At 35.1% G+C, this 72089-nt stretch overlaps 2 protein-coding genes across 3 annotated transcripts; one reads left to right on the top strand and one right to left on the bottom strand.

Annotated features, from left to right (window-relative positions):
- Positions 1 to 14785: 14785 nt before the first annotated feature.
- Positions 14786 to 18213, top strand: LOC131152638 (pentatricopeptide repeat-containing protein At3g04750, mitochondrial). 2 transcript variants are annotated; one of them, XM_058104397.1, is made up of 3 exons: positions 14786 to 17387; positions 17562 to 17720; positions 17821 to 18213. In XM_058104397.1, exons 1-2 carry the CDS (start codon positions 15526 to 15528, stop codon positions 17614 to 17616), a joined length of 1917 nt encoding a protein of 638 aa, XP_057960380.1. In that variant the 5' UTR covers positions 14786 to 15525; the 3' UTR covers positions 17617 to 17720; positions 17821 to 18213. The 2 variants fall into 2 exon arrangements, with proteins under 2 accessions (XP_057960380.1, XP_057960379.1); XM_058104396.1 differs by having other exon boundaries at positions 14786 to 17720.
- A 388-nt stretch (positions 18214 to 18601) lies between these two features.
- Positions 18602 to 51827, bottom strand: LOC131152637 (mediator of RNA polymerase II transcription subunit 14). The gene is made up of 8 exons (XM_058104395.1): positions 51120 to 51827; positions 45378 to 46457; positions 37144 to 37241; positions 33473 to 33647; positions 30357 to 31377; positions 29222 to 30240; positions 26348 to 27429; positions 18602 to 19974 (listed from the first exon to the last, which is right to left on the bottom strand). Exons 1-8 carry the CDS (start codon positions 51327 to 51329, stop codon positions 19170 to 19172), a joined length of 5490 nt encoding a protein of 1829 aa, XP_057960378.1. The 5' UTR covers positions 51330 to 51827; the 3' UTR covers positions 18602 to 19169.
- Positions 51828 to 72089: the final 20262 nt, after the last annotated feature.

The following is a 72089-nucleotide window of genomic DNA, read 5'->3' as shown; positions in this document are numbered from 1 at the left end:
TTTACATAATAAGTCCATACATCACGGTTCGGGTTCTTACACCCTATCTAGCAACCATAATAAATTAATCATCCACCTGTATTCAACATATATAAATATCCCCAAAAACATCCAGTATTCACAATCATTCCTATCTCAGAAAACGCAAAACATAGAACAAAAAAACATAAATTTATACATCTAAAAATTAACATAAAAATATATACCCTTCTCTTTTTCTATTTTCCAAAAATGTTACAAAACCTTTAGCTCTCTAAGTTTGATCTCAAGGAAATCCTGAAAAAGATACATCTGTATTCGGGTGAGACACATCTCAGTAAGAGAAGAAATAATATATTAAAATAGTGTGTTGCTAATATGAGGTATATAAATATCATTTTAATAACATTTTTCAAATCATTAACATAACACTAAAATCATTCATTGAACCTAATCAATCACATGCAAAGATTTAACCCACGAGATTACCCAAGGATAGGGGTGATTACTCTCCCATACAAGTAGCACCCCTCTGCTATGATATTTAGGTAACCCTAAAGTCAGTACTAAAGCATATCAGGGCACTCACCTTACTCAGTAAGCCCTCACGTGTTAGATTGATCTCGTACTCACATCGTTCAACAATAGCTTACCGGCAAAGACCTAAGGATAGAGAAATCTTCTTGCCCATATAAGTAGGTTTCCTCTGCCCTAATACGTTATGTAGCTACTGCCACATCTGAAGATACTAGTGCACTCGCCTTACTTAGCAAGCCCTTAGCCGAAGAGTACGCCTCGCCCAATTATAACGTGTTCTACGTACATAGGTACTTCTGATATCATAACACATTATTCTCTTTGTCATTAATCAATCATACTTTTCTGTTCATGTTCATAGTTTAAACATTGCATAGCATTTCGCTTTACGTGATCTTCTACATTACATCGTTCACATCCGTCATTTCCATTCCATTGTCATTTTATAACATTTTCATTTCATTTCCTTCGTACTACAACTGGTCTTTAGCCATCATCAGTTAGTCTACAGCTCTTTTTAGCTGTCATTACTACAGCTCCTTTTAGCTGCCATTAGTTAGTTTACGTAGAAACGTGCTAGATCTGCTGACATGACTGTCTTTCAGTTGTCTTATATTTACATAGTTACATTTAACATACACAAGCAACATAGTCCATATCATATTTTATTCTGAATGCTTTACTTACTTAGTCTGCATTTCATACATATAACATATATTTGTACAGAATTTACATTTACTCATGCCACACAATTTAGAAGTAAAATTCATACTTATTCCTGTAAAATAGGCTAACCCACATTTAACATTTATATGCTGAAAATACATTTCATTTCTTACATAATTTCCTAGAAAATGCCTTTTACTTTCATCATTCCATTTTCATATATACATAACTAAATAAATGGTCATAGGCTAAAAAACATAATTTAAATGGTTGACATTTTAAACCCATATCGAAACATATACACTTATTTATAACATAATTTATTTTCCATTAAATTCATAAAAATTCTGGTTTATATTTTTCCCCTTACCTGGTTTCTTGAATTACGCCAACAGGGACCCCGAAAAATACCTGCAGCGCTCACTCGAATCCTGAATCAAAAATCCTAATTCCATTAAATTAATCCTAAATAAAATACTATTTTAATATTTCATAGACCATTAAATACCAAATAAACAGTTATACCCTCAAATATAACCAATTTGTCAAATTTTCTAAATCTCACTCTCGCTTTGGAGTGGGGCCTAAAAAATCCCAATTGGAAATTTACTCATGTCAAAATGACGACGATCACGACTAGGACCTCATGGTGGTATCTGATCGTTGATTTGACTGAAAATTTAACGAGAAATTGAGAAATTATAAGAAAGTTGTCTTACCCTAGGAATAGTATCAACGTCGCTCCCACGACAAATTTGCTCCAGTAGAAATTTCGGTGGCGAAGTTAGGAATCTAACGGCACCTTCCGTTTCCTGATCGGCGCTCGTTAGGCCGACAAAATTGAGGAGAGAGAGAGAGAGAGATGAAGATTGTAAAGACCTAGAAATTTAAAAGGATTAAAATAATTTGGAAAAAAAAAATAAATAAAATAACAGATAAATAAATAAAAGGAATGGCGTGGGAAAATAATAATAATAATAATAATAATAATAATAATAATAATAATTAAAGAAATTAAATTAAATTAAGATAAATTAAATAATTAAATAATTAGTTATTAAATTAAATATTTTTACATTGGATTTAAAAAAAAACTAATTAGAATGATATATATAAGTAAGTTATTATAATATATATATATATATATATATATATATATGAGATAAGTGTAAGTTTAATATATATATATTTATATATAAAGTATCTGACAGAAAGAAGAAGAAAGAAGAAAGAAGAAGAAGAAAGAAGCAGAAAGAAGAAGGAAGAAGAAGACAGGCTGCACGCAACCCCCCCCCTTTTTGAAATTTTTTTTAACTTTCCTGCGTCCGTCTCCGTCTCTCTCCTTCTTTTAATTTCTCGACGAGTTTGCGATGAATCGGGAAATAGAAGGTGCCATTAGAATCTTGGTTCCGCTGCCGACATTTCTACTGGAGCAGATTTTTCATGAGAACGACTTAGGCATTGCTCCTGTGGAAAGGTAATTTTTCCTCATTTTCTCAATTTCACCGTTAATATGTGGTTAAATCGACGAATGGACACCACCATGGGGTCCTAGTCGTCGTCATCGTCATTTTGACGTAAGTAATTTTTCAATAGGGATTTTCTAGGCCTTACTCCAAGCGAGAGTGAGATTTGAGAATTTGGCTAAATTTAAAGGTATTATTATTTATTTAGGAATTATGGCCCTAGAAAGTATTAAATTAATATTTTATTCAGAAATAATTTATTGGAATTAAGAATTTAATTTCAGGGTCCGGGTGAGCGCCGCAGGTATTTTTCGGAGTCCCTATTGGCGTAGTTTAAGAAACCAGGTAAGGGAAAAAATATATATTAAATCAGAATTTTTATGAATTCAATGGAAAAATAAATTGTGTTATATGTACGTGTATATGTTTCAGTATGGATAAAATGTCAACTGTTTGAATTATATTTTTTTCGAGTTTAGGATTGTTTATTAGATATGTATATGCGAAAATGAATTGATGAAAGTGGGAAATATTTTCAGGATAATTAAGTAAGAAATGAAAGATATTTTCAGTATATAAACATTAAATGTTGGTTGACTTATTTTACAGGCAGTGTATGAATTTTATTACTAAATTGTGTGGCGTGAGATTCTGTGCAAATATATGTTAAATGTATGAGATGCAGGCTAAGTAAGTAAAGCAATGAAAATAAAATATGATATGGACAATGTTGCCTGTGTATATTAAATGCAACCATGTAAATGTAAGATAGCTGAAAGACAGTCATGTTAGCAGATCTAGCACACTTCTCTGTAGACTAATTGATGACAGTTAAAAAGAGTTGTGTTAGCAGATCTAGCACATTTCTACGTAGACTAACTGATGATGGCTAAAGACCAGCTGTAGTACGAAGTAATGAAATGAAATGTTATGTAATGAAATGACGATGAAATGACAATGAAATGAAATGAAATGACAAAGGTAAATGATGTAAATGGGAAAGAGTCACTTAAAGTGAAACGAAATGCAAAGTTAAGTTATGAACATGAATGAATGTGCATGAATGTATAATGATAGAAAAGAATGATGTATTATGATATTAGAAGTATGTATGTATGTAAAACATGTTACGATTAGGCGAGGCGTACCTTTCGCTTGAGGGCTTGCTGAGTAAGGCGAGTGCACTAGTAGCTACAGATGTGGCAGTAGTCGTATAACGTACTAGGGCAAAGGGAACCTACTTGTATGGACGGGTAGATTTCTCTATCCTTAGGGCCTTTGCCGGTAAACTATTGTTGAACGCGTGAGTATGAGATCAGTTTAACACTTGAGGGCTTACTGAGTAAGGTAAGTGCCCTGGTATGCTTAAATCATAACCTTCAGGTTGCTAAATGTATCAGAGCAGAGGGGTGCTACTTGTATGGGCAGGTAATCACCCCTATCCTTGGGTAATCTCGTGAGTTAAACATTTGCATGTGTTTGATTAGGATCAAGGAATGATTTCGAAAATTATATTAAGGATTTTCAAATGTTAAATCTTATATTATAAATAAACTCATGTTGGCTACACACTGTTTTAATATATGGTTTCTTCCCTTACTGAGATGTGTCTCACCCGAATATGAATTTATATTTTTCAGGATTTCCTCGAGATCGAGCTTTGAAAGCTCGAGGGTTTTTATAGCATTATCGGGAAATAGAAAAAAAAAATGGTATATTTCTATGTTAATTTTGGAGAATGTAAATATTTATGTTTTATGCCTTTATGTTTTAAGGCTATTAAGTAAGGAATGATTATAAAAATACTGAATTGTTTTAGGAGTAATGTAGATTTATGGAAATGCAGGTGATGGATGATTTAATATGAATTATAGTTAGAATTAGTAAACTCTGGTGTTATGTTATATGGAGATTTTGTTGATATGTTCCGCTGTGTATGTTATGGATAATGATTTATTAGGGATATGATCAGGTATAACGCACTGGGCCCGAGTTTAAGGGTTCGGGGCGTTTCAAAGATGGAGACGGCGGACGACTGAGAGAGATCTCTGCAATTCCATCTACAGGTCCTTTTTTTTTTTTTTTTTCTTTACTTACTTTATCGTATAATATAATAACATAATATATATATATATATATATATATATATATCATATTTTTTATTCAACAAATCAAATTTAACAATACTTAATTAATTAATTGATTAATAATAAATAATTTTAATTTAATTTAAATTTTTTTATTCTTTTTATTTATTTATTTAATACATTAATTTAATAATATTTAACTAATTAATAATTTTAATTTATTAATTAATTTTTTTTCTCGGGTTATTACAATACATGTAGAGCTAACCCTTGGTGAAAACGGAAATGACTCTAAGTAGGGAATATAGGCACAAAAGAAAAAGAAAATAATAAAGGATGAAAAAGTAGAAAATAAAAAAGAAGAAAAAATGAAAAAGAAAAAAAAATGAAAAAGAAAAAGAAAAGAAAATACAAAGAAAAAGAAAAAGAGTGCAATGTCCCAAAACACATAGAGAGACACATCCCATTCTAAATTGGCTTGGGCATTTTGAATTAAGGGATCAAGCGTGAAAGTCAAAAGAATATTTTACCCCAACTCTGATATTGGGGTAGCTTTCTTTAAGATTGACATGTGAAAATGTTTCTAGGTTAGAGCAATTCATTCCATTCCCTAACCTTTGACACTAGGTTAGATTTTGAGTCAGATGTGTGAGGAATTGTTTCTTCGATACTAGGGCAAGTTTTGTCCAAAAGGGATATTTCATCGAAACACGAATGAAACTAGATCCAACATAACCCCAAAATCTTTTGGTTAGGATCTTAAAATTATGACCAAACCAATATTATAGTTTGTGAAACAACCCAAAGATTGTTGTCACCATACCTCATAAATAACACATTCTTTTCTCTTGCTTCTTGCTAATAATTCTTAATGCCTGGACCAATCTCAATTGTGTTTTGAATCTTACCTTCTAACCTTTTTTGAGAAGAAAATTTTCAAAATAAATGCATAATTTTGAGCTCATTTGTATTTCAAGATTCGAGTTTACACAAATTTGTACTAACCATTGTTTACCATGAAAGAAAAAAAGCGATTCAAGTCAAGCTTATTACATTATTTCTAAGATGGAGCAAAAGAAAATGATGAGGAAAGAGGGGGTACTCTCAGCCACATCCTTTAAATACAAGGAGGCAATCCCTAACATGAAGTTGACCCATGAAGGGATCTTCCTAATAAGGGGGAGTTAATATCAAAAATGGAAAGAAAAAAGTCAACTCAGGAAATCAAAGTGTTCAAGGTTATTACACAAATTTGTGCTAACCATTGTTTACCATGAAAGAATAATGTAATAAGCTTTAACACAGTCTAGATAGGAGTTCAAGTCAAGATTATTACACAAATTTGTGCTAACCATTGTTTACCATGAAAGAAAAGATTTGAATTTTATTATATACTTACCTCATTGATTTGGAAAGTATGTAAAATGAGCAACCAATAAGTGAGGAGAGCGTAAAATGAGCAACCAATAAGTGAGGAGAGAATAGCCCATGAGTGAAGTAAACAAAGAATGTGGTGGTTGTAATTTTTCACAACTTTCACCAAGTGATTTATGTTATAGGGGTGTTTGTGTGCTCAATGGTCTTTTCGTGTGCAATCCATTAGTTGTATCATGCATCCAATAAAGGGCCACATTCCTTTAAATCTGGAACAAATATATTAGTGGTTTATTTGTCTTTACAACACCCATCCTTGCCAACTTTATCATAGTTAATCTACGTAGGCAAAGTCAGTTAGCTCTCAATGTCATTTAACATATGCACCACCATTATGAATCTCCACCATTAAGAGACTATTCATTAAAAATTATACAATCCCATTATTTTAGTAAGAAGAGTACTTCTATTCAAGTAAAAGACTTTATATGATTTCGAGTTAAAATCATGTAATCAAGGTTGTCTCCCATCTTTAACTTGTTAGAGTTGACATATATTTCCCCAAACAAGCATTATTTTCTCACTCCCAAGTAAAGCTAGTTAGCTAGTAGACCTTGTGATGACCTAATTTCTTGTTAAAAGCCTTGATATCAAGAAAACTATGGTCGTCCCTCTATGATAAAAGGTGGGAAATATTAAAGAGACAGCTAGTGCTTTATGCACAATGGAGCTATAGTTTAAAAAAAAAAAAAAAGTGTTTGAAGGAGGTGCTCTAAAGTTTTGAGATAATAAAAAAAATACTTAGTTCTCATTTTATGCCTTATGGTTCTAAAAATCCTCAAAATGTGAATTGACACAAAATTGGAATTATTAATGAGCAATTTTAAGACACGTAATATATTGAGGCAAAGAAGATCCTACAAGAAATGGAGAAGACAAAAAATTTGAAAATATTTGAGACTGTCGAATATACTTGTTTCAGGTTCAATGGATAAAAAAAAAACTTAAATAAATAAAAAAAATAAAAAAAATGATTATTTGAGAACAAGAAAACTCAATAAAGAAAACTTCAAATGCATGAGTGTATCCAACACCATAGGCCCAAAATATATGGTCATCCGTGTAAACACTTAGGACATACTCTAAAATACATATTTGGATCAAAATTTACATTCTAAAATCTAATTTATAAGTAAAATATATGATGAATTATCCACCAAAAAACGTATGTTGTGTTGGAAAACTTTAATTTCATAACTCAAACTTAAATCTATACCAATTTATACAAAAAAGAAAACCAAAATTTTTGTTAAATCTTTTAAAATAATTAACATAAATGTATTTAAAATCTAAAATTAAAGTTTTTATGCTTCCACGGGCAACCAAAGTAACCCATTTTTGGAGGGGAAGCACACGTACCTTTCACTAGGAAGTAACCTTTATCTCATGGAAGAGGAACGATAGAGAAATCTAGGAAGGAGGCATCGCTGGTCCATAATGTGATCTTGATAAGCTCAAGGTTGTCAGGCATCAGCAATGACTTGGGTGAAATGCAAGATGGTGACATGCGTAGGCACCATAGGGGTTTAATGATGGAGTGAGCACCAACGAAGGTCTAAAATGTGAGGTGGGAGTCTAGTAGGGAAGAAAAAAAAAAAAAGATTGCTTCGTGGATTTATGTAGACATTATCTCGAACAATGTTGGAATTGGTGTAATCCCAAGAGGGGGGGTGAATTGGGTTTTAAAAACTTTTTGGCTAATTTAAACAATTCGCCGATTCATTACAGTATCATATCCCATTCAACATGTATACGTGTATGTAAAGCGAGTTTAACAATAAAAGCAAACATACACATGTGCAGTATCTTATTTAAATCAAATGTGTGCATGAGAATAATTTCGACATTAAATAAACATTCATACACATGCTGAAATTAAAGTGCAGGAATTTAAATAAAATAGAAAGAGCGACACCAGATTTGTTATCGAGGTTCGGCCAAACCAGCCTACATCCCCGCCTTGGGCTTTGTGACGCCCCGACCCGCCAAGTGGGGCCCGAGTGCCAGGTATTTCAATCACCTGTATCTGATACCATAATTAACATACACGCAGCGGCACATGAATAAATAACCTCAAATAAATACCAGAGTTCTATATAACAACCAAAAATCAACACTATAACATCCAAATAACTGTATCCACAACCAGGATTTAAAACGTAATTCCGTACAAATATATCTATACATATATTAGTATCTCACAATACCCCAAAAAGAAACTCTCACAAACAGTCCCAGCCTAGGCCTTCAAACCCGGTCTCCAGAAGAACCTGAAAAATTGTTAATCCACTAGGGTGAGACACTTCTCAGTAAGGGTGGAATAAATTATAACAGTGTGTGACAAATGAGTTTTAATATTTATAACTCAAAATAAACTGCTTCTTATATAACATCAATAACAACTGAGAAAATGTACCATTAATAACATTCCCGACATCCAATATCACACACACATTCAATATGCACAAGTATATAATTTTTATGCAAGCGAAAGTCCCCAAGGATAGGGAAGATTACCTGCCCATACAAGTAGCTTCCCTCTGCTCTGGTACTAAAAACTACCTAACAGAGCACTCACCTTACTCAGTAAGCCCTTAGGTGAAGTATTACCTCACCACTAGTCCACAGATAATTATTATTTTAAAGGCGAAGGTTTCCACGGATCAGGATGTCTACCCGCCCATACAAGTAGCATCCCTTTGCACTGATACCAAGAAACTACCTAACAAAGCACTCGCCTTTCTCAGCAAGCCCCCGGTGGTATGTTTACCTCGCCGCATGCACACACATGCATTCACAATATGTTATACCATTATTTTTATGCTATAATTAAATTCACATGCACACAACACATCCACACAGGAATCATGCATCTCATACTTCATCTTCCAATGTCCTCAATACGTGGCCCACACAGAGCAACTGCGTACATGTCAGTACGTGGCCCACACAGGCACCTACGTACTTCTTATCTACACATGGCCCACACAGGTACCACTAACCGCACAGGGTACATAACATGGTCCACACAGGCGCCATTATCCACACAGGATATAACGTGGCCCACACAGGCACCACTACCCACACAAGGTATATAACATGGCCCAGACAGGCGCCATTATTCACCAGTATCCAATCCCCATGACCTACCCGTCATACATCAGTAGAACAAGCTCCTCGACCTGCCAATGTCCTACCCCATATAAATAACGATATGACGAGCTCCTCGACCTGCCAACGTCACATCATCATTTATATATAGGCAATTTAACAACCTCCTCATGCCAACGTTATATTGAGATGCATACGAATAACCACACAGTTAGTTCACACAAACGCATTAAATCATTTCCACACAGGAATCAAACATAACAACTCATTCATCTTACCATAATCATTTCAAACACCCCCACATGCAAACCCAAATACCACAGTAATTCATATCCAATTTATTAGGAAAATTACTCCCATATCACACGAATTTAATATCATAAACAATTATCCCAAATATAACCGTAAACCAAATAATCATTTTTTTTTTCCTGTAATCAAACTATTCTGAAAATCATATAAATAAATAATAAATTTCGTATGCTCGTAAATAATTGGTTCACTTTAATAAAATACTGATATAATTTTATTCCCCCTTACCTGATTCCCTGAATTACGCTTGTAGGGCTCCCAAACTTATACCCGCGACGCTCACCCGAACCCTGATTCAATCAAATCAACCCCAATAAAATATTATTTTAACATTTCCTAATTTATAATAATTAAATGATAATTAATTTCTAAATAACACATTTATCCTAATTTTGGACTATTTCTACAATAACCCCACAAGAATTTCACTCCGCTAGACTTGTAGAGAATCATCCCTAGATTCTCGTGGTGGTGTCCGATCGCCCATTTGGCTTAAAATTTAGGAAAAATTGAGATAAGAATGAGAATTTGGCTTACCCCATGAGATATTCCCACGTTACTCCTACGACAAATCCACTTCGGTAGATATGTCGGTGGCGAAGAATGGAGTTCGGTGATATCTTCGGATTTCCAATTGGGCGAGAATCGACCGTAAAATCGTAGAAGAAAGAGGAGTGGAGAGTGAGAGAATATATTTAATTTTTTTTTCTTTCTCTTTCTTTCTTTCCTTTCTTATTTGTTCTGTGCGCGTGAATTTTTTTTTCTCCTCTTTCCTTCTGTTTTGTTCCAGCGAGAAAACTTACACACTAAGTTTTCGTTTTCGGTTCCGGGGAGCCAGAGAGAGAGAGAGAGATAGAGAGAGAGAGAGATAGATATAGATAGAGATATAGATACTTACATATATACTTTTATATATATATATATATATATATATCCAAAATCCTTAAATTTATTAATTTAATTAATTTTCTTAATAATAATTAATTAATAATAATAAATTTTTTTTAATTAATAATTTTTTTATTTTATTTATTTATTTTTTGGGTCGTTACAGGCTTACCCCCAAGGATTCTACTATACCTGCTCACTTAACCAGGCGGAGCAAAAACCTTTTACATCCTCTCCTTACGGGGCGAGGAAAACCCCAGCTCAATTACTAGGTTGAGCCAAACTAGTCTCACTTGTGGGGCTGAGACTCCCCAGTTAAATTCCGGGCTAAACCGAACCAGTCTCACTTGCGGGGCTGAGACTCCCCAGTTCAATTAATGGGCTGAATCGAACCGTTACAACAAAATCATTTTGTACATAAAATATGCTTCTGAAATACAAGTAGAGATGTACAACATTAAAATCTAATATGCATTCTCATATGATTTTGAAATGAAGCTCATGTAGAGTATGAGTTTTCTCTCACAATATTTTTCAAGTAAAACTTGAGAGTTTGGAAAATGATTTTCTTTTCTAAAATGATTCACCTTTATAAAATAGAAGGAGAAGCCTCTCAAGCAAGTATATATTAAATTGATATATGCTCAAGGCTCCCTCTTGTATAACCCAAAGAAATTCTCCAACAAATGTATGTCAAGATAAGAGTAGGAGAATATTAGGGTTTTCTTCAAAATGATTGACCTTAGTAAAATTAATCCCAAGAAGGCATTCAAGCAAAATATATGAGCAAGAATATTAGCCCAAGCCTTCAAGACATTTTTCACAATAAATTTCTCCAAAAAATATTTTTCCAATTAAAAGAATATGAGAGAAATTTAATCTTTGAAAAACATGAAAAATAGAAAGGCCTTCAAGTAATATACATATATAGAATGTTATATGCTCAAGCCTCTTCAAATATAACCCCAAAAATATTTTTCCCAAAAATGGTTTTCAAAAGAAGAAAATGGGAGACATTTTAATCTTTGAAAATATATCACAAATGAAAGAAGAAGGCCATCAAGCAATATATATGTATATGATATATGCTCATGCCTCTTCACATAAAACCCCCAAAAATATTTTCTCCCAAAATGATTTTCAAATAAAAGAAGAGTAGGAGAAAAATGAGAATTTAAAGAACAAATAGGGTACAGAAGTGTAGGAGAATCAAAGAATGATAAACTAATTTAACAAAGGGATTCTCCAATATTTTTCAAGTGTTTTGGGGTTGTATTTATGGGCAAAAACCCCTTGTGACCGTTATATAGCCGTTGAGACCTTAAAATATATTTTTATTTTGAAAACTAACCGTTTTCGGCCGTTGGGACACTTTCCCGAGAAGGTCGGTCGACCAGCCTCAAGGTACGATCGACCGAGGCTTGAAATCAACGAGTTTCGGTCGACCGTAGTGAAGGCTCAGTCGACCGGCCTCTACTTTTTTGCGCAGATACTATTCAGTGTTTTGGCCATAACTTTTCCTATACAACTCCAAATTGGATGTTCTTGATACCAATAGAAAGGTAAGAGAAAATCCCACAACTTTCATGTTGAACACATTTTAAGATAATGATTTTTGGCTTGAGAAAAATGTCCATCAATGAGACATAAGAAACATGAAGGGAGTTTTTCTCTTACGGACATGTTTCAGTTTTTTGGCCATAACTTTTTCTATGTAACTCCAATTTGGATGTTATTGGTATCAAACTCAATCTATGGAAAAATTCCACAATTTTCATGTTGAACATGGTTTGATATGAGATCGAATTGAGTGAGAAAATTGTTCATTTCTAACATTCGGTTGACTGGCCGGTTGACCGACCCCTTTGAAAATTTTAGTTTTTGCCTTCTTTTAACTTTAAAAGCATTTAAAAACCTTTGTATAAGTTAGGCATTTTATGAAAAAAAGTTTTTCATGTTATTTGGAGGTCCTATGGTCAATCTAAGGTCAGGTAGAGTTTCAAATTTAAATCATGTAAGATGCATGCACATTTAACCTTAATTACTATTACAACCCAGAAAATAAATAAAGTCTTCATGTCTTCTGCTCCTCAATGCTCCATGGAATATGCCGATTGGTGTTCTTCTCAATGCTCTTTACGACTTCCATTTTGCATTCATCACTTGTGCTTATAGAAATATAAACCTGTTCACGCTCAGTTACACAAGTGGGATACTGTGGTTTGTCATTATCAAAACAGGGATCAGACTCAAAAAGTCAACAAACAAGAATTAGGAAATTTGAATAGTCATAAATTCAAATAGGAGTCTGAAGATGGAAAGGAGTGCACATTCAATTTTGGGTTGTGGGACTTATTTGGGATTTTAATTTTTTATGAAGACATATCAAGGGTATATTAGCATTATGAGTTTTATCACTTGGAGACTACCAAGTTTTTCCCTTTATGCTTTTAGAATAGTTTGATTTCAAGGGAGGTCAACAAATTTTGCCTAAAAATGAGAAGGGAAAAATAACAAGATAAGAAAGAAAAACCTTCAAAAGAAGTAAAATAGATTCTTGGACAGAATAAACTAACTTCTCTTTAGATTCAACATTTAAGCTTAAACCTCCCTTCATATTTAAAAATTAAATAGGCTTCCTTTGATGTTCAATTATTACGACGTTAATATCTCTAATATCCCTCCATTAACTAATTTTTAATAGTTGACATGGCAAAACTCGGTTGATTTGTTTAAAATTAAAAACTTTGAAGAATTTTAACTAGCAAACATTGACCAAGTGTTCAAGGAAGGCTTGAGTTTTCTGACTAAATCATAATTATCCTCTTAAACCTTTTTTTTTTTTTCTCTGTGAATGAAATTTCATCCATTTAGCATAATTGGTTGTTTTTTATGTCTCATTTCAAACTGAAAAACAATAAAGAAAAGAAAATACAAATGAATCCACATTTTGATATTTAGTTGCTAAGTAAAGTGAGAAATAAAATTAAAAATATGCCAACTCAACTAATAAAAAATTAATCTTAAAATTGTAATTTTTCTTAATTATTAATTATATTAAACTATTTTTTATTTTTATAAAAAATTAATTTCAATATTTTTTATATTTGATTAATAATTTATTTTAAATTATACTAAAGAATCCACGTTTTCATATTTAGTATACCTATTTATATTTGACACGGAAGGAGGCATGTGTTAGGTGGTACCTCCACGTGCCTAGTGCTTCTATTACTTTGTCATCCTCTTCTATTGGGACACATGGATATGTAACAGCCACCTAGAGATATTTTCATATTGATTTTATTTTATTTTTTCATACCATCATTTTGTTTATGTTTGCAGCAATTTGGTATAAACTATTTAATAGAACTTTATTATACTTGCAATTCAAAACATTCAAGAAAAATCAATATTTAGCAAAAATTAAAAGAAAATTTTGAATTACAAGATCCAACCTCGATGCCACAAAAATAAGTGCCAAAAACGCGGATCTCATTTTTGAAGATATATGGTACATGGTCTTTAAAAAGCGTAACCCGAATAAGATTGCTAAAAAAGAGATTGACTAGATAGAAACATCCTATCTATAAACAATACATTCGGATCGTTAGCTACCCTTTAAAATCCCATTCCCCTCTCTATCTTCTTCCATTCATCCCTGCCTAAGCATCACCCCTTTTATAAATCCTTATATTGGTTTCATTTTTTCTACACTATTCATTGTCAATAATAATGATATGGAGGAGTACTATGACCCAAATTTGTCACTGATATCTCAAAAATTGTTGTACCCTACATACCTCCAAACAATTCATCATTTTCCGTTCAATCCATTGATAGCACCATTAATATCACCAACTCCGGTTTGAGCGTCGTTTGGGATTTCAATCAAAGTTCAGAATTACGATATCAACGAGGGTATTCAAATGATGAGAATTGTGGTTTTTATGTTTTGTAAAAATTATTTTTTGTCAATGAAAATCGTGAAGGATTAAAATATGAGCAAATCATTTTTTACGACGAGAGTGTTGAAGATTGCAATAATTCTAAACTTAAAAGTACTTTATGAATACGGTCATGAAAATTTTATATTGAGTTTGGTGTGCAAGACTACTTTCCGAATATTCAACCATTTTATTTGATGTTGTGTTTGGGAATATGAATTTCAGACGTTGAGTTTAGAAAAATTTTAATACAATTTGTGTATTACATGAACTCATTTGCTCTATTAATGGCCTATTGACAGAGTTAAAAGATGGGGCATCTAACCAAAATACATACATATTGGAATAAGATGACGTCGTTTAGCTAGAATTGATCTTGCAAAATCCCACAGGTCACATCCACTGCAACTCTGAACACATCCTATTGTTCTATATTTTCCTCGAACAGAGGGTTTCCAAGTTGAACGGCAACCTCAACTTCTTGCAATGCGAATGGCTTTTTGAGTTAAAGGACGCCATGGTTTTACTACTCAAAGAAGATACGGTTTCTTAAACGGTTTCTGAGCTTCTGTAATGTCAAGTTTTCATTATGTTTTGCTTCCTCTAGATCGTAATCCAAGTCTGAATCTTTTTTGTTGATTTCAGTTTGCTAGATTTTTATCGCATTTTGTGTACCAAGAATGTAATCATATGCCCAAAGACGTTCTCATGCATTTTATGGAATTTCTTGGCGTTTTAAGCCATATGTCATTGTGTTTTCAAGTGTTCGATGAAATGCCTCAAAGATGAGTTAACACACGTCATTGATTTTTTGATGTTGCATACTTTTACAATAGGTTTATTGAATGTTATGAGATTGATTGTGTTGGTATTGCAATGTTTCAACGAAGATTGATGGTAATGGAACTCATGACCTAATGGTGTTCTATGATTTGAAAGGGGAAAAATCAAAGATGTGGATGTAGATTTGGCTGTGAAAATTATATCATCTGCCATTTGACTAATTGTTGTCGTTGAAACTAAAATGTTTATCGGTGTGAATATTAATTCTATAATAATTAAATAAAGAATGGTATCTTGGTGGAAACTCTCGTACCTATGAGCTGTTATAAGATAGGGGTACGTTTTCTTTGCTCTACTTCAGTCAGTAGGACCAGCTGGGATCCAATTGTTTCCCTTGTTCTCAATCACCAAACCCTTATTCTTCTTGAGAAATGCAGTTCGAGGGATCATCTCAAACAGATCTTGGCTCAAATGATGAGGAACAATCTCACTGTTCAAACATTTCCCATGAGCAGGCTCCTTTATTTCTCTGCCATTTCACATCCTGATAACCTAGACATGGCCATCCTCCTCTTCAATCATTTTACTCCCCGACCCAATCTATACATTTACAACACCATGATCTCTGCATTATCCTTCTCACCAAGTCAATCATTTATCCTCTACAATTCAATGCTCCAGTCTAGTATACACCCAGATAAACACACACTCCTTTCCCTACTTCAAGCCTCCAATTGTTTGTCAGAGGTTAAGCAGATACACTGCCATGCCATCATTACAGGCTTGTTGTCCCATGCATATCTGCAAAACTCCCTCATCAAGATTTACTTGGAGAATGGACAAATGGAGTTTGCACTCAAGGTGTTTGGTCAAAAGCTAACTCGAGATTCAGTTTCTTTCAATATTATGATTGTTGGATATGCAAAGAAGGGATGCAGCTTAGAAGCGCTGGACTTGTTCTCTAAAATGGTGGATTTTGGCCTTGAACCTGATGAATATACTATATTAGGTGGCCTTACCTCTTGTGGACGGCTAGGAGATCCCCGGCTGGGAAAGTCACTTCACTCATGGATGGAGCGAAGAAAGTTGATTGGTTCTAGGAATATGGTTTTATATAATGCTCTTTTGGATATGTATGTGAAATGCAAGGAGTTGGAGCTTGCACGGAAAATATTTAATTCCTTGGAAGAGAAGGATGGCATTTCATGGAACACCATAATCGCTGGACATGTCAAAGGTGGTGAATTGGAACTTGCCCAAACTTATTTTGATGAAATGCCTCATAGGGATCTGGTGTCTTGGAATTCCTTAATTGCAGGATATGCCCAGAGGGGTGATTACATGATGGTAAGAAGGTTATTTCATGGCATGGTCAGAGAAAACATTAATCCTGACAATGTCACAATAGTCAACTTGGTATCTGCTGCTGCAGATGTTGGAGCATTGGACCAAGGGAGATGGACACATGGTTGGGTGGTTAGGATGCAGATGAAAATGGATGTGTTTTTGGCTTCAGCATTAATCGATATGTATGGCAAGTGTGGAAGCATTGAAAAGGCTTTTATAATTTTTAAGGATGTTTCTGAAAAGGATGTTACTTTATGGACAGCAATGATAACTGGATTTGCATTTCATGGTTATGGAAATAAAGCTTTGGAACTGTTCTATGATATGCAGGGAAATGTAATGCCAAATCGGGTGACTTTTGTTGCTGTTCTTACTGCTTGTAGCCACAGTGGGCTCGTGGATCAAGGGCTCAGAATATTTAACAACATGAAGGAATGTTATGGAATTGAACCAGGAATTGAGCATTATGGGTGTCTGGTGGACCTTCTAGGGCGATCAGGGAGGCTGCTTGAGGCTAAAGATGTGATTGACAAGATGCCAATGAAACCAAGTCCATCCATCTGGGGTGCACTGCTGAGCGGTTGTAAAGCTCAGGAACATATGGAAATAGCAGAGAGAGCCGTGACAGAGCTGCTAAACATAGAACCTGAAAAAGAAGGTGGATATATTTTGTTGTCTAACATATATGCTGCTTCTGGGAAGTGGAGATATTCGGACAATATCAGGGAAATCATGGAAAGTCGAGGAGTCAAGAAGACAGCTGGTTGCAGTAGTCTGATTGTTGATGGGGTAATTCATGAGTTCGTGGCTGCAGATAAGCAGCATTCCAGGTGGGCAGAAATAGAGTCTATTTTGATTTGTCTAAAAAGTGAAATGAAGTTGGGGGCCGATTTTATGGGTTTCTTGCAACCATTGGACTCATTGCTACCTGAGGGTTGATCTTTGTACCCTTTGCACAGACGTTGTCTTAGTTTGCCAGCTTTGTCATTATTGTCAAATTGCAGGTTAAACAGAAGCCCAGATTTGGTGCTTGCTTATCAGTTTTTAAGCAGTGATTGAATGGATCTAGCTCGGGAGGACTGCATTAATGGTGTCACCAGGGTCTGCAAATTGCTGAGGTGTTGTCAAAGTGGCTTATACTTATTTTAGCCGGCCTTTCCAGGGCAAGTTAGCTCATCTATTGTTTTTCACGTTGTAGAATATAAACACATTAATCAGGCATTTTATTCATTCATTGTCTTTCTTTTCTTCCTTTTGTAGCAGTTACATTGCTTTGGTGATCAAGGCACATTGATGGCAGGATCAATGGCTGCTTGGATCAAGATGATTGAAGCTCCTAGTACAGAATAGTAGTGTCATGACAAAATTTGGATGCCTTCCTCTGCTTCCATTAAAGTAGCAATGAGCTTGGGGAGAGGAAGGTGGTGGGCAGGACCCTTGACAGGAAAAAAATAATCAGATGGGAGGAAATAAAAAGATGGAAGCATCCAGACAAGCTTTATCGTTTTCTTTCTGAGTAGCAAGAGTACAATGCTTTTTTTTTTTTTTAATTGTTTTTTGCCTTTTGTTGTTCGAGAGCAGTTACAATTGTTGTATATGGACCTATCCTTACAATAACAATGGTTTAATTTTATTTCTTTTTCTGACCATCCAATTCTTCAATATGCACCTGCTGCAGAATCCATTTTGGCTATAGCCTCTCGAGCTTCAGCGCTTTTTCTTAAAAAGCTTGGAATGCTGTTATTTGGATCTTGCTGGTTTGTCATGTTTTGAAGTATCATAGTATAATGAAAGGAAATAGATTCACAAACTGTCTTCACATGATTTCAACACACTAAATTTTGACAGACATGCAAAATAAATCAATAAATAAACCTTTAGATGACATTTATTTACAAACCTACATACATATTAGCTTATTTTAGCTTTACAATGCAATCCTTTGACCCTATGATTCAAAATCAACCTGTAAGTTGAGCCCTTATTTTCCATCCAAACAAATGATACTGATTTCTTCCAAAGTTCCACAAATCAGCAATTTCAATTTTCCAGAGGCAAAAACATAAAATTTCACTAATAATATGATCTAGGAGATTGTACAAAGATTTCTACAAAAACTATAATTACCCTCTGGACACATTCTTGGGCATCTTGCCAGTCAATCAGTAGGGGAATACAACTAAAAAAAGTTATTTTACAGACTTCGTGTCCAATCAGTAAGAGATATGTACAAGAGGCCAACTTCTACCTCCAACTAATTCAACCAAAAATACACTGTAGGCCTTTTACAATCAGATATCATACACCCTCCTCATCAGAATAATCTTATAATCAATATAACAGTTACTAGAAATTAAAACTAAAAATAGAAAACACCAACCTAGAATCCCCGCAAGCTGTGCAGTCATTTTTCTAAAAACATCTTAAATCACCAGCCGTTACCATTAGATCTCGTCTATAGTTGTTGACGCTCAGGCCTCTCCTGCAACAAAATGGCAGAAGAATCTGAAGAAGTGCAAAAAAAGGCAGAAATGAATTGAATTGTAAGCCAATATCATTTCACCCCAATCTCAAATTATTCAAAAATATTATTCTCTGAATAGGCCAACCAATCATGTTGCTCCTGAGCTTGCAGTTCCCCCACCACCATCCCTCAATGCTCTAAGGCACAAATGTAATGTTTTCTGCACACTGTCTGCAACTAGTTTTAATCTCCCTTGAGCAATGTCTCCTCCTGAAGACCCATTCATTTCGACCGTCTGGGCCACCCTTTGCTTACATTTCTCCCAGTCATCAAATCGCACCCAGCAAGCTCGGCCCCCATGGCTGCCTTCCATACCAAGAAAAGACACATTAGGGTTCTCACCAAATGAATACCTCAACCTCACTGAAACACAATAGGGCAACCATGCAGCGCCTCCAGCAGCATTTATGGAAGGTATGTGAGCAGGATCAAGAACCACTGTCAACCCAAAGTCAACAGAGTTATGGGGACGATCATAATGGATATTACTTTTAGATGCAGATGAATTCTCAAGATTCCCATCCTTATTAAACCCTGCATGATTTTCTAGACACAATTCGATACGGGGCTTTTGTGCAGGGGCAACATCTCCACCTTGTGCCTGAGCTAATCCTTTCTTCCATGCTATGAGTTTCAGAAATTCTCTTAGAACTGAGATAGGCAAGGTGAGAAGAGTAATGAATGATGCAACACGAGAAGCATCATAAGGCTCTGAGGCAACACGGCGGCTGAAATAATCACAAATCTCGCCAATTTCAGATTGTGTTAGTTCCTCCTGAGCAGTGGCTGAATTTTGCTGCTGCTGTTGCTGCTGTTGATGATGGAAGCGTTTCACACTGAGAACTTGAAGTAGAAGTTGAACCCTATGGACACTTACAGCAAATACATAGCCCCTGCAGAAAGGCATGCCATAAGATCCGGAACATAAAGATTTTGTTTAGTTATTTAGTGGGCAAAAACAAGCATTTAAAGAATTCCTTTATGTAGGCAAGCACTGGATTGAAACAATATTACATGCGCAACACTCAAAATGTGAAAAAAAGAAAAAAAGAAAAATGGAAAACTCTTGGTACCCTACTATGATCCCTTCTCAAAGATGAAAACTTGTACCAATACTTTGCTTTCTAGAGAAAGAAGCATAAGAAACTACACAGAATTTAAAACATTTTTTGCATTATCACAATAACCCCTATATTTCTCATTCCTAGTTCTAGCTACCGCTCCCAACCAACTAAAATCTAGTGCATGTTGGTAAAGAAATAGAATAAATACCAATCAGCAAGACAGCAACGGCAAGTACTATAAATTCAAACAAGAAAATTGTGAATTCTTCAAATGAAACCATGATAGATGATAGGGCCGATGACATGAAATGCAAAGAAAAATTTTCATTGTTTTCCACTAGAAACATAATAGGTGCTTTCCAATTGGGACACCTTTTTAATTATTTTTAAAAAAGGATTTCATTTAAAAAAAAAAAAAAAAAAGGGAAAGGAAAAAGCAATGCAAGAAAGAAGTGTTCAATGACCATTTTTGATGAATTGTGGGTTTCCCTGGCTACAGGGGGGACGGAATTACTTTCTTGTCTTCCCCTTGGTTTTTTTTTTTTTTTTTTTTTTTTGGAGATAGAGACTGGGGGGGGGGGGGGGGGGGGGGTTGGAAGTACTTTACATGGTTTGCAAAGGGACACAAGGGCTGCACTTTTGTAGTTTTTATTCTTTAGTTTAGGAGGATTCATAGTCCCCCCATCTTGTATCTTCTGTCTTAATAAATCTTCTTTTCTATCCAACAAGAATATTCTATAAGTGTAAATACAATATAGATTCAGTAAAAAAAAATTTAAAAAAACAAAAAAATTGTCCACTTACTGATGATTTTTTATTTCCTCTCTATGGACACTGAAGTCTCTAATAGGATATGCAGCTGCACATATGACAGTTAAGAAGTAGATAGAAAAAAGAGAGGGAATGGAAGAGAGAAAACAAGAGGATATGAGTGAAGGAATTCAGACAAAATAGTTTTTTTTTTTCTTTTACTGTTTTTTTGGTTCTATTACAATTTAAAAAACAGATTGCATGGTCATGAAGGTAAGGCTGAGTACTACAGACCCATTGTGGTATGCCCCTTCCCCGGACCCTGCATACGCGGGTGCTCTGTGCACCGGGCTGCCCTTTATTGCATGGTCATGAAGATTTAACATAAAGATGTTTAAACAAAAAAAGAAAAAGTTTTAAAGAACTCATGGTAGGCACCCGATCAATCACATAAACGAGACAAGATTTAACATCTCAGTACTTCCACTTGGCCTATGTCTCAAATCCCCAAAAGAAGAATTCACTAATTACAAGAAAAAAAGGCAATTGCACCCACTCAAACCAAATCCCAAAACAACCAAATCTCACATACCTTACAAACTAGGAAACACCGGCACTTTTGGAAGCTTGAAGTGCGGTGTCCGACAAGTTTCAAACACCAACACCTGCCCGACACTCCCAGACATGTGTCCAGAACGAATTAGTTCATTTTTATTTTTAAACACACCGAGACACTTCCTGGCATGGTGAGGACACCTCCAAGTCATTTTTTTTTTGGTTCTATTACAATTTAAAAAACAGACTGCATGGTCATGAAGGTAAGGCTGTGTACTATAGACCCATTGTGGTCGGCCCCTTCCCTGGACCCCACATACACGGGAGCTTTGTGCACTGGGCTGCTCTTTATTGCATGGTCATGAAGATTTAACATATAGATGTTTAAACAAAAATAAAAAACAACAGTTTTAAAGAACTCATGGTAAGCACCCGATCAATCACATAAACGAGACAAGATTTAACATCTCAATCCTATGTCTCAAATCCCCAAAAGAAGAATTCACTAATTACAAGAAAAAAAGGCAATTGCACCCACTCAAACCAAACCCCAAAACAACCAAATCTCACATACCTCACAAACTAGGAAACACCGGCACTTTTGGAAGCTTGAAGTGCGGTGTCCGACAAGTTTCAAACACCAACACCTGCCCGACACTCCCAGACATGTGTCCAGAATGAATTAGTTCATTTTTATTTTTAAACACACCGAGACACTTCCTGGCATGGTGAGGACACCTCCAAGTCATTTTTTTTTGGTTCTATTACAATTTAAAAAACAGACTGCATGGTCATGAAGGTAAGGCTGTGTACTATAGACCCATTGTGGTCGGCCCCTTCCCTGGACCCCACATACATGGGAGCTTTGTGCACTGGGCTGCTCTTTATTGCATGGTCATGAAGATTTAACATAAAGACGTTTAAACAAAAATAAAAAACAACAGTTTTAAAGAACTCATGGTAAGCACCCGATCAATCACATAAACGAGACAAGATTTAACATCTCAATCCTATGTCTCAAATCCCCAAAAGAAGAATTCACTAATTACAAGAAAAAAAGGCAATTGCACCCACTCAAACCAAATCCCAAAACAACCAAATCTCACATACCTCACAAACTAGGAAACACCGGCACTTTTGGAAGCTTGAAGTGCGGTGTCCGACAAGTTTCAAACACCAACACCTGCCTGACACTCCCAGACATGTGTCCAGAATGAATTAGTTCATTTTTATTTTTAGACACACCGAGACACTTCCTGGCATGGCGAGGACACCTCCAAGTCACTTCTTGAACCGAAATGCATTTTGTCGCCTCCTTTAATTATGTTAACCAACCCCCACCAATTAAACCAAAAAAACAAAAAAAGGAAGTTGAGAGATTGAGAGGCAAGAGGTTTCTTGACATTGGAGTGGTTAGACTTTGGGGTTCTAGCGCCACTGCACCAACCTTGTAGAGGACTGTCCATCAGTCAGACCTTCAAGCCACCAGAATTCCCCGCTCTCTAAAACCATCGCCAGTTTGTCACTCTATAAATCTTTATTTTTTTTTTATTTGTTAAATTTCTTGATGTCACTGTCCATCAGTCAGACCTTCAAGCCACCAGAATTCCCCCCTCTAAAACCATTGCCAGTTTGTCACCCTATTAATCTTTTTTTTTTATTTTAAATTTCTTGATGTCCCATGCCCATTGCCCAGCATCAGCAATACCCTTGAGTTGTTTTTTTGTTGTTGGACCAATATTTTATCCTATAGTTGAAGATTGTATGAGTGTTGTTTGAAGAAGGGTGATACCGGCGCAGCATCAAGGTTCTGCAGCCATGGGAGAGATTGGAAGAAATTGAAGAGAGGAAGGGGAAGGGAGGATAGAGGAGATACAAGGGGTAACTCACATTCACTTCTCAAATTCAAATTCAACAATAACTGCCTAAAACATGGCTTTCACACGCTATTTATAAGAAAGCCTCTAAACACATGAAATTACACACATGCCCCTAAAACTACATTGTATTACAAACATACCCCTAGATTACACAAATACTACAAACAAGCCCCCAAATACACATAACCCTATACTAATTAAACACAGCACATAATAAGCTACTAACTAAACCCAACAATCCTCAATCCAATTCTTCGTAAGTATTCTCCAATGAGGACCTTCCCAAAGTCTTGCTTCTTGTCCTACAACTCTACCCCAGCTGGGAAAAATTCATCCTCGAATTTTGAAATGTTGGACGATCAGAATTAAGAAGCAAACTTCAAACCCTAACTTGCTCTCCGGATATCCTTATAAGAAAAAATAACATGGCAGCAATACTAAACAAAAAAGGAAGAAAAAGAATATAAATGGAATTTCAGACAAATTTTAACTATACTTGTGCATGATCATGCACAAACAAACTAAGGTTACATTTGAAAAAAATGCTCACCTCGAATTGAAATATTGCCCCCTCCTTTTTTGAATTGAGATTAACCCTCATTTTTTAAATTGACATTAACTTTAATCACCAAATACATTCAAATTTTCCTTTTAGGTCATTCAAATTCTCGAGTGTTAGAAATTCTTTAAACTCTCACACTTCATCAAAAAAGACAGCTTTTGTTCCAACACAATGTTGCAATCTGTTTAATCATGTCACACGAGCAAATAAATTCCACAGCCCACACAGAAGATGTGAAGCAATTGTCCTTTCTAATAATTACAATTGAAACCCCAACAGAGCAAACAAATTCCACAAGACATGGATGCTGCAAAGAAAACAATACCAAATAATTACAGATACAACCAATGCACATAAAAAAGTGTGGGCCGTGCTTACGCACATCAATCTTTGTCCCTACATGTATTGATATCTAAACTCGTTCTCTTGTAGCAGATTTGTAACACAAATTAATATAATATAGTCATTGAAGAAAACAAAACTATGAAGCTCATAAAGAAAATCATTTAAAGCAAATTATGCTCTAATACTTGCACTGTAATTTCATATTTTGTTAGTGACAGTTTTTCTAATCATACTCCATACATGCTTTCAAGTACATCAATCATCATAAACTTTTGTATTAATTTTAAACATATAAACCTTGGTGTATTTTGGAAAGCAAATGGTACAAATGGTACATAAAATCAATTTTCTCAACAATACCAATAAAATAAGCAACTCATTATGTTTATAAGTAGAGACATTGTGACCAAGGTCTTAAATTTCGATTTCGACTCAAATTTCGAAGCTCCAAAAGTATGGAAATTTCGATTTCGATATGAAAAATAATAGAAATTAGTAGTAAAGCATGGAATTCTTTGTGAAACTTTAGAAATGGTTAACAAACATAATAATATAAGTTTTGGGACTAATACATTACAAATTAAATACATCTATGTTTTGTATGAAGTGAAAAAGTGGTAAAATAGTATGTGTATCAAACATAGTGTAAGATAATATACATTAAACATATTCATTTAATACAAATGGAATTCATAAATCATTTAAATATTATTTATTATACAAACAATGATAATTTAGACAAGAATGGTTAAATAAAATATTACTGTAAGTTTATTTTTTTCATATAATTTCAAAAGCACTTGTAATAATCTTTTGTTTCGATAAAATAAATAATAAAAATTAAAATAGAAATTTCACTTCACTCCTAAATTTGTCATTTGAATTCTGATAAAATTTCATTGTGTAGTTAAAATTTCAACAAGTTTCACTAAAATTTCGAGATTTTGATAAATTTCGGATGATTCGTTGATATTTTGACAAAAATTATGCAAGACAGAAATCGACAGCCATTTCGATTTCAAGGGTGACGGAAATCGGAAATTTCGACAATTTCGTGGAAATTTTAAGACCATGATTGTGATAGATCAACAACATGATAAGTGTATTTTCAAATTTCATCTTTGCACATTAAAAGAGGGGGAAGATGCACAAGCACAAACAAATCACTGATTATCAAAATGTGTAGTTTGGATATTTGATTCATTTATTTTCATTGTGGCGCAATAAAGTACTATTTTTAAGATGAAATAAACTGCAAACACAATAATAACAATTAGGAGTTAAATAAAAAGAGTTCCCTGTGACAATTAAATTGAAAAATAAAGGTAACAAGAGCATCAAAAAGGACTTTGAGAATAATAACAATTATGCTCCAAGGGGAATTTAAAAAAAAATACACAGAAAATTAAAACGAATAATTATAATAAATACATCAATAAATAAAATGGGAAAAAAGAACCGTTCCATCATGCGTATTAAAGTTTCTAATGCTACAGCTGCCCGACCCACTTTACATTACATGTTCCAAATATTCCTAAAAATATATTTAAAAGATAGATATATATATATATATTTTTTTTAAAAACCTGGAAACAAGAGTAATGCCTGAAAAAGGATTCAATTGTGGAAGGAAGGTAACTGATGTATATTTCTGCAGCCTACGAGACAACAATCAGGAAAAACTTAAAGAAAGAAGGGGTTGGCTTTTACAGCACAGGAACAGACTATATCAGAAAAAACCTATAGAAAAAAGGGCAGCTGACTTCTACAACACAGAGACAGACTATCACATCAATAATTCATCACATCAGATACAGGTTCTCATGCTCTTCCTCTTTTACAACTGTTTTTATTCACAATTCAGCACACACTTTGAAGCCTGAACTATCCACTAATTTTTGGCTTGGTCCATTCCTGATTCATTTGCACTAGCCATTAACCATAATAAGGAAGAAACTAGAATTGCATATGCAACATGCTAGCATCATCCACAAGATTCATGGAAAATTACTTGAGAGAAAGAACGGGTGATAGAAAATGGAAAGTTTCTTCTGAAGAGATTAAAAATGAGATAATGTTAAATGAATTTGGGAAGTTCTAACAGTCTTACCCAACAAAGAAACGCAAGGCAGGCTGTTCCTGGTCCAAATTTAGGAGTGCACCTTCATTGTCCTTTAAAATTGACCCTAGGATATCTTTCAAAAGATCAGGTAATTGGGCAAATAGCCACAGCACTCCAAGATACTTTAGAATGCCTCTTAAAACCTTTTTTAGAGCAACAAGTGGAACCCAACCACCGCCATACCCTCCATCGTCCCCGAGGCCGATAATGGCTGTATTCAGTTCTCCTCTTACATGTGCAGGGATGCCTGTGGCAGGTGATCTGCGTAATGGCATGCCTGAGCTCACCACTGCCAAACTAGAAGATCCTGCGAGAGCACTTCCCATGCGGTTCAGACCATTTACTTGGTTTCCTGACCTAGACATTCCAGAAGAACTTGAAAGGTTAACTCTAGCTCCATTAGTAGCTGAGAGCTGAGAACTTGAACTTGGGTTTGCGTTGCTTGAATTTACAAGTCCAACTGTCTGTTGGCCACCAGTAAAATTAGGCTCCAAAACATTTAATTCCTGAGCAACATGTTCCATGATGAAAGGACGAAACTGCGGACATGGGAGCGACCCTCCAACAGAAGGGCCTGGCTTAGGTGGAGTTGCTGGTTGCAACCAAACCTGATCACCAGCAAAGCAGCGCATATCAACTGCAAAATATTTGCGATAGATGATCCGTATCCAATAGGGGCCACGAAGTACGACAGAAACATCAATGGGCAACAAGGAGCTTGGAACAATGCCAGGGCCACCTCGTCCTCCAGCAGTCAACATTGCTGCACCATGAATACTATGATTCGCAAGCGAGCTTGCAGTAGTAGAAGCAACAGGATTTCCTACAGGGCCAGATGCAGACTGACTAACGTTTGTGTTTGAACTGCCTGGCAAGAGTCCCTGGGGAGGCATATATCCACCCTGTTTAGAGATGGAAGAGATGGTGGCTGCTACTGCAGGAGGCCCTGTAGCAGGACCAGCTCGAGCAGGTCGAGTTGCAGCAGCCAGAGCATGTAAGGGTCCAGCAGTGAGGCGAATACAATCCAAAAGGGATGCAACTTCTGCTCCATTTATGAAATCTTCGAGAAACTGTGAAAAAAATAAAGTAAATATAATTAAAAAAAACAAACAGAGAAGAAGATAAAAATGTATGCCAACTTCAGTACAAGCATTGGAAGACAACTGACACATAGAACAACATGTGTAATATCAAGCTTATGCTATATCAAACTGTTATTAAGAAATCTATAATGGATTATATAAGTGGGTATCCAAATTATGGTCGGCTCACCATAAGATAACTTGCCATACAAATTTAAATTTCTCTTTCCTGACATCATTTGGTCCTTTATTTTGACCATCAAATCAAACAGTAAGATTCACACACACTCAGATGACAGCAGCACAAGAATGCATATGAAGAAAAGATGATCTTTAACAAAATATTGACGGCAATACTAGAAAATGGTGTTGTAGTTAAGGAAATTTTCCCATCTTAAAAGCTTGAACCCAAGATAAATGACCAAAATTTAGCTGCATCACTGTGCTGCAAGCTCTAGTTGAAATACATTGAAAATTAGGGAATGCTAATAATGCTGCAGGTAAAAAATAATAGACAACAAAATTGTATGGGATAACTAAGATAGTGCAGTGCGAGCGCATGAAAGGTAGAGGTGAGAGGACAATTCAAACAAGATAAATCTAGAAATGCTAAAGGTTTCAAGTCCAAAATGTGCATGCTCAACACACATCAATTGATTTGAGTGATAACATCAGGCCAATAAATTAAATTTCGTTCCATTTGGGTTTGGGTAGGTTCAAGAGACCATTAAAATTTGAATATAAAGTTGGTGTACCAAACATGCACTCACACAGTAAATGGGTAAAGGACATTAGAAAAAAGTTTGTAATATGAAAAAAAAAAAAAAAAAAACTGTGTTAAATATACAAAAGTATATCACACAGTGCAAAAGATTCCACACTATATAATTTATCCATAAACAACAACAAAAGACCAAGCCTGGAAGTCCCACAAGGTGATGTTCGCTACATGAGTCCTTTTTCCCAGTTTACACAATCATGGGTTAAATACTTACTATCTCATTCCAAGTTATTTTAGTTCTATCCCTACCTCTTCAACTGCTAAAGTAACTAGCTCACTCCTCCTCATAGGTGCACTATTTGGCCCACGTTGCACATACCCAAACCGTCTAAGCAGCCCCTCCCTTATCATATCATCCACAAGTGCTATGCCTAACTTACCACGAATATGTGCATCCTTAATTTATTTTTTTAACATTATACAAGTCATCCACATTAGCATTCTCATTTTGGCAACTTATACTTTTTGGATATGTTGTTCTTAGTTAACATTTTGGATATGTTTCTTTTTCTATACTCTTAAAATTAAAAGTAATGTTTTATAAGATGGCTAGAAGACCAGCTACATTTATCCATAAGAATCTAAAAAAAAATTTCCATATTGCCCTAGTTTTTATTTATTTATTTAATTTTTCTTGATGTTTTTGTGAATTTTATTTTCATTCTTGATTATTTCTTGCTGGTTGAGTGGTAATCCCAAAATCAACTAAAAAATCAACAAAGAAAATTCTAAGACACTCAAATTCCAAGAGTTTGTCATGTATTTGTTATCCAACATGCAGGATGTTGACAAATTAAGGGTCTTTGTAGGGTCAGTTGAACTGAGTTCCAATCCCAATTGAATCATACTGAGCTTAAAATCGATAGAAAGTTAAACCAATGTATAGAAAATATGTTCTGGTTCTACTTATAGCTGAAGCACATCCACACAGTATGAAAAATAAAATACACAAAGTCAAAAAATAAAACAAAAGTACCACAACAATAAAAGAAAACCTACCTTTGTATGAGGCCAAAGTTGGTCAGGAGAAACATGCATTGTGCAGCCTTCTTTACCAGATTCCCACTCAACTACAAAGCGAGCTAGGACCCCTGAACCAAAACTAAACCACAAACTCATTAGTCCAACAGCTTCAATTCTAAATGCTCTCCTTGTTTGTTCTGATAGCTTATCAGCTCCCTCAACAGCACCTTTTGCACTAACTGCTTTAGTATCAGAGTTGGCACCACTTTCTTCTAGTTTCTCATCTGCTCTTACACCAAGCAATTTCCGCATTCCAAGGGCAAACATTCTAGCATTAGAGAGTCTTTGGATATCTGCCACCAACTTTTTTATACTATCAGCCTCAACAGACTGATAGCTCAGAATAACACCCTCTGGATCATACCGGATATGAGAATCTATGTCAGATGTATTGGCAATGCGAACACCAGAACCCCATGGTGTAGTATTGCTTCCCTTCTGAAGCTCCCACAAATCCCTGAAATGTTGGTCATTTATTTTGACATCCCAATACATGCTTCCAGGTCTGCCGAGCCGCAAGCAAATATGAGGCCATGAATCGCCATGGGAAAATGGAAGTCGGAACCATAAGTTCGAGGATGCATTCCTTAGACCCACCTCTTCAACATATGGAATGTCGAGTGCCTCCATCTGGCTAGTCAGTCTGGCATGCTTGATACTAAGCGAACAGTGCCTGACCACATGAAGAAGAGCTGAAACGTAAATGCTAGAAGGAGCATTCCCTTTGTTTGCTTCAGCTATAAGATTCCCAAAACTATAACCTTCAGTTTTGGGAATCATTTCTGATGAAATCAGTTCTTGCGATGAAGGATATTGACTTTGAGCTGAATCTGTCATTTTCCTTCTTTTACTGAATCCTGCATTGACTTCTTGACCTTGGAGTGATGGAATTAAACTTAACATATCTGAAACTGAACGCTTTCGTGGATTTTTATCATGTTTACAAACAGCATCATGACTCGTGCTAAGAAAAATTGCAGAGTCTGGTGCTTGGGCTGAAAAGAGAGCAATTTTTTCAGTCAAATATCATAATAACACAATAAAAATTATACCCAAAAGGTAATTTGAAATATCCCAGTTAAAACAGATAAACTCAGGGTATGTATCTTACATGCAGGAGTAGCAACCCACATGCTAGATCCAGATACTTTAAAAGAACCTGCTAGAGGTCCTGTAGATAAGTTTCTGGGCCCATTAGGTTTTGCACTCAGTGCAGCTCCTCGAGGGCCATTTGGTCGAGGCGGAGATATCAAACGAGAAGATCGACTTCCAGGTACTGCTTCCTTTGAAGAATCATTCAGCAATCTGATTTGATCTTCATCCATAGAAGTACAAGAACCAACTTCACCGGAATGTGGAGATCTAAGAGAAGCTAAATCTTGATCAGATTTAGAAGCCGATAGTTTCCTTATGGCTGCACTTTTCCCTGGACCTGAAGATAATGAACTGGACTGAATTGTAACCTTCATATTGTTTGAAGAAAATAATGAACCATTATAGTTAGGGCCGATGCTTGAAACTCTTGTTACATTGTTGATCTGTGATATTTGTGCAACTCCATCCCACTTAGCAGAGGGGCTTCCAGCTTTTATATTATTAAGATTCATTGGCATAGAGCCAAAATGAGAAGCAGGAGATGTACTGAATGATGAAGAGACATTCTGAATGGAGGAAGGAGACACAGATGCCCCCTTCTCAAGCTCAAACACTTCATCTACCACAGATGAAAAACTTGATGGAGGACATCCTGTTATCTGCGTACGAGCTTCCAGGCCAAACTCAGAAAGAAGACCATGGTCAGAAGTATGACTTGGGCCACCACTGCTAGGCAAAAAAGGAAGTACTTTTCCCCAGTCAAGAAGACTCAAATTCAATTCATCTTCAAGCAGTTGCATCTGACCAATGTCAATTTTTTTTATGCGTATCACACTGCTCATATCACCAAAAGAATGAGCTTTCCCGGAAGGATCTGGCTGAGTCTCTAGTAACTTAAAGAGAGGTTTGAAATCCTTGTCTAGTTGCATCAACAAAAAATAAGAGCTCCCAGAATCAGGGAATCCCATTAGCAACAAATTTAAGCCATTCAAAATGTTCTTGGGTACCTTCACTGCACCAAAACCATGTTCATACACCTGCAAATATCAAACAATCCTGCATTACTCCTTCAAACTATGAAAAATATGGAAATCTGAGATCACTGGTACCTCTATGGCCATCAGGTGAGCACAATTTCATTATTGAACTATTTCAAGCAATGATATGTCTTAAGCCCAAAAGGAAGTGAAACCACAAACATCAAATTTACTAACGGTTCTTCCACTTGCACTGCCACAGTTTTCCAACTAAAATATATGAATGACTAACAATAATGATTAAAATCCAATTTAAAGCCCATGCTTCAATATTTATTAAAAAGAAAGTGGATGCAGCATTCTCAAATTCTCTTCAAGAGCAAAGGGTTCAAAATTTCACCCTAAAACCGCTGCTTGCCATTAGGGTTCAAAATTCTGGTTATCAGTAACGATCCCCCTATACTAATATCAACCATCATAGAGGTTACACACACATGAATATCAGAAGTGAGAACTCCACATACCAATCTTTGAACAACTTAAGTGAATTCAATCAACATATATAATACATTTGCTATGAATATTGATTGCTCTATCAATTTTAGGAGGATAAAACATTTATTTATGAATTTTCACTAATTTTTCAGAACATATACAATTTTAAAAAAAAAATGAAAAAAATTCTTTGTATTGTTTCAGGATTCCTATCAACAAAACACAATTATATGAACTTCAATAATGAAGCAAATCTAACTTAAAATATGCAAAAAATCAAATGAAAGAAAAAAAAAACCTGAACTCACTATTGATAAATACTCTTATTCCAATAAAGAACAAATGCAACATAGCAATTCTGTTGAAATCTCTAGCCAATAATGGAATATAAAGCCATTTAAAGTTGAATAATACAAAAGTATAAAAGGATAGATAAAAAATTAACTGACAAATTAAAACAAATATTTTATGAATAAAGAAATATTAATTATATCAAGTGTCTATAAAAGTTTATTACAAATGGTTTTACAACCAACACAAACTCAAAGGAACGAAAACCCCTCAAAAACTATGAATTGAAGCCTTGGTTTATGCTCTTGGATCTCCATGTGGCTGACTGCTAAGACTTTTGACCTTGAATTTTCATATCAATTCCTTCCTTCCAAAATGAATGTAGCCAACTCCAAATAGCTCGTATAAAGGTCTTGTTGCTGCTGCCACTGCTGCTGTTGTTTTAATTTTTAAATGAACACAGATAATATAGAGGCAGAGTTCATCACCTTATTCAAGTGTTCTCCTAAGTTTAAAGGATGAATTAAAACTGAATTTTCACCTCCAATAAAAAACATCAATTTATTGGATTTTCAGCTTGTTGGAGAGTAAATTTCACCTTAAATCTTTGTTTTTTGATGCTTATAAAGTGAGTTCAGAAGCTTTAGATATGGAAAACAATTTTAAAAATGAACCAAACAAAAGTTATTCAAAAACTGAAACAATCAAATGTGGGCAGGCCTCACACCGACCAACTTTGGCCATAATGCCATATCAGATGAGGCAGAATTATTATTTCATAACAGTTGTTGTGGGCCATCTCCATGCAACTTCTAGTAAAAATGATATTTCTGTAAGCAAGTATTACCCTTTGTTAATGTTACATAATTGCCATCAAATAGAAAATTAGTAAACCATGCTCACTATATATCGAACAAAACAAAATAAAATAACATAAAAGACCATGCCCGCTCCAAGGAGATTATGTGCTGGATCTTTTATTGCCTTTCATTAAAAAAAATTAAAGCTTTTCCTTTTCCAACATGTTCTATATTGTATTAGTTGGTACAGGTGATTTTACTAACAGCATCACAAGACTCTTTAATTTCTTCCAAAGAGGTATCAATGGCAAGTGATTTCACAAGCAATGAGAATTTTGTACTTCTAAACCACTGTTTATGCATATAGGCAGTTCTGGAAAAATTGTAACCAAACATGCATTAATTGATAGTAAGTGATATAGCAAGCAATGATAAATTTGTATTTATAATATAACCACTGCGCATGCATATAGATAGTTCTAAAATATTTCAACAAGACATGTATTCTGAATCTACAAACATCATTGGAAAAAAATAATGAGCTGAAAACATTTTTTAAAACATTATACCTCAAGGCCTAAGAACCGGCTGATAGATGCAAATAAGTGCAAAATACTCTTGCTTCTCAAGCTTATAAAGACTTCAGCTGCGGTTGTAGTTCCCTGATTTAAAGCCTCTTCAGAATCTAATAATGCCGCTGGGGCAAGAATATTCCTGGAAGATTGGAGAACAAAACGCCCGTTCCTGCAAATCAAATGGAGTCAAAAGTATTATACAAAAAAAAATAAAAAAGTGCCATTAAACACCACTGGTATAATTGTTGAAAGCCTATTTTGCTCAGTTTTAATTTCTTTCATTTTGAAGAGAGGGAAACCTCCTAAATGATAAACAAGATATTAAAAAAAGGGCATTAGGTAATAAATGTTATTAAGAAACAAGTAAAAATGAAGTAAAACACTGCCATATCAATTGGGATGTTCATGCTTAGCAAAATAATATTGGGACGTTCATTACCATATTGTATGGGTTAACGTTTGGCAAGAGGCAAAAACGGTGGATTGATGCAACTCCCACCCTCAAGTGGCAAAGATGGTGGATGGATCACTTCAGTTTATGCATTAGCAACTTGTTTGAAGTGGCAAAGGTGAATAAAAACTAGAAATTGGTTTTCAATTTGGCATGTAGGGTTAGGTTCTTGCAAGCAAGCTCCTCTCTTCAAAAGCCTCTTTAAAATTTAAATAATAGCAGTCAGGGTAAAGGTTAGGAATATGAATTTTCAAAACAAAAGGACCTTCACTACAGGCTAGCCCGATGTTAACTAGAATGTGGAACGTTCTAGTTCATGGAAGGGAACAGGGGGAGGGATGGGAATGGGGAGGGGGTGAGGGACAGGAACTGGATGGGACTGTGGTACAGAACATGCTCCAAAATGTGAAATGCTAGATGTATACTTAAAGAGATGTACAGGTGAAAAAAGTGTAATGACACTTGTATGTTTTAGAGAGGATGCTAAGCTATTGCCTAGAAGAGATTTTTTGTAGTGATATAGACTAGTAATGAAAGAAAACAGAATTAAAATGAGAAGATTCCCCTCTTTTAACTAATTAAAACTATGTTATGTGAAAAATGTTGAATTAAAACTTTGGATGGTTAGATTTCATGATCTGGAATGAAAATGTACACCACATTTCAGAACAATTGTACCAATAGGTGGTTTGCTAAGAAGTTAGTGTTTTTTGGTAACTATGGACTAGCCGGTAGGAATTGGGGTTAGCCCCACCAAAAATTCTAGCCGCAATATATCATTATAAATCCAGCCATCAATGAATTAAAAGGAAATTCTAGAACTCTTGTAATAACTATTTGGGGAACTTCATTTTACTTATTTTAAGGGTTATTTTGAGTCCTTGTTCTATTAGTTCCCATTGGATTCCCATGCCACAAGATCGATCATGGAATTTGTATAATGGAATCATAAAATTTTCCAAGCTAAGCCTAAGACATTGTCGAGCATGGGTCCCTAGAAGCACAGAAGAATTTTTTCTTCTTCTTCTTCTTCTTCTTCTTCTTCTTCTTCCAAGGATTTCCTCATCTACCACAAAGCCTTTAATTAGCAGCATAAATAACTTCTCAACTTTTTCAGCATATAGAACTTCCAAAATTTTGTTTCATCTTCTCTTTTCAGTCCTCTCTGAAATTCAAATTTTCTTCTATTTAGCCCCACCTCATCCCACATCACAGTGCCATTGATTATCCTTTTGGGAGTAAGATAGCAATTCCAACAGATGTTAGATTGATAAAGTCGGACAGGAAGTGAGGGACTTCTCTATTAAGGAAAGCCAAGAAATTCTCTAGAATGGTGAGTAAACAATGAAGAGAATTACCAATAGGGGCATTAGACCATAGTTGCCTCAAAGATGGAAGAAGCTTATAAGTAAAACCCACCAATCATGACTAAATTTTAAGCAGTAAATGGAATTGATAAGGGGCAATAGAAGAGGGTAATGGCGGCGAAGTGAAACTAACCTCATCTGGTGGTCTGTTACTAAGTTGCATAGATCTCATTGCCCTCAAAAGACCCAATTCTTTTAGAGTAAGGCACAATAATCGGTCTTGCACCAAATATGTTTCATATTCAATCTCAAAAAGGCTTTGCTATGACAACTGTACAATAAATCTCTTCTAAAAATTTGATGGGAGAAAATAAGAGGTTCTCTTCTTTCGTAACTGCGCCTCAGCACGATGGAGATTTCAACCTGAAGCAAAAACCTTCAATCTGAGACAGGATAATGGAACATAACCCAACTCATAACTGCTGGATGAGGATTTCTTCTGCACCCATAAGGTGGCTCTAGGATGGATTGGCATCAGTTTTTGACAATCTGGGAAGGGGATTTTGGCTAGGCATTTCCCCACTGGTAATGGGTGTAGGTGTAGGGTTGCACCAAGGTGTTAGTTCATGGAGCCACGTAGTCATGGTGCGGGAGAACGGGATCTGTGCCAGATGTGGTTGTGCAATGCAGGCACAGCAGCAGCAGCCAGCAGGTGCAGCAACAGCCTGTTCATCCATCATCAGAGGAACAGCATCCCCATATGAAGAATGTCACCAATGGCAGAGGCAACCAGGGTTTTGTTGAGGGCTGGGAGCGTGTTGCAGATGGGTGGAGTAGGCAGGGCCCTTGACAAATATTTTGGATTTGAGTAGTAAAGGATTTGAGGTGGGCCCAGTGAGCAGACAGGCCCCAATTTCCGTTGTGCCCATCCCTAAATTACTGCCTAGAAAACAGGGTCCACTTGAGGATCTAGTTATCTAGTCTGTGGCAAGGTTCAGAAGACTTCATAAGGCCATGTGGCTGAAAAGAGTAGTTCTTGTGGAGGTGCAGGTGAAGAGGACCATGTGAAGAAACTAGGGAATGGGTTCAATGCTGAGGTGCAAATGAGTAATCTAGGGATGGTCACCCTGTGGGAGAGATGAGTAGGAAGTTAATCAGCTGACTGATAAATTGAGATTGTGGACGTCTAATCATGTAGGATGAGAAGTTCACACTAAATGGTGGTAAAGGTGAGGGAAAGGCCAGCGAGAATTAACATAAAATGTTACAGGAATTATGATAGCAATGGATTAAACCAGGGTGTTTATTAAATAGGGATGTGTTTTCTTTCTCTTCCAGTTTTTTTTATCCTTTTCCATATTCTCGATTTGTGAATTTCTTGTGCTCCCCCTACATTGTAATTGCCCTCTTTGCTTTCTCAAAAAAAATCCTTTTATTATAAAAAAAATAAAAAGAAATAGTCATGTTTCTGTCAAATGCATAGACTCAACTAAGCATCTAATTCCTTTTTGTGTATAAAGTATTTCAATTTTTAGCCATGAAAAAACTCTACTAATTAATGGCCCATGCTTTACAATTAGGCTACAGCACCAATATCATGAAATTTAATCTGCATGATAGTTTGTGAGATAATTTTTTTTTTTTTTTAAAAATGCAACATGATATGTTCTGATAGCAAGCCAACACTTTTTTATGGATATCCAGCAAAGTCACATTTGTGGCAAGAAAATTGGCAAGAGTAAATCACAATCTTATTATATTCAAAAAAAAAAACACAATCATATCTGGAATTTTCCAATTTCTGTACAAAAGAACAATAATAACAGTAATGAATTTTAACTAAACAGATATAGCTCATTTTCACAGTCAGGAAGAAACAAGAGTTCTTGAAAGTTAAGAAGAAACACCTTATGTTTACTCCAAGTGTGAAAAATGACGAGCCATAGGCACGCACGCGTAACACTTCCTGTCCTTCGTATTCCCTTGAAACAGTCCTAGAGTCTTTCTGCAAACAGGAAACATTAAAAAATAAAGAAAAAGAAGCATAAGATTACATGCATTATTAATAATCTCAAATAAAAAACAAGAGAAAAGCATATGCATTAAAAAAGCATGAACAGTACATTGACAACTCTAAGAAAACAACAAAACAGAAAGGTTAACTGATGGACAAACTTCATAGCACTACAATCATAAACTTCAACCCCTGATCTCTATATCTGAATAGGGGCTCCCCATCATTCAAAAAAATTAGTAACCCACTGGAATACGTCACTAGATAAAATGAAAATCAATAAGCGCATACAAGTGCAACACAAAAGTAGTCAGATAAAGCATCTAAATCTATTTTTCTTCTTTAAACAGACCAGGCCTGCTGCTAGTGCTGGTAAACTCAAAACCAGTGGCTAGCTCAAACAGCTGACTGATGACGGGGATGTTTACAGAAAATCAAGATGGGGATGAGGCCCACTGTGCAGCTCCCATTTAAAAACATTGATCTAAATGGCCAGTTTATGCATTTAATAATTATAGGCAAAACTCATCCATTTAACCCAAAGAATCGCACTAACCATGTACTACAGTCAAAGTATGACATATAAAATAGTACAATGTATAAATACCAAAAAACTTAATAAATACCCCACCATGGGAACATACAGGAGTAAATTTTAACCAGTCTTGTATAAGTTGTCCACATGTTGAATTAAATAAATGATACTTAGAACCTATGGCAGCCTCCAAGACTTATCAACTACAAAAATAGATATATTTAAATGTGCCAGAACCCTTTGCCTATCAAGTTCACAGATCTACAAACTCCTACAGTGATTCAAAAACAGAAGGAACATGCTTTGTCAATTTACTTTTGCAAGGGGAAAAAAGAAGGGGGGGGGGGGGGTGGGGGATACTCAAATCCTTTAAATTACACGCAAGGTTTTAATTTCAAGACTTCAAAAGTACAGAAATTTTATTGTTGATTTTGATTTTAAAAGATGACAGAATTTAGTTGCAAAGCATGGAATTTTTCTATGGGATTACAGGAACTGTTAATAGACATAATAACACAATATTTAGAACTAAGCTATACTCTTTAACTATAAAGTAAGAAGAATTTTATGGAGAAAAATATCCTTACCTTTTAAAAGTAGGGCAAAACATTCCTAAAAGAAAGAAAATTAACTAAAAATAGATAAAATTATATTTAGAAATGTTATTTTAGTTTAGTTAATGTTTGAACATAAAAGAAAAAAACTCTATATGGTTGATAATGAAATAACTTGGTCTATATATACGCATCCATGCTATATATAAAAGTTGGATTAGCATACATCATTTTATGGGAAAAAAAGAGCATATCTCTATTTTAAAAATAAAAAATAAAAAAAATCATTTTTAAACATTATCTATTTTCAAAATTTCTACAGATATGCAATTCAAATATAACACAGGTTAATTACATTTCATAACTAAACTTTCAACACAATGAACATATTAATATAAATTAGAAATTAAAATTTAAATAAAAAAAATAGAACTCAAGTAGAGCAATAATGTTACTGCATTAAGAATCAATAAAAAAAAAAAGCAACACACAATATAAAAAAACATCATCCTGAAGCAATTGCGCAAGGTTAGTAATTACTAATCAAGGACATTTTTTGACTTATTTATTAAATTTTTTTATAACACATTGTTGTAATATAGATTCAAATAATACACACACACACACACACACACACACACACACACACACATATATATATATATATATATATATATATATTATACACACACACACACATGCGTAAAACACATCAACTATAATTGAGTTCAAATCCTTCTCAATTAAAAAAAAAAAGCACATATATTTTGCTTCTCTTAATATCTCAAAATAAAAACATAATGACCAGAATTACACATAATATAAATCAATTATTCACAAGCAATGCACATGAGAAAAATTACTAGTAAATAAAATACATCAATCACATGTAGTGTATAATGTATCTGTAACACAAAATCAAATTAAATATATTCAATTAATATGATCGAAATTTATAAATCAGTTGAATATTAGTTATTATGAAAATATGGTTATTTCGGCGTAAAAAGTGGACTTCAATGTTGTAGCCAATATTAAAGTTCAATTTTGCAACAAATTTCAAAAGTTATCATTCTTATCCTTCATGTAAGAGTCGTAATTTTAAATAAATAGAGGACTTATTGAGAGAGAGAGATTCAATTTAGGATTTTAAATATCAAATGTCAATTTCAAAAATTTTGTTCCGTAGTCAAATTTTCCAAAAAATTCAATGAATTTGACAATTTTGATATATTTCACATGACTCATGGAAACTTCAACAAAAAATTTGTAAGACAGAAATTCCCTGCACAGCTGTTTCAATTTCAAGACTAGGGGAAAGCAGAAATTTTGACAATTTCAATTAAATTTAAGACCATTGGTACAGCAGACCATCGGTACAGCAGCCCAAGTGCAACATTTCAAATTTTACTTGACCCAACACTGCTCTGCCACACAAGTCGATTGCTGCCACACCTTGGCCAACACTTAACCAGACAGTAAATCTTGCAGAAAAAAGGGAAAAAATATTCAATGAAATTTTATATAGTCTTCTTTTTTTTAAAAAAAAAAAAAGGCTGCTACCGAGCAGGCATCTAACACCTCCCCCCCCCAAAAAATATTAAGTAAATAAATTATACAAAAATGAAAATAGGTTTTAACGAAACTTACTCTCATCCCTTCCCCCTACTACTAAAGGGAATATGGTGCTCAAGTCCTCCTTCAAAGGCAATAAAATCTTCATTTGATAACCCTACCTTAAACAAAATACTCCTCTCCCTCCCTCCCCACAATCAACTGCTGCACTTATTTGTTCAATTCATGCACACAAGAATTGAAAGCAGTTCAGGACCAAATTATGATCTCTGACCAGTCAAAAATAACATAAAACTATATTTTTCTCTCAGGATTGATAACTCTATATTAGACCTGTATTTACATTTTATATATATATATATATATATATATATATATATATATATATAAAATTGTTGATGCAAAATTGGTTCAGACCAGATTTCATTTCTCAAATCAGAAGTCCATCAGCAGCCCTCGTCATCTTTGGAGTAACAGAACATATGCACTTGGGAGACCCCCAGCAAGGCAAAAAGGTAGCTCCTCTAACGCATGAGTCAGAGAAGTTGGCAAAATACAATTATTTGAGATGTGCTAGCGAGCTTGGAATACCCGCCCCCCCCCAAATGGCATGATAATGTCTTGGGTTTTGTCGGTTAAGAGTGTCAAAATGATTTACATTTAAGTGGGATCTAATGGTCATTTATGGGGCCATCAATAGCTTAATGGTGCATGTCAGCCCACCAACTAGTTCTTAGCTAGGATGATGCTTCAATTGGGTCTTAGATTCCCTATGACCAAAAATTAGCTGACGCCATTTGTCCCCCTCTTCCATGACTGAGCTAGAGATATACAATATTACACATTAGTTCCATAGTTGTCTTCCTCCTCTTCTTCTCAATTTCTTTTTCGTTTTGGTTCATATATAATAGAGTGCATCAGGCATTAACTAGGGCTGCAAACGAGCAGAGCCAAGCTGAGCTCCAGCATGCTTAGGCTCGTCTTGGTAGAGTTAGAACTCGGCTTGGGCTTCGGCTCGACTCAATTTGAGCTCAAAAAGTTGGGCTCGTAGGCTTGAGATTGAAAATATTAGCTCGGGCTTCGGCTCGAGCTCGGGCTCAAGCTCAGCTCATTTGCAGGTTCGGGGCTAGGCTCGGGCTGAGATTTTATAAATGACCAAATAATAATAGTTTAATCCACCTATTTTGTTTGGGCCAAAATTTGTGCCTTTCTCCTTGGGCAATTGGGCTAGTATTGGACTTTTGGGATTGGCCCGGGCCAACTTAATGAGCCTATTAACAAGCTCATTACCCAACTCCTTTATGAGCCTAATAAAAGAGCCCATTCGAGCTAGTTACCAAGCTGCTCATGAGCTGAAACGAACCAAACCAAACCGAACCAAGACTGTGCTTGCACTCAGCTTGTTTACAAACCAAGCCTAAATATTTGGCTTGGGACTCACTCCTTTAGATAATAAACAAGCCCTTACCAAGCCGCTCATGAGCAGCTTGGTTCGTTTGCAGCCCTAGCATTAACAAATGGATGCACCATGCTCAACAGATAAATCCATTAGGCTTAGATGCACCAGGAAATCCATCATCTTCCTCATACCAAATCTAAGGGAAACCCTCATAATCTTCACTAACCTGCTCGCCACCCAGCTAGAATCCTAAACAAGCAAAATAAAGAGGAATGGAATAAAAGCACACCTGAATCAAAGTTGTACGCGCTCCCAAAAATAAAAAAAGCTACCTTCCAACCATCAAGATGTTTATGCACTTTGGCAACAACAGGATCTCAGAAGACCGAAGACTTACCCCTCCCCAAAACACCCCCAGGTGACAAAGAAAAAATCACGAAGATACCCTAGGTCAAAGGCCATTATAAAAAGCCACACCTTCCTAAATTAGTAAACTATGCTACCCCTAAGTAAGCCCAAATTACTTGCAATGATGCCACTTATTGATGTTGATCCTGAAAGCATAAATGCTCTCAAAAATCCAAAGAAATGTAGGAACATACCAAATGATTCTTTATCATCAACCAAGAAAAAAAAAAGTATCTTCAGAAAATTCAAACAAAAAAGGTACAAAGGATTCCCTCCCACCCATCCACCCACCCCCGGCAATGCAGCACACCGCCCTCCAAGTTTCAAACCAATTCTTAGGTTCCCTATAGAAAAAGAAGCAGCAGAAAAATAAAATGAATGCCTTTTCCATTACAACCAAAAACTTTCCTTATCCAAAGGCCAAAACAACAACAAGAAGTCGTAAGTCCCAATATGTAGGAGTTGGCTATATTAATCCTTTCCTGCCAATTCACGCAATTAAGGGCATTTCTTCGACTAACTTAAGAGCTATTAAAACCTTCCTCATGACCTATTCCAAGTTATTTTAGGTCCACCCCTTCCTATCTGGTGCCATTTACAATGACTAGCTCGCTCTTCTTCACTGATGCACTACTTGGCCTATGTTTCAAATGCCCAAACCATCTAAGTCGCCCCTTCCTTATTTTATCTTCTACTGATGTTAAGCCTGACTTATTGCAAATATGTTCATTCCTTAATATATCCTTTAATGTTATATACCACTCATCCTCCTTAGCATGCGCATTTTAGCCACTTTTACTTTTTGAATGTGTTCCTTTATTGCCAAACATTCTAACCCATAGAGCATGGCAGGTATTTATAGCTGTTCTATAGAACTTTCCTCCATTTTACCTAACATGCTTTAACTCTATACTATATCCACTTCAATTTCTCCCTTTGCTTGCACAATAGATTCAAGATATCAAAATCTATTAGTGAAATCGATCTCTTGATTATCAAGTTTAATCCCATATTCAATATTCCTCCCTACATGGTTGAAATTATATTTCAAAAATTCTGTCTTATTCGTACTTATCATAAAATCTTTTGACTCTTTAAGTTGTTCTCCAAAGTTCTAACTTAGATTCTAAACAAACCCCCCCCCCCCCCCCTTTTTTTTTTTTACTTTCATCAATCAAAACAATATTATCTGCAAATGGCATACACCATGGGAACTTGTTTTGTATTAATAAGTTCATCGATGACTAAAACAAACAGATAGTGACTCAAAGTAGAGCCTTGATGTACACCTATCCAAAGGCCAAAACATTATCTGAAAATGCTCCTGTTGAATCAATCATAAGCCTTCTCAAAATCCAGCTCAAAAATCAAACCTTAGTCCCCATTCCAATTCACATCATCAACCACTTCATTCACCATTAAAATGGAAAAAATGTCTTCCTCCAACAAAAGTACTTTGGGAACAAGAAATGGTATCACTTAAAACCAAACTCAACCAACAAGGAAGGATATCAACAATAATCTTACACATATGGGGGATTCACAATTCATTTGCTCCTTCATTCCATCCTTACGCATCAACTCACTAGCTTCCAATTCAGCGAATTCAAGTCTTTAAAGATCCTACTTTGCTCTTTCCTTGAATCAAATTCTAGTTAGGTGCAAGGTCTCTCTCTGTCTTCCTTTCATAATGGTTTTGTCTATTAGGGGTCATCTAGGCCAAGCTCCTTTGGATCTTATTCATCTTCTTCCTCCAAGTCTTCTATGTCCATGATTGAGCAGGTGATCTCCAACTGTTGTTTGCTCCAATGTCGTTGTTATGATCAAACCTCAAATGGTGAGTTTACCTAAAACTGAGGAGGTGTGCTTAAGTCACTCAGTCTCCCACACTACTTATACTATAGTGATCCCAAACCTTGAGAACAAAGGGTCTATTAGTGCAAAAAGTCTCACATCCCAACCAAAGTTTTCTCAAATTGGACATATAAAATTTGTAAATCTACTCTACTCCCTCATTCATTGAGCTTATTTTTTTCGAGGAGAGAGACAAGTTATGCTTTGGTCTTTAAAGGGTTCCTACTAGAGGCTAACGTCTACAAAGACCCACTAAAATTTTAAAACCTTACTTCCTATCAACACACTCCCAATTCTTGGCAAAATATTGCTAGTCATGCCATCTCTATGACCTAAAGCCTTGATGTGGGTTAATTTGATCACCACCACCTTGCAAAGCTAAACACTCAATCACAAAGCCACACCTAGCTAGGCAAGACAATAGCTTCCCCCCATGATCATCTCCAAGGGGTACAATCCCAAGTTGACCGACACATCTCAATTAGATATGTTCTAGGGCATTAGAGAGCTCCCTAAGACCATTCCAGGCCTTGCAAGTGCTCATTTCTCTTGTTATCATAGGGATGATAAGAATATGATAAGAATGGTTGCCAATCGACTATTGATCCAAGAATTAAATGAAATATGATCTAGAACAATTTTTGAATTAGTAATAACATATGTAAAAGAACTAAGAAATAAAAAAACATAAAAAAATAAAAGCAAAATTCAAATTCATATAAGCTAGTCCACATATCTATGGAATTAGAATGAATCAAGATTTTGAGAAATGAATTTTTAAAAAAAAATAAAAAATAGAGAGATAATGATACAAAATAAAACTAAATTAATCACACAATACGCTACATGTAATTTATAGTACGATTAGTTCCAACTCAAGCCTAGGAAGCATAGACCACGCACGAGTATGACAAAATGGATACAGCAAAATCTAAGATGTTGAACATGAAAGGATGTGGTAATAACTAAATTTATAAATATATATAAATATAACGTATTATCAAAATAAAAAATGAAAGGTAAGGCTGCATACTATAGACCCATTGTGGTCCGCCCCTTCCCCGGACCCTGCATACGCAAGAGCTTTGTGCACCGGGCTGCCCTTTTTTTTATCAAAATAAATAAATAAATTGTATATGGTAAACATTATGTTTTAACACTCACATAATCACACACCCAAAGAAATTCTTAATATATTACTTTTTCTATGGTAAATGTAATTTTGTTATAAATGAAGACAATTTATTATGAGGAAAACAAAATACTAAAGAGGATGAGACATCATCCAGGAAAAACAAAAGCAAAAGAAATCACAAAATAATACCATAACTAAAAATAACAAATCAAAAATCAAAAGCCCAACTTCATTGTCCAATCTTGTTCAAAGTCCATGAACCACATTCACTTCTAACAACAATATGAAATAAGCCCATAAAGATGAGCGAAAACAAAAACTGGTCCTTGAATATCCAACCATTGCACTCAAAGCCTCTGACCAAATACATCAGAAGACCAGAAAGACTGCATGTGTTAAATAAGCATGTGTCACTGTAGTGTCAGAGAAATGCCTAATATAGCTCATTATAGAAGTGTCTAGGCCACAGTTCCTTCGGATGGACCCTGATGGGCTCTGTTGCCACTCTTTTTTACTTTTATTTAGCAAGAAGAAAACCTAACTTTAAAGAACTACAAAAGGAGATCCACCACCATTCATCGATGGAAATTATTTAATAATGCACATTGCAGAACTTAAACAATTCCAAAAACAATTGAAAGAATGGATCATCCTATATTTAACTAACCTTTTTACAGTCGACATTGGGTTCATCTGTGTGAGACTGAAGGATGACATCCCCTGAAGCTCTGCAGATCTGACCATTTTTCCCCAGCTCTTTCTGGATTTCAAGCAAACGAGTATATCTATGGCAACATATAGCTCTTAGCAGCAACTTCTCAACATCAATGCAACCTTGGTCAAGAGAAAATTCTGCCTCTTTTCCAGTCAGTGGATCCACAACAAATGTGCTATGAAGACACTTTATCTGCAAATCCAGTCCTGGTTCAATCTTTATAAATGGGCACAATCCTGAGTCAGATGTACCAGAGCTTTTATCAAAATCTAGCCAGTACAAAATTTTTAATCCAGGAGTTCGTAGACCAGCCCAGTCAGCTTCTCCATCTTGATTCATTTGCAGGGAAGCAGAATTAACACCTTGTCCTGCAGTACCATCAGAAATCAGCTCAAACCGAATTGCATCTTTCCATCTTCCTTGTCGAAGTGCTTGTACTTGCCTTAGGGCTGTGTCCATAATCAGTGCAACACAAAGCTCATGAAGAACAGAGTATAAAGTTATAAATGGATTTTCTGCTGCAGCCATTCTGCGCTCTAAATCATCACCAAGAGCATGCCGTCGCAGTTCTTCCAGCTTCACAGGCCCACTTTTCTCACCAACAAGCAGCTCCAAATGCAATATCCTCCACATTGATAGATGTCCTCGGTAGCCAAGGGTAACAAGGACCTTAAATTCTCCGTCCACACAAAGCAGAGCTGTGCCATCAGAAACTTTAACTTCAGAAATTTCTTTAGGAAGTGAAACTTCAAGTAACTTAGACCGTACAAGTGTGTCTAGTTTTTTTAAAGCTGGCTTCTGCTGATCCTCAGTCAATGTGCTCTGAACACCCACCTCTTCTATGCAGCTCGGTAAGCGCTGATAACTTCCTGTCAGAAGGACTTCAATAGCAGATGGAACATCATAAATAGGAGCACGTGCTTGCTGTAATCCCTCATGCATGAAAAATAATGAATCTGCAGCTTGAGTGAAACATGTATCATGACTTGATAGAGTAGATGCAAGTTGTTGACAGTACTGTATCAATGGAACCTGCAGGTCAGAAAGGCAAGGATAAAAAAGAAATGCAGTTAACACTAACAAATGATAGGATCTGTGCATGAAAGTGGTTTTGCAAAAATTACAAGAATCCCCCAGATACACAAACCCCCAATCCAATACAGAAAGCATAAGAAAATCTTAGAGCTCAAATGTGAGGACTGCTTTTTCAACTTACAACCTTCCAAAATCATGAAATAATGTGTCTTCTATAGGATAAAGAAAAAATTTATTGAGAAGAGATAGAAAAGCCATGCACATACAAGGAAAAAGGATAAGACATCCACCTAAACACCAAAAACTAATAAAAAACACAAGGGGGAAAATACCAACAGGATTTTAAATATTGTTGAGTATCAGCTAAGCACAGTCCTTTAAAAGCACATAAAATAGCAAGATAAACTATTTTACCCCAAAGCAGGATCGAAAGCAGCTGTTGACTGTTGAAAATTCATGCATTTCTCGCCACCTAATACACCACAGATCAAGAAATACAGCACATCCTCACAAATTTCTCACTTCATTATCCTTCCAAGAACCCTAAAAGAAGTTTTTAAAAAAATACAACAAATCTAGGCAAATACATTGCACTCCAAACAAGTAAAAAAATCTATTTCAAAAAGTCTAAGCAGAAGATTGCCCACTTCTACGATACATGAAACAGATATCCATAGATTCTTCCTTGTAAGCCATTCTGACTTGCAACAGATTGCTTGCATTAGCTATATTAAGGACCATCAAACAAATAAAGGTTCTCACCTTACTTAGGCATCCCGACATGCTAGAGAGAAGTAGGAAATTGAATAATATGAGGATATAAAGATTCCAAGAATAGACTCCATTACAATCCAAAGTCCAAATCCAACCATCTCCTCTAGAGGAAGGCTGAAAAGCGTGAAAAGCAGTCAGAAGCAGAGGGAGCCCTTTTTCCTCCCTGTCAATTTGGATCCCAAAGAAATGAAAGTTCCGGGAGAAATCCGCCAAGCAATTACGAAAGTTAACCATTAGAGCATTAAGAAGACTCACCAGGCAATAAAGATGAGAAAAAAAAAACTTATAGAAAAAGATATATCGCCTCACCAGCTCTTCCTAAAAACAGACTCAAAACCCATTTCCAACTTAACATTTGACCCAAGGAAAGGATAAAGTAGAAATCAGAGAAATATATTTCAAGGAAACCCACGGGTAACAAAAACTCATAATTTAGCATCCTCACCATTCTCTTGAACAAACTTACTCTTTACCAAGTTAAAGGGATTTAACTTCACAAGGAAAGTGCAAAACCATTCCCTGTTAAAGAAATTTACCACATTTTCCAGAAAATGCAAGACCCTAGAGAATCACTAAATCGGTAGTATCCGAAACATGGTGCATTGTCAACGCTAAATTTAGCTCTAGCATTCTAGTAATTTTTTATAAGAGAAGAAATTATATTAGATTAGAACAACCACTACAACACATTATAAGACAACCAGTCCTAACTCCTGAGACAGCAAATAAAACAAAAACAATCTATATAATAAAGCCCTCGAGTCACATTGCACATCAATGAGCTGCAACTTGAAAATAAATCAAAAGCATAACACCATAAAGAAGCCAAAAATAGAACCTTACCTCACACCAAATTTGGTCGCATCACCCTCCCCTTAAAAATTCTAGACTTCACACTCCAACTAAATACTGCACCCAAAAGTAAAAATAGCCCATATCCAAACTCTAAAGTAATTTCACTTCCTTACAATGTCCAAATCCCTTGTATCTTTTAAGAGAAAACCTTCCAAAGAAGATGGGCACACCTAATTTTCTACAAACACACCAAAAGCTTACTCCAAATACTCCAAGAAAAAGGAACATACGAAAATCTTTGGAAACAAAGAAAGCCAACAGCTGGAGACAAAGCTTTCAAAGGTTTTCTAACCTGAGGCCAATTAGTATTAATCTAGTCAAGAATGGCAAGCCAAATGTTTAGAAACCAAAGATACTTTTGAGGACCACCATGAGATGAGAATTTTAAAGAAAGATGAGAAAAAAAGCGGAGTGGGATCAAAGATACTTCTACAATGAAGACATCCAACTGTTTAGAAACCTTAGGAACCTCAAGATCCAAGAGTGCAACTTACGAGGGTTACCACCAAAAGGAACTCCTAAATAAGTTTGAGGCTAATCAAGCAACTCAATATATCCCAATTCATAGCAACCAGGACACTGTTAAACATATTAATCCTCAAACCCAACATCCCCTTAAAAACATGGAATAATGCAAGAATATTAACAAAGAATAATTGTTATCATGAAAGAAGAAAGAAAATATTATCATCAGGTATGTGGAAAACAATAACCTCTTCAAAATTAACTAAAAGACACTGCACAAAACCACAATCAACATTCAACAGCCCTCCTAACCATCCCACCCAAGACATTTACAATCAGGGTAACAAGAAAAGTGATAAAGGATCACCTTGACGCATTCCTCTAGAAGTAGAAAACAAATTTTGATGCCACCTATCAACAATAACTTAAGAAGCACCTTAGGAAAACAACCACTAATCCACCTCCTCCACTAGAGACCAAAACTTTCCTCTCATGAACGTTACCAAGAATATTCCAACTCACCAATCACAAGCTTTCTCAAAACCCAACTTGAATGTCACACCTTTTATATTTCTCTCCTAGAGTCCTCCACAACCTCATTAGCCACTAAGATGGCAACCAAAATCACCCACACTAAACAAAAATGCTCTGAGTGCTACATATAGCATCACTCACAACACCACTCAGCCTATTCCATGGAATAAGATGGAATGCAATGAGAAATTTGGGAGTAGAGGGAATAACTATTCCTTATATATTCCTTATTGTTTCATCCAACATATAATAATAAACGAATAGGCATTTCCATGGTGAAATTTGAGGATAGTTATTCCTTTTTATTCCTTGCTATGGATTCATTGAGAAGTTCCACTTTGTTATTTGATTTATGCTAACAACATAATTTGTTGCATAACTAATAGTAACTAACCTATTATAACTAATCTATTCCTAAGAATAGGCATTCTGCAAACCAAATGTAAACTTAGTGATTTGAGTTGAAGAATATGCATGCTGATGCACCTACTCTATCCACCAACTAATTGTATTAAATATAAGAATTTACCCTACAGATTTGAGCATTCAAGTTTGATTCTAGGATTTTTCAAGAGATAACAAATATCCATCAAAGTCTTTCAAGAATGCTCAAACTCACTTGCTCTCTTACAATATACAGATAAGAGTCCTAGATGCTCCACAGTTTTCCAAACTGCCTTACATCATCCTAACTAAGAATTCAGACAAGGAGGAAGGCTTTTCTTTTCATGAGAAAGAATTTCAAGGGTGCCACACGCCCAACCCCACATATTGCTATTCTAGAGAAAGAATATGGTGAGTTTTTTTTTTTTTATAGCAAAAGAAATTTTATTAACAGGGAAAGAGTTTACAAGGAGAGAGAATAAGACATCTCCCAAAAAAATCTGGAACAAATGAGGAAAAAACTAAAACAATAAAAATCAAAATCAATCCAACCAGTTCTTCCAATCCCTATTTAAATCCTGAAAGCTAACTTCCTTGAAAATTCCAAACCCGATACACCATAAAGAAGTCAAGAAGAATATGGTGAGTTTTAGAAAGCCAAAGGATCCAAAATGCACCTAAACTCTTTTTAAGAAGGGTTGAGAGCTTAGAACATGCAAAGAGACCAATATACATAAGATTCTGTGTGTTGGAAAAAACCTCAAAGCCGTTACACCGACTTCTCGCTACCCCCATTACCATTACACTAGGCTACGCACTGCTGCTACTTAAAACCATGATCAGGATTTTAATTTCATTTAGAAAATCAAGTTTCAAATACAGCTTTTATAAGCTTCCCACTATGTTGGCAAGAAATATTATCAAGAGAACAAATAAGATCTCTAGTCTTAAATTTTTGAGTAGGTGATGGAAAAACTCAAACCCACTAAACTTGAGCCTAGCAAAAAAAAAAAAGGCCAGGTTGAGTTGCATCTCTTATAATCCCAATTCGATTTTTACAAGAACCACAGAAAATAAACAAAACCAATATAGAGTGTTGCCTCATGAGTTTTTCACTAAAACACGCAAAAATCATCTGAATATGGGCAAAAAATGCAGCAAACATAATTGAATCGCTCATTTCATTCTTTTCTTCCAAACCCAAAAAAAAATAGAGAATCTAAGATTTAAGTTTTATTTCCATCTTCCTCCTATCTCTCGGGATCACACAGTCCAATTATTAATCAAAAATGACATAAAAAAATCAAAATTCAAGAACATGTTTTTCTACATCCTTATCTACAAGACGTAACAGAGCGGATTTTCAACGAAAGTTTTTTTTTTCTCCAGTCTCAAATAAGCAGACCATGTTTAATTAACAATAAGCACAAAATTCAAAATTCTTTTGTTTTTCCTTTCATTTTCCCTTTACTTTCATATGATTTCTCACCCATCAAACAGAACATGAATTCAAATGATCCAATTAACCCAGCAAAGTATTCAAAACAACCAAGCTAGTGAAGATGTGCGTTTTAGAAACAGCTACAAATGACAACTTTACGAGAATTGTGTGGAAAACACGAGTAAACGAACAAGGCCGGGAGTGACCTGTTGACACCACTTAGCGAGAACATTGAGACGAAGCATGCGCTGCTGAGTTTTGACGATGTACTTGAGGAGGCTAATCTTCTTCTCGGAATCGGACTGGTCGATGGACTTGGATTTATCGACGAGTTCTTTGAGCGAGAGGAAGGATTCCTCGGCGGCTCGGCTGACGAGAGCCGAGAACTCCACCGTCTGATGCCCTAGTTCCGCCATTGACGCCGCCTGAAGGTGCGCGGGCGAGCGAGATCTATGAGGTGGCGCTCATGGGAGAGAAGCTAGGGTTTCTAGAGAGAAAAGTCAGGGAAGTCGGGGGAAGGGGGAGGGGAGAGGAGAGAGAAGAACAATAACAGGAACAACTCCTCCTCATCTCTATCTATGTTTCATATATTCGTTGTCTCAGCTATTGGCTAAAGAGAGAAAAAAGCGGACCAAAGGCAGAAAAAGCACTTTCGACTGAGCGAATCGAAGAAATTTAGAGAGAGAAAGGGCAAGGGACAGAGAACAGAGGACTTCTCCTTATGTATATATATTATGTATAAGAACAGATGGTCTTCGCTATATATGAGAGCGAGAGAGAGAGAGATGGGTCCGGCCAGATGATGAAATTGAGAGAGGAGAGAGAGAGTGTGTGTGTGCGTGCGTGCGTACGAGAGAGAGAGAGAGAGAGAGGGGGGGGGGGGGGGGGGGAGGATTTTATATTGCTGCGTTATCAGTGAAACGCTGTTGTGTTGTGTCATGTTGTACTTCGATTCTCGTCAGAAGCTTTTTCTTCTTGTTTTTCAAGAGGAGGGTTGTCCCTTTGCCCCCTTGGCTGGGGCGGCCAGATTTTAAGAAAATTTTTGACAAGTTATGTTTGGGACAAATAATTCAAAGGATTCTAAGCTAATTTTCACTCGTCCGAGTTTCGTTCGTGTTCAAATCCTCCATTTTAAGCTTAATTAGATCCAAAAGCTCAAGCCATTCATTACTACTTGTAAGTATTGTACTATTTGAGAAACAAAAAAATAAGCGTTTTATATTACGAATAACAATATTTATAATGATTTTATAATTTCATTTACTCTAGCTTAGTATCTTACAAACTATTTCTTCATTCAAAAGAATTCATCTCATAGGGTTAGAACATGTTATCCAAAAATTAATTCATGAATGTTATTAAAACTACTAAATTAACATTCCAAAAGAAGGAAGAAAAAAAAGAAGAAGAAGAAGAACAAGAGCAAGAACAAGAACAAGAAGAACAAGAGCTAGCTACTACAGTCCCTTTTTTCTGTTCACTTTTTCCTATTTTCAAAATCCCTGCTTGCTTTCTTTTTTTTTCTCTCATCCCCTCCTTATTTCAAGCAATTCAAATAACTGGAGATAGTAATGTAAAGCTTAAACCCAATTAATTTGTACAACAAACAAGGGTCCTATTTTGCTAAAATCTATTCTTTTTATATCTAATGGTGCAAATTCATAAATTTTTTTTCTAAGGTCTAAACAATGTTATTCTCCAATTCATACATATTTGGTGAAACTCTTTTCGTACTGATTGGTTTTTCATTTTGTTTGATTGATAGGCTATGCTTACATTTTTTTTTTTTCTAATATGCGTCTCCAGAATATTGTTTTTAAGAAATTGTAACTTAACATTGCCTAAATGTTGATTGACGAGGTGAGGAGTGGGGGGTTCTTTTTTTTTTTTGGGTCTTCATTAAGTTTTCAAATTTGGTAGTGCTTTTATTCATTAGTATATATATTTGCTTGCTGAAAAAGCATGGGTGGAAAAAGATGAAATTAGTATATGATCTTCAATTATATATTATTTAGGACCTAAAAATACAAGATCTTTTAATCAATTTAATCTTTTTTTTTTTTACCATTCACTTGTTTAATCAAATTCAACTCTATGTTTTTGTTAATATAAAGCTTCTCCACTCTACTCAACATTAAGAATTATTCTTTTCTTTGTCAATCTTCGGTTCCTTATACAACTAGTTTGCAATTAATAAATTGATAAGCTCAACCAACTTTCTTTATAGAGAAAAATTGCTTCCTTAAAACATCAGTTCTCAGTCATCCTACTCTCTAAAGGAATGTTGTGGTATATGTTTAGCCAATGCACTAATCACACCATTAGTCCAATTGTATAAAGAAATAAAGGATTCAAAATGTAGAATGAAATAATATCTCCATTTGGATTGTTTGTTTTTGTCTTTGTTTTTTGATTTTTCGCAAACTTGTTAAGGTAGTTATATTCTTTTAATGCCCTAAATGCTTGTTACCTATTTGCACAATAAATTTGTGTTATATACTATATGGCATTCATACAAAACCTAAATTGTTAGATAATAGGCTAAGTGAAATGGGAGTCTTTATTGAAGAGCCATCACTTGGTTGGTAGCAAATGATTAGTTATGTGCTTAGCCAAGAAGATTAATAGCAAAGTTGTATCAACCTTGACATATCAAATGGTCGTACAAGTTCGACCAAGGAGATTAAAGATTAAAAAGAAATGGTTACTCGTGATCATAAAAAGAAATATTATCTAAAACACTTGTCGATTAAGGTGAAAGTAGTGTAATCGTCATCATTTATTTACCTTTATCACTTAAGGAGTTCATTTTGAACTCAAGTAGTTAGATTGAAAGGAAATTCCTTATAATATCTATAAATAAGCTAGAAGTAATCATGTATGGGCATTTTACAAAGTTCTATGAACAATAACATTTTAGCCTCTATTATTCTTAGCACTCAATAATTAGCAATTTAGTCAATTATAATCGTCTACCTATATAGTTATCACCTTCATTCTACATATTTATCTTTATTTCTTTCTTTCTTGCATTCTTCTAATTCTTTATACATCCTTTTGTGCTCCTCGTCTATGTTTATTCTATAAGACATTAATTGTCTCAAATGAAATTATAATTATATTTTTTAAGGTAATATGAAAGGTCTTTAAATAAAATATTGTTATCGTAATTGTAATTATGTTTTCTGATTAATGATCTCAGAATTTTGTAAAACTATAATGACATCTCGGAATATGAGAAGTCTATAATTATGATACATTATTAATCACTTGATGGAAGTGATTTTAAAAGAAAGGTTAGGGGCTGGTCCTATCTCAACCTATGATGCTTATGCTAAATATATCCATCAAAGTAAGTTGAAGCATAAGAAAGAGCAAGGGTTGTGAGATAGAAACACAGTCTGAAATATATATATATATATACTTGGAGACTGTGGAAGAAGGTATGTTTTATTTAACGTTAATGATTGAAAACTTATGAGTTTCGAAGGTCTTAAAATTATGATGTATGAATAATGTTTATCATGTTTAAACTTACATGTGGTATCAGAGCAAAGTTGTAGAAACGCATGATTTTTTATTATGATTAAAGGTTCATGTTTCGTTAAATTTTAGTTTATGAATAAAGACATAGTAACCTTTTATTTTTCTAAGGCATAATGGTATAAGTATGGTACGTCTTGGTTAATAAAATCTAACAATGCAGCACGTCTCCAAACTTATTTTATGTGCATTGTGTTTAATTCTGTTCTGTCATGATATTTCTTAAAATCTATGTAATAATAATGATGGTACAGAATGTCGATGTGATAGTAAATATATATAATGATAATGTATGCTAATATGAATTTACAAGTATTTTGTCAAAATCTTTACTCACAATATTTGAACATTGTGATGTTATAAAGTATTTTGATTTTAATCACCAAAGTGACTAAATCATTAAGTAAAGTACTCATATGTTTGATGCTAGAATGATATAAAATTATTATAAGACATCAAGAATCACCCAAAGGTCGATTAATTGTTCTTATAATTTAAGGATAATGTTTTGGTAATATTATTATGTATCATTATTTTATCTATTTATCCAAAGATAATAGATGCTTATAATGAGTACATATAATGTTACCAAAGTAATGTTAAAATTTAAAATTTAATTAACATCATTTTAAAAGCTCTTTGCATTAGTGTTTTTCCCAAAGGAAAACATTAATATATTTATGTTTGTGATCTTATAAATGTTTCATTCAAAGCATTAAGTATGGTTAATTTTTGCAGTATAAGTGTCTAAATCGTTACACTTGCATGCTTCATCTATAGTAACAGACATAATACAGTGAACCTGAACCCATGGGTAACAGGGTATACCTAACTTACATAGCGAAAACCTAAGCAGCAGTAAATATAAATTACATCCATCAAATCATAAAATACATAATGCCAGAGTTAACTACAATCCACAATACTGTGTTTATACACGATCTTTAAAAATACAACAATATATACATATATAAGAACCCACAACACAAATCTCTTGTTCCTAGATTAAAATTTACCCTCCTAGCGAGGTAGTATCACACTATCTCAACGGCGGCCTCGATCCACCGGTCTTTCTGGGTTTCCTGAAAATGATTTAATGTTGGGGGTGAGACACCTCTCAGTAGGGGAAAATAAATTAAATACAGCTGTGTGACAACATGAATATTTAATACTTATATAAATATACAGTACATTTTGCATACTAGAAAACGTTAATCATTTAACAACTGCATAAACATATACTTTCATATTTCTAATGAATCACAATGTTCATGAACTATCTGGCACAACTAATAATACTGAAAATTTATCCAAGATGTATAGCTAGCTCATGTCATGTATTACCACCATAACGGGTTGTGCAGTCTGAAGGTAGGACCCGACAATGACTGGCCGACCACTGCCGAGTCAAAAATGTCTCTAAGTATGATGGGCCCGCCACACCTTGGTCCGGACTGTCAGGTGGACGTCTACAACTCTACACTGAAAGCCACATCAACTATCCATCTCCCACCCTCTCTACTAGCAGAGGCAATTAGCACAAGTCTAAAACATAATAATCTGATCTGTATAGCTACGATATCGTGCTCCTGTAACTGAACTGAACTATCATCCAGGTTCTGATAATATATAATACATGATAATACTATTTAACGTAAAAATATTGATAGCATTTTCTGTAATAGCATAAGTACATATGACCTTACGCCGATTATTTTCACATCTGCGGCCTTGCGCCGAACATTTCATAAATACGGTTTTGCGCCAAAATCATACATAATACACTACCTTGCGCCGGCTATCAATCACAGCCATGTGCCAAACATTTTATAAATAATAATCTGAATAAACATGTTATTTATCATGTATTGCAAAATCGTAATATACTGCATTATTCCATATTTTCTGAAAACATACTTTATCTGTAAAATTACCTTAACATAATACTTTTCACATAAAATAATATTCATGCCACACTAAGCTGAATAAGACCTTATATTCTATACTAAAATCATATGTCTGGCATTTCATACTAATACATACATTTCAATATAATAACAGTATTTTCCCAAATAAACATTTTCTCAATAATATTTAAATGTAATACATGCTTTCTGAACATAAATCTACTTAGTAATTAAATAATATTTTCATGAAAAAATGACTGCTTTAGTTTATTTTCTTGCCTGATTTCTACAAAGAAACCCCCTTAAAATACACTCATCCTACACTCGCAGGGTTCCCTGTTCAACACCCTGAAATCAACATCTTTCATAACTAAACTTCAGTATTTCTTCGTGTATAACATTTCCTATAACTCTGGAAAGACCAAATTTTGAATAAAAAACCTTACCTTAAATGAGGGATGAATTTCAAAGTAGCCCCACTGACGATCCACTCTGGTCGGTTTGTAGAGAACTTTCCCAGGAGCGTCGTGGTGGCTTCAGATCGTCGAACCGGCAAGAATCTGGCCCGAGATCATAGAGAGAAGGAAGGAGGGACAAATGGAGGAGAGAGAGGGAGATTGGTGCGTCAAAATTCAACCAAAAAATGAAGTTTGAGCTATTTATACACTGGCCTTCATCGACAAGACACATCACTTCGTTGACGAGGTCAAGAAGAAAATTTATCGATGAATACTATTTCTCGGCGACGAAATTCATAGCTGAAAAAAATAACCTCTCGGTATCTTCTTGTCGATGAAGTGCACTCTCATCGATGGGCCCAATATGCCACGTTCGTTAACGAACGCTTCGCGTTCATCGACGAAGTCTACTGCCGTCCTATTTTATATTTCCATTTTCCTCTCTTTTTAATATTTAAATACCATTATTCTTCGGGTCATTATAGAACAAGTTCAATTTTACCTCGATGTATTGAATCTTGATTTACCACTCTTAAGTGATCAGCATGCTATTATTACTGATTTTAGCAGTGCTAAAGAAATAACCTATTATAATAATTGGGAAAGATCAAACAGGTTAAGTTTGATGTTTATGTGAATGAGTGTTGCAAATAACATCAAGACAGCTATTCCCAAAACTGAAAGTGCTAAAGAGTTTTTAAAGTTTGTTGGGATGCTTTCCCAAAAAATAGATAAGTCTTTTTCTGGGACATTAATGGGTATGTTAACCACCATGAAGTTTGATGGTTCACATACTATGCATGAGCATGTTTTTGAAATGACAAATATTGTAGCAAAACTTAAGATTTTGGGAATGAATGTGAATGAAAATTTCCTTGTTTGGTTCATTTTAAACTCATTACCGACTGAGTATGGACCATTTCAAATGAACTATAACACCATGAAAGATAAATGGAATGTGCATGAGCTGCATAGCATGCTAGTTTAAGAGGAAACACGGCTGAACAATAAGGGAATTCACTTTATTCATTATGTGAACAATCAAGGAGCTGAAAAGAAAGTAAAGAAGCATGGAAAAGGGAAAAGATCTTTAAAGGATGATGAATCCTCTTCTCGTATCCAAAAGAAGCTATCAAGTAAGGACAAGTGTCGTTTCTATGGGAAACCTGGACATTACCAGAAGTACTGCTTGAAACGGAAAGTTTGGTTCAAAAGGAAGGGTAAACCTAGTGCTTATGTATGTTTCGAATCAAATTTAACTGAAGTTCCTTATAATACTTGGTGGATTGATTTTGGATGTACAATTCATGTTTCTAATATGATGCAGGGATTTCTTACAATCCGGAACATAAACCCAAATGAGAAGTTTATCTTCATGGGGAATAGAATAAAAGTGTCATTTGAAATTGTTGGGACTTATCGTTTAATCTTAGACACTGGTTATTGTTTGGATTTATATGAGACTTTCTATGTTCCTAGTATTTCTAGGAATTTAGTTTCATTATCTAAATTGGATGTTTCTGGATACACTTGTAATTTTAATAAAGGATGTTTCAATTTATTTAAGGATACATGTATGGTTGGTTGTGGTATGCTTTATGATGGATTATATAAGTTAAAACTTGATAATCATTATGCTGAAACACTTTTAAGCTCACATCATAGTATTGGCACTAAATGAAGTTTAGTGAATGAACGATCTGCTTACTTGTGGCATAAACGGTTAGGTCATATTTCCAAAGAAAGACTGGAAAGATTAGTAAAGAGTGAAATACTTTCAGATTTGGATTTCATTGACCTTGACATTTGTGTAGATTGTATTAAAGGAAAGCAAGCAAGACACACAAAGAAAGGAGCCACGAGGAGCACTCAGCTTCTAGAAATTATACACACTGATATATGTGGACCCTTTGACATAAATACCTTCAGTAATGATAGATATTTCATCACCTTTATCGATGATTTTTCACGTTACGGATATGTCTACTCGCTACATGATAAATCTCAAGCGATAAATGCTTTGGAGATTTATGTAAATGAAGTTGAAAAGCAATTAGACAGAAAGGTGAACAAAATGGTGTATCAGAAAGGCGTAATAGGACTTTAATGGATGTGGTTAGGAGCATGATAAGCAAAAAGTCTTTACCCAATTCATTGTGAATGTATGCTTTAAAATTTTCCATGTACGTATTAAATCGTGTTCCTACTAAGGCAGTTCCATAAACACCATTTGAGCTTTGGTCTGGCAGGAAACCAAGTTTACGACATCTGCATGTTTGGGGTTGTCAAGCAGAAATTAAAGTTTATAATCCACAAAAAAAGAATCTGGATGCAAGAACAATTAGTGGTAATTTCATTAGTTATCCAGAAAAATCGAAAGGGTATATATTTTATTGTCCTAATCATGTCACAAGTTGAAACTGGAAATGCTAGGTTTATTAAGAATGATGAAACTAGTAGGAGTATGGTTCCATTAAATGTGGAAATTAAGGAAATTACAACTCCCGCTATTCAAAGTAAACCTATTATAGAAATGTTGACCTCTTAGGTCATACCCAATTTTGATAATGACAAATACTCAAGTATTTGATGGTTATCGAGTTTGTGTGCTAGTATATATTAGCAGATCAATTGATGGCGCATAAAGACTCAAAGTATAAAGATCCTGAAGTTTTCTTTTGTTGTAATTTATATTATTGCCCAATTCGGGTCTATAATAATAAATATAGGAAAAGGTTTATAATAATCTCTGCATGTCATGCATGTAGGTAATTTTAAGCTCATAGACCTTAGAAAGTCCTTAGGTCCCTACAAAAACATATAAAATAGTTCCCATAATCATTTGCATTATCAGGGGAATCAATTAAAATGAATAGGACTTAATAGGAAAAAATTGTGAGAAGTCGGACGACCGAACCCTTAGTGTTCAAAACACTTCGGGCAACTGAACCATTGACCGATCAGAATGTTGACTTGGTTTCGGGTAGCCAAACTTAAATGACCACATCGTCCTTGGGCGACCGAACCATAACTCTGACCTTTCCTACCAACGCGGCAACTCAAACTTCATGTTCAAAATAGCCTCGGGCGACTGAACACATGAGTTCAGTTAACCGAACTCTTGACCAGGTGACCGAAATGCGGACAAAATGGAAATCGTCTTGGTTCAGCAATTCGAGCCTATACTTGGGCACCCGAACGTTCAAAAATAACTTTTTGAACTGAGTCTGTTAGGGAGACCGAATTGTGGATCAGGCACCCGAAAACTCTCGGGTTGTTTTATTTTTACCACAGTTAAGTACGGTTAAACAGGGTTAATTTTGTTAAATGAATTTAGAACAATTTTAATAATGCTTGACATGTCCTTAACGGTTATAATTTGCCTTACTTCTATATATAGGGGCTCATTTGTGAAAATTAGGATAAGATTAGTAAGATCATTAGTGAAAAATCCTCTTAAATTCAAATAGCCTATTTTGCCTATACTACTTCAAATACTCTCGTACACTCCTTCCTTTGATCAATCCAAGTATTGTGAGAGTTCTTATTGTGCTAGTCCTCTATTGTAAATTCCTTAATACTCTCATTTGTGCTATTGTTGATTGTTATGGATTTTGGAGAGTTAAGCAAAAGTTTACCCACAGATTTAACTTGATAAATCTTGTGTTGGGAAAAACTCATTAGCTTGAGGATCTTAGCATTGATATTGCAAGATTCCTTTAAGCAATAATTTTTGTGTGCAAAGTTTTTGCAAGCTATATTTCAAACAACCCTTGTGCTTATTTCATTGAGGAAAATATTTTTGAGTATTGTTTGAATATTGTTACCAGCATCTTTGAAACCCTAATCTAATATTGAGATTTTCTATATCTTGTTTCAAAGAAATAGTTTGTTTGTACACTCTTGAGCATATTTGAGATTATACATTATTGAGTGTTATTTGCACAAAATCACATCACCGAGCTTATAATTCATATATTATTGATATGTGGTTCATTGCTTATCTTTGGTACATATCTGCTTGATTGAGAAGCATAATCACTGTACCTGATTTGGTTTGTACTTTATTGGTTATATTCCAGGCGTGAGCTTGAAAAGGGAGACTAGCCCTGTTGAATAGTCCCGGATTGGCTTAGACCCGATTAGAAAAGTTAGGTGCACCATCCTGGTAAGGTGTGGGTGTAGGTTGAGGTTAGTCCCGTTAATTGACCTAGTTGTATTAAGTGCCACTCTACCCGTGAAGTGAGCTTATGGTGGAATCCTTGTGCTGGTGAGCCAAGGCGGGGACGTAGGCACTTTGGCTGAACCTCGATAACATTTTTTGTGTGTGCTTTTAATTTCTGCATTTTAAATTTTAGCACATGAATGTTTGTATTTTACTATTGTGAATGATTGAGTTTATAATTGCATAGACAAACCCTAGGTTGAGTAATACTGCTGCTGATCTTGTTTAACATTAGAGGAAGAATTTTTAAATAACCAATTTACCCCCTTCTTGGGAATACACTAAAGCTAACAATTGGTATCAGAGCCTTGTTGCACTTGGCTTAACAACTTTTGTAAAAGATCGCAATGACTCACATTGGTGTATCCTCATTTGGAGAGGGACGATTACCTTCCAATCCTTCATTGTTTTGTGGTGTAAATTACACCCATTGGAAAATTCGAATGAGCATATTTGTAAAATCTATGAATTGGACGTCTGGTTGATAAGGGAATTTGTATGCCTGTAAACGAAAATGATATTACTTTGATGCATGCAAATTCATATGCCATGGAATTATTATATTGTGTTTTAGATTCTAACATCTTTCTTGAGATCATGACATGTAGAAGTGCACAGCAAATCTGAGATGAACTTGAAAGAAAATATGGAGAATCCCGGGAGAATAAAACCACCACTCAGGAAGTGTTAAATGACGGGGTTAGTGCATTAACAGAATAGGAGGTATATGATTCTTACTCTAGCTCGATTGATGATTCATGTGTTGAATGTTGTGTTGCCACATGTGCTGAATCATCTGCTAAATATTGTGTTAATCCTGTTTTTAATGCATGCGATAATTCTTATGTTGAATGTTGTATTGTATCTTATGATGAATCATCTAATAATCCTTGTGATAATCCTGCTGACGACACATGTAATGATCCATATAATGATTGTGTTGAATTTTGTGATGAATCATGTGTTGAATTCAATAATGAAAACATGCATGTGTATGAAGAACTAGCAAATGTTTCATTGAAAATACATAAGGTTCTAGTTAGGATGTCTAAACAGGGAATATTTTTGAAAAATGAAAATAAAAAGTTGGCAAAACAATTAAAAGATCTAAGAAAATATCATGCCACCTTAGAGAAGAAAAATATTGAAAAGATATTGAAAATTATCTGCTTAAGGAAAGAAGTAAGTGATTATTCTAGAGTTTCACCCAAAGTAAAATATGGAAAGAATTATTATTAATAAACCTTTAAGATTCAAAAGAAATAAATTTTTCAAAAAGGGTTCATATTATAAATCTCACAATCATGCTTCTTCGTGCAAACATAAAATCAGAAAGCATACTCTGTCACGCACATACATAACTTGCTGACACTATAAAAGAAAGGGGCACACTAAACATAATTTTTCATCTGGAGATGCCCGTGGCTTCGATAAGAAAATGATATGGCTTATCATGAAAGCAAACCCCGTAGGACCTAAAGTGAAATGGACCTAGATTAACATTACATAAATATTTTTAATCTTCCTTAGTTCCTAGGTTTAAGGGGTAGTGATGACTATAGGCTTAGGAAGTGGTGCATGCTTAAAATTCCAAATCTTAGTATTTGTATTCATCATACACTATTGCCATACTAAGAATCATAAGATAACCAAGCCAATACAAAAATTGAATAAAATCCACTTTCAAAATGGACAAAGCATTTTTGCTTGGTAAACAATTCAAAATGCTTAACTCATACTTAAATGTAAACATCTTAAGTTAAGCAACTGTTGTCCATTGGACAAAGCTGAGCTTTAGGGAATTCATCTTGCCATATATCATTCTACCCTAAAATCTTTAATCAAAATTGAGTCACCTTTCTAGGCTTAAAGCACTGTTGATCATAAATGACTAATATATATATATTGAGTGCTTCTCATAGCTTTAACCAAATTAGGGGCGTCCACTAAGGAAATCAAATCATCTAGTTAAATCAAATATTTCCTTTGAGCTTAAAATATAAAATCTTCTAATCTTGGTTCACTATCTCCTCCATAGAAAATATCTACCATACCACAATCATATCCAGTAGAGATTCTTCCTCTCAATGGTTCATATCCTTACTTTAATTTATGATAATATCTAAAGGATACCCTCCATTCGTGGAAAATCTAAAATCACCAAAGAGCAGCATTCAAAGAAACTCATATACTCTTTAATGCTCTTTGCCAAAATAGTTAGGACAATATCTTTAGACTACTTGTCCTGAAAAATGTCCTGCCTATCCTAAATACTCTTCTGTACCCATTAGTGATTTAATTATCAAAGAGTATTTATTCAAACTTCTTTCATAAGCTCTCTACTCTCAAGGCAAAACCATTAGAGCTTCAAATCCTTTGACTATGTTGAATGGCTAAATGGGTTGCACTAGGTTTTAATCTAGATGAATGCATGTATTTCAAGGAGACCTATGCACATGAGATTAACATTAGAAGCCATTCAAACCTTTGCCTCTCACACATATTGAGACTCATAACAATAAAGGCATTATTGGCTTAGTTTACTTAAAGAAATATCTATTGTGACTTTTTAGTCCTTTCAGCCGAAAGCATTTAAAGCCAAAATATAATCATTGACTTAAAACACTTGGCTAAAGAACTTGAATAATAAGAAAAGGCATAAAATGGTTAAGTGCATAACTCAGGGGGAGCATCTTTCTTTGATCATTATATTAACTAAAATGCTCTCATAATCATACTACATGCTTGAATGCTTTAATGAATAACAGCCTATGTTAAACTCAAATCTATCCTCTACTCTTTACTATTTATATTCATTGATGGATGGATTATATTTTGTTAAGTTATTGATTACTACCTGATTGCATGCTTAGTTTAGAATGTCTCCTACATTGCGGATGCAGTTGATGTGAATTGCATGCTAGTAGTGAATTTTAAGTTGTTGCATAATTTATATGAATATTCTATTGAGAACAACCAGCTATCAGGTACAAGTTTTATGGTAAAATGTCTGATTTATAGACGACATGCTGCCGAATTTTTGTTAGATTTTTCCCAAAATAAAATCGTGTACAAATATGATTATGATATAATAAATGATAAAACATTTTTGAAAGGGTGAGTGAAAACTAATTGAATACTAAATTTCATCCTAGCATAATCATCGGGAATATTTAGGGGAGCTGAGCTCCATCCCTATAGAAAGAACTTAAAGGATTCATTTGCATCATGCTTTGATTTTTGAATATTGAGGCTCTTTTAAGAACCCTGAACATCATATCCAGCTTTTAAAGCTATATATTTAGATATGGACTGTAATGGCCTGCTTAATAAACTGATTTTTTTTTATACTATGATAATCTACATGCTCTGATACCATACTGGGATAAACCTAACCATGAACCTAAGTAGCGAGAAGCATAAATCACATAGACATAACCATATGAAAATATATACACAATACAAAAATCAATGCCACACAATACTCTACATGGTTTCCAAAATATACACATATCACTATTTACCCAAAATACCCTCAATCATGCTGGGATATACAAAAACACTCCCAAAATATACTCACTCTCTGACAGGGCACCACTGAAGCCCCTCTATCTGCGAACTTGATTTGTTTGCCTACCTATATCACCTGAAAAATGATTCAACACTGGGATGAGCCAACGCTCAGTAAGACGAAATATGTTATTACTAGTGTGTGGCAAATAAGCTACTATATCATGAAATTTTTTTTTCAAATAAACGTGTATAACTAAGTACATAAATAAAGTACAAGTGATAAAATACACCCCCCTTTCCATGTTGCTTAACATAACAGTATCGTAGGTTACTATTCAAAACATTTCTATTATACAGAGGTATATTCCCTGTTTCTGTAAATCTATACATACGTAATAGTGACTGAAAATGTTCCCTGTGGATATCTGTGTGTCATGACTTACCCCCCTCATGACAGGGTTGTGTGGCCCATAGGCGGGATTTACCTTGACTTGCCAACCAGGAATAAATCACTATACTCCATCAGTCGATCTGCCCACCTCAACCCATATCTGGATGGGGAGCTTGTCCTCGTCAAGGGCCCAAGTGATCGACCTACTACCACGTATTATCTAAATAGGTGGTTGCACTCATAACGTAACATAATATCTATAGCAACGATACCGTGCTCTGTAACTGCATAGTCCAACAGGGGTCTGATATCATATAGTATATCTATGTATATATGTATCTCTATCTGATTTACCATAATTTTGAAATAACTGTAATAACCATGATGCTGCATAAACTATACTGTAATTCTGAGAATTGTATAATCATAACACTGAAACTACATAATCATAATACTGATATTCATATAATCATGGTACTGAGATTCATAAAATCATGGTACTGAAATATCGTAAAATCAGAATACTGAAATATCGTAAAACATATCTTCGTACTATATTCATATTCACAAGCCACACGATACTTTAATACATAATTTTCATCATTTAATAAGTTGTATAATATTTTAAAAATACATAACATAACATATTTCCCTTACCTGACTACTGGAAAGCCCCTATGGGATACTAGCCTAACACCCGCAGGGCCTTCTACAAAACACCCTGAAAATAATATTTGCTAGAACATAATATCAATATTTATATCATTTCTTATAGCTGCCATAAGGCTAAAAATGGACTAAAAGGCCTTACCCTGAATTTGGGATGAAATCCAACTTCGTTTCCCCAACGATCCGCTCCGGCAGACTTGTAGAGAACTTCGTCGGGAGCATCATGGTAGCCTCAAATCTTCGATCCGGCAACTAGCAGGGCCAAAATTGAAGAGAGAAGGGAGAGAGTGACGTAGAGAGAGAGAGAGGAGAGAGAGGAGCGCGAAGAGTGAATAAAAATCAAATTTTTAGCTATTTATAGGGTTAGATTCGTCGACGAAACACGTCACCTCGTCGATGAGTCCTTCATTAAATTCGTCGACGAGACCCTGTATTCGTCGACGAAATTTAGAGCAGCCCATTTTTCGCTTGGTATTTTCTCGTCGACGAAACCCTGTATTCGTCGACGAAGTCTACGACCTCCTTCTGTTTTTATTTCTATTTCTCTCCCTTTTATTATATTTAAATACTATTATTTTTCAAGTCACTACATGGATTGTTCTTGGTTATGAACGTCATTGTATGCCTTAATATATACTCTCTGATGCATCTGCAGTCAATAAGGAGACTATACGAATCAAGTGATATAGATTGCATTGCTTAATCCTTTATATAGTAGCTCTCTTGGAAATTGCTTATACTACTTGGCCTATCAAATGAAAGTAATTTTTTTTTATATGTATAAGCACTTAGAGGCATCTAAGCTATCATTCAAATCGAAAGGGGGAGCATCTAAATTGAAAAGTTTCTATCTCGTTATGCTCACCAACCTGTTTAGCTTAGATCTTATCTGAACTTGCTGTGACGTGTGATAAAATGAATTGATTTTATTGAAAATCTTTTGTTGAAAAATGTTGTTTTGCCACAGTCATATATTTTGCCATATGATCTTACATGTAATTGATAAACTTTTAGGATCCATATGGTTGTCCTATTCTGGTTATATTATGAAATTGTACTTAAATGCTAAAACTAGAATAATATTACTTGCTTGCATGATCTTTAAATTTTTTGGCAAGCACCCCCAGCACTCTTGAAAATAGCATTAGGGGAATATATATTTATATACATACATATTATTATTATTATATACATATATATTTTTAAATTGCATAACTGGTTCAATAACTTCACATAAAAATGCATGTGAACTAGTTAGACTATGTTTATGCTCAAACCTATTTTTTATATACCGCATGTCTTCAAATTCAAATTTTCTACGGGTCTCATGAAATGCTTAAATTGCAATGGTTTGTGTATATTTTTTGTCTGACTATGTTTTTCATGACATTTTAAATTCATATGACCAGTCACATTGTTTGTGTGCTTAATTGCTACATTTCATACTTTATGAAGTCATCTTTGTCATTCATTTTGCATTGTATGAGTATATTGTCTTTTTGGATGATGAAAGTAATACTTATTGATATACTGGACTATTTGAGTTGACTAATTTATTGTATATCATCTGTTAAACTCAAATCAAGTCATTTATTTATAGGTATTTTTGGGAAAATGTCCCATTTTCAAACGACATGTTGTCGAAGTTTCTAAAAACCTTTCCAAACCTATCTTGTATCTAAATGAATCATACCCAATGCCTATGGCTACATGGTTCATATATTTCATAATCCTTTTTGCTGTTGCCAAAAGGGGGAGAAGAGACAAAAATTGGGTACTTGAAAAATGTTTGCATTGACAAATCTTTAACATTATGCATAGTGTCAAGGGAGTCTTTCAAGACTATACCCACTTTTTGCATGATGTATTTGTCATCATCAAAAAGTGGGAGAATGTTGACCTCATAGGCCATACCCGGTTTTGATAATGACAAATACTCAAGTATTTGATGGTTATCGAGTTTGTGTGCAGGTATATATTAGCATATCAATTGATGGCACATAAAGACTCAAAGTATAAAGACCCTGAAGTTTTCTTTTGTTGTAATTTATATTATTGCTCAATTCGGGTCTGTAATAGTAAATATAGGAAAATGACTGTAATAATCTCTGCATGTCATGTATGTAGGTAATTGTAAGCACATAGACCTTAGAAAGTCTTTAGGTCCCCACATAAACACATAAAATAGTCCCCATAATCATTTGCATTATCAAGGGAATCAATTAAAATGAATAGGACTTAGAAGGCAAAAATTATGAGAAGTTGGGCGACCAAACCCTTAGTGTTCAAAACACTTCGGGCGACCGAACCATTGACCAGTCAAAATGTTGACTTGGTTTCGGGCTGTTGAACTTAAATGACCTCATCGTCCTCAGGTGACCAAACCATAACTTTGACATTTCCCACCAACTTGGTAGCCCGAACTTCATGTTCAAAGTAGCCTTGGGCGACTGAACTCTTGACCAGGCGACCGAAATGCGGATAAAATGAAAATCGCCTTGGTTTAGAAAATCAAGCCTATACTTGGGCACCCAAATGTTCAAAAATAACTTTTTGAATGGAGTTTGTTCGGGCGACCGAATCGAAGATCGGGCACCCAAAAACTCTCGGATTGTTTTATTTTTATCGTGGTTAAGCACTATTAAATAGGATTAATTTTGTTAAATGATTTTAGAACAATTTTAATAATACTCGACATATCCTTAACGGTTATAATTTGTCCTACTTCTATATATAGGGGCTCATTTGTGAAAATTAGGATAGGATTAGTAAGATCATTAGTGAAAAATCCTATCAAATTTAAATAGCCTATTTTGCCTATACTACTTCAAATACTCTCATACATTCCTTCCTTTGATCAATCTAAGTATTGTGAGAGTTCTTATTGTGATAGTCCTCTATTGTAAATTGCTTAATACTCTCATTTGTGCTATTGTTGATTGTTATTGATTTTGGAGAGTTAAGCAAGAGTTTACCCACAGATTTAACTTGATAAATCTTGTGTTGGTAAAAACTCATTAGCTTGAGGATCTTAGCATTGATATTGCAAGATTCCTTTAAGCAATAATTTTTGTGTGCAAAATTTTTACAAGCTATATTTCAAACAACCCTTGTGCTTATTTCATTGAGGAAAATATTTTTGAGTATTGTTTGAATATTGTAACTAGCATCTTTGAAACCCTAATCTAATATTGAGGTTTTCTATATCTTGTTTCAAAGAAATAGCTTATTTGTACACTCTTGAGCATATTTGAGATTATACATTATTGAGTGTTGTTTGCACAAAATCACATCACCGAAATTACAATTCCTATATTGTTGATGTGTGGTTGATTGATTATCTTTGGTACATATCTGCTTGATTGAGAAGCATAATCACTGTACCCAATTTGGTTTGTACTGTATTGGTTATATTCCAGGCGTGGACTTGAAGAGGGAGACCAGCCATGTTGAATAGTCTCGGATTGGCTTAGAATCGGTTAGGAAAGTTAGGTGCACCATCTTGGTAAGGTGCGGGTGTAGGTTGAGGTCAGCCTTGTTAATTAACCTGGTAGTATTAGGTGTCGCTCCACCCGTGAAGCAAGCTTATAGTGGAATTCTTATGCTGGTAAGCCAACCATGGACGTAGGCACTTTGGCTGAACCTCGATAACATTTATTGTGTGTGCTTTTAATTTCCACATTTTAAATTCCAACACATGAATGTTTGTATTTTACTATTGTGAATGATTGGGTTTATAATTGCATAGACAGACCCTAGGTTGAGTAATACTGTTGCTGATCTGGTTTAACCAAGGAGGGAGAATTTTTAAATACCCAATTCACCCCCCCTCTTGGGAATACACCAAAGTTAACAAGAAAAACCACAAGAGGTTGCGTTAAGACGATCTCAAAGAGAAAAGAGAACTGCTATCTTGGATGATTATGTGGTTTATCTTTAAGAGTCAGATTTTGACTTAGGAATTGAAGATGATCCAAATTCGTTTTCACATGCTATTAGTTGTGATAATTCTAATAAATGGATGAATGTCATGAAAGAAGAATTAAAGTCTATGGAACAAAATGAAGTCTGGGATCTTGTAGAATTTCCAGAAGGTTGCAAGGGAGTTGGATGTAAATGAGTTTTTAAAACCAAATGAGACTCTCGTGGTAACCTTGAACGTTGCAAGGCCAGACTTGTTGCTATAGGCTTTACTCAGAAAAGTGGTATTGGTTATAAGGAGACTTTTTCACCGTTCTCTAAGAAAGATTCTTTCTAAATTATTATAGCTTTAGTAGCTTATTATGATTTAGAGTTACATCAAATGGATGTGAATACTGCCTTTCTAAATGGGAATTCAGGGTAAGTGTTTTAGAGTTGGGGATATATTCTGTATAGCCCTAAAGTATTTTATGGATTTTTAGGGATGTATATGTATATGTGTGGAGGTTATAGCACTTTGGTATTATATATGGGACTTAGACACTTTATGTATTCCACTGCATGGATAGTATGTTTTGATGGACAGATTTTTCGGTACCCCACTTTGGGTCGAGTCATGTTGATATATGGTATCTGAGATGTTTGTTAGATGATCGATTATTATTGTATTTTAAAAATGGTAGGAAAATAGGGGCGTGACAGTTTGGTATCAGAACCTAGGTTGTTAGGTTTTGTAGACTTTAGCAAACAACGGATAGCAATACCAGAGTATAAGAATGAATTTTGATAAGGATAAGATATGTGTAGACTATGATTATAGTAAGTCAATGTTGGAGGTTAAGATTGGTATTTAGGATTCTGTCTCGTAGCCTGGAGGTAGGAAATTCCATGGTGGTTTCTGTGATTTTCCTAGGGTGATGATTTTAGGAAAGTCATAGTAAACTACCGCCGGTTCTTGTTTCAAAGTGGTAAGACTGAATCTTAAATTGGGAGTAAAGACATTAAGTTAGTAGGTCATGTAAGGATATAGTATATTTTATATAGTTCAATGACTATGTTGACTATATTAAGATAGTGGAATTCTAAGACTGTTTGTTCCATTTTCGGGATGGACCCTAGAAGTAGCAATGCACATGTTGTAGGTGATGATACAGGGCCTTCTAATTTGGGTGGTGGAGATTCAGATGCGATGTTACGTAGTGTCATCCAGAAAATGATGACATAAATGGCCAGAAATTCAGGGGAACGGGGCTACATGATTGAGCAGTTTACACGTATGAATCCTCTGTCATTTTCCAGAGGGGCCAACCCATTCGTGGCTGAGGACTGGGTCTAGGAGATTAAGGAGACATTAGCAGTTCTACTTTGTACAGATGAGCAGAAAGTCATACCTACTACGTTTAAGTTGATAAGAGAGGCTAAACGCTGGTGGAGATTAGCGAGATTGCTGGAGGAGCAGAGGCATGTGCCTCTAGCCATGACCTGGAGCCATTTTAGGGAATTATTCTTTAAGCGGTATTTCCCCGCTACCACCAGAAATGCAAAAGTGGCGAAATTCTTGAATTTGACTCAGGGACACCTGACAGTACAACAGTATGCCGTTAGATTCATCGGGTTGTCCAGTTTTGCCCTATACATGGTGCCAGACGAGGAAAAAAGGCAAGGAAATTTGAGATCGGCCCAAGGAAGGGTAAATATGAGCAGGTAGTGGCTTTCCAGGTCTAAAGATTTTCAGAACTAGTAGATAAGGCTATAGTAATAGAGACCAGCCTGCAGAGTGGTGCTAGGGTGCAGAATCGGAGGAAGAGGCCTATGCCTCCTAGGTTCTAGGCGAGCACCAGTTAGAGTTAGTGGAGCAGGCACATTGCGGGTCCATGGCAGGCGGCGGGACACCAAGTCCCTCAGGGAAATGCAGCACCCCCTATTTGTGTTTGGTGTGATCAGAGGCATTGGGGTGGGTACCGAGTTGGGATGAATACCTACTACCAGTATGGTCGGCTCAAGCATATTGTAAGAGATTGCCGAGCACATATAGCTAATCCACCTGCTCCTAGACCAATCTAGGTGAACCATCAAACACCCCGAGGAAATCAGCAGAGGAACACCGCCCCGGCTTGGGTCTATGCACTAATACCGGAAGACGCAAAGGCGGTCAACGATGTAGGGTATGATTTCAATTTTGTCATATAGAGCTGAAAGTTGAGGTGTAGTCCCAAGAGGTGGGGTGAATTGGGTTATAAAAAAAATTCCTTTTAATATCTTCTATGAATTCTTAACCTTTTGTTGATTTAACAATCACACAGCAAAATCTTATTTACTTTCAATCCACAAACCAAAATACAACACAAGTAATGAAAAACTTAATCAACCAAATAACTAATCAACAACTTAAAGTAAACAACCAAAGATTTCAAACCAAGATAAAGTATGCAGCTCTTCAGCACTTTCAGCTTTTGCAACCCTATGAATGTATGAGTTTGTTTCAAGCCCTGTATTGAATGAAAATTTGTTTACACTTCTCTTAATAAAGATTTCCGCAAATGATTAAA

Source organism: Malania oleifera, chromosome 4 (assembly GCF_029873635.1).
Source record: "Malania oleifera isolate guangnan ecotype guangnan chromosome 4, ASM2987363v1, whole genome shotgun sequence".
NCBI lineage: Eukaryota > Viridiplantae > Streptophyta > Magnoliopsida > Santalales > Ximeniaceae > Malania > Malania oleifera.
The sequence above is the reverse complement of the archived record's forward strand: the minus strand, read 5'-3'. Positions and strand labels throughout refer to the sequence as shown.

What these genes read in the sequence shown, in the direction of transcription:
- LOC131152638 (XM_058104396.1), top strand. Translation starts at nt 15,526, where the DNA reads ATGAGCTGTTATAAGATAGGGGTACGTTTTCTTTGCTCTACTTCAGTC.
- LOC131152637 (XM_058104395.1), bottom strand. Translation starts at nt 51,329, where the DNA reads ATGGCGGAACTAGGGCATCAGACGGTGGAGTTCTCGGCTCTCGTCAGC. An exon ending in CCAATGTCGACTGTAAAAAG is followed by an intron (nt 37,242 to 45,377) that starts GTTAGTTAAATA and finishes TCCTGTTTGCAG; the next exon opens with AAAGACTCTAGGACTGTTTC. An exon ending in AACTTTGGCCTCATACAAAG is followed by an intron (nt 27,430 to 29,221) that starts GTAGGTTTTCTT and finishes TTTTTTTCACAG; the next exon opens with TTTCTCGAAGATTTCATAAA.